General features: G+C 28.1%; 5 protein-coding genes across 7 annotated transcripts; 1 reads left to right on the top strand and 4 right to left on the bottom strand.

Annotated features, from left to right (window-relative positions):
- The first annotated feature begins 26,103 nt into the window (after positions 1–26,103).
- na (sodium leak channel non-selective protein na) lies at positions 26,104–35,772 on the top strand. Its single transcript, XM_075823511.1, has 11 exons — positions 26,104–27,053; positions 27,116–28,020; positions 28,094–28,414; positions 28,588–28,725; positions 28,821–30,523; positions 30,595–30,699; positions 31,596–31,716; positions 31,889–32,263; positions 32,340–32,692; positions 32,787–33,302; positions 33,371–35,772. Exons 1-11 carry the CDS (start codon positions 26,483–26,485, stop codon positions 35,328–35,330), a joined length of 7,068 nt encoding a protein of 2,355 aa, XP_075679626.1. The 5' UTR covers positions 26,104–26,482; the 3' UTR covers positions 35,331–35,772.
- An 873-nt stretch (positions 35,773–36,645) lies between these two features.
- Positions 36,646–47,940, bottom strand: Itpr (Inositol 1,4,5,-trisphosphate receptor). Of its 3 annotated transcripts, XM_075823510.1 has the most exons (11): positions 47,712–47,940; positions 47,076–47,262; positions 42,640–46,998; positions 41,873–42,580; positions 41,574–41,814; positions 39,076–41,513; positions 38,819–39,011; positions 38,292–38,749; positions 37,437–38,226; positions 37,062–37,384; positions 36,646–36,982 (listed from the first exon to the last, which is right to left on the bottom strand). In XM_075823510.1, the coding sequence occupies exons 1-11, from the start codon at positions 47,885–47,887 to the stop codon at positions 36,734–36,736; spliced, it is 10,122 nt and encodes a 3,373-aa protein (XP_075679625.1). In that variant the 5' UTR covers positions 47,888–47,940; the 3' UTR covers positions 36,646–36,733. The 3 variants fall into 3 exon arrangements, with proteins under 3 accessions (XP_075679625.1, XP_075679624.1, XP_075679623.1); XM_075823509.1 differs by having other exon boundaries at positions 39,076–41,814; positions 41,879–42,580; XM_075823508.1 differs by having other exon boundaries at positions 39,076–41,814.
- Positions 47,941–51,505: 3,565 nt separating this feature from the next.
- LOC113789672 (uncharacterized) lies at positions 51,506–60,616 on the bottom strand. The gene is made up of 11 exons (XM_075823493.1): positions 60,238–60,616; positions 60,051–60,145; positions 58,868–59,986; positions 58,718–58,802; positions 56,298–56,377; positions 56,129–56,218; positions 55,614–55,737; positions 55,355–55,518; positions 55,187–55,288; positions 54,967–55,108; positions 51,506–54,884 (listed from the first exon to the last, which is right to left on the bottom strand). Exons 1-11 carry the CDS (start codon positions 60,319–60,321, stop codon positions 51,522–51,524), a joined length of 5,448 nt encoding a protein of 1,815 aa, XP_075679608.1. The 5' UTR covers positions 60,322–60,616; the 3' UTR covers positions 51,506–51,521.
- Positions 60,617–63,235: 2,619 nt separating this feature from the next.
- On the bottom strand, positions 63,236–65,108 carry LOC113789546 (protein arginine methyltransferase NDUFAF7, mitochondrial). Its single transcript, XM_027339098.2, has 4 exons — positions 64,736–65,108; positions 64,251–64,646; positions 63,652–64,182; positions 63,236–63,580 (listed from the first exon to the last, which is right to left on the bottom strand). Exons 1-4 carry the CDS (start codon positions 65,042–65,044, stop codon positions 63,374–63,376), a joined length of 1,443 nt encoding a protein of 480 aa, XP_027194899.2. The 5' UTR covers positions 65,045–65,108; the 3' UTR covers positions 63,236–63,373.
- A 221-nt stretch (positions 65,109–65,329) lies between these two features.
- On the bottom strand, positions 65,330–69,807 carry LOC142645934 (uncharacterized). Its single transcript, XM_075823500.1, has 5 exons — positions 69,799–69,807; positions 69,644–69,683; positions 69,089–69,350; positions 68,826–68,968; positions 65,330–66,261 (listed from the first exon to the last, which is right to left on the bottom strand). The coding sequence occupies exons 3-5, from the start codon at positions 69,244–69,246 to the stop codon at positions 65,489–65,491; spliced, it is 1,074 nt and encodes a 357-aa protein (XP_075679615.1). The 5' UTR covers positions 69,247–69,350; positions 69,644–69,683; positions 69,799–69,807; the 3' UTR covers positions 65,330–65,488.
- Between the last annotated feature and the right edge of the window lie 220 nt (positions 69,808–70,027).

Here is a 70,027-nt window from a genome sequence, read left to right on the forward strand (position 1 = left end):
CCACAATTTTCTGTTTTGTTTTGTTTTATTCCATTCGATTTGTTTGTTTGTTTATTTGTCCAGACCAGTGTCATCATCATCGAACAGATTTCAATTCAAAATTCAATAACCATTTCTTTATGTTTCATTTTTTTTTTTGATTTACCGTTTTACAGTTTTTTTTTCTCTTCTGTTCATTCAAGATGTTTTCCGTAAAATTCGTTAAGTACCAACTATCATCATCAATAACTTGGTTTAAAACACAAACAAAACAAAAAAAATACTAATGTGGTCCAATAAATGTTTGTGTGTCTCGTTTTAACTGAAAAAAATGAAAAACACTTGGATCAATTTTTTTCTGTTCGTTATTGTTTAACTACTCAACTTTTGGAAACTTTTAAATTAAAACAAAAAAAATTTCATTTTGTTTAAAATTTACTCAGTCACTCACGTTTTTTTTTTTTTTTTGGATAATGACGAACGTCAAAGGCTTTTTTTTCTCTTTCATTTGAGCAAAGAACCAAACGGAAACAACAACAACAACAACAACAAAAAATCTTGCAACATTTAATGAATGATTGGTGGAACCATGGTAATGAACATTGTTGTAGAAGACAAACCAATTTGTAATTACGTACGCCCACGTATTTGTTGATGTGATGCGCTTGGGTATATGATATGGCTTGTTTTATGTTTCGACCAAATGAAGAGAATTTAAATTAAATTTTAAACTTTTTTGTTGTTATTTTGTTGTTGTTGTTATTTTGTTTTGTCTTTTCCAAAAAAAAAAAAATTTTGTTTGACATATATTTTGGTTGTTTCATAGTAAAAAATTCCAGTTACATCATTTTTCTTTGTTGCTTAAATAATGTGGGTGTTTTGAAATTTTATTTGTTGTTTGTTGTTGTTGTTGTTTAGATTGTAACTTGATTTGAATTTTGATTTAATGAAAACGAAAAAAATTTCTTATTATTCTCAAAAGAAATAAAAAAAAATTACATTATCAACAATCTCATCATGTATTCGTTAATTCAGTAAAGTCTGATTGATCAATTTTGATTTTTTTGAAAAAAAATTTTCATTTCAAATAGAATCGTAATCAGTCCTTGATGTATCGACAAAATTCTTCGTATTTTGTTCTGTTTGTTTAACAACCAAGAAGACGGGGGAAAAAATGTCAATTCAATTCACTCATTTTTTCCAATTGTTTTTAACCAAAAAAACGATTAGCCAATTATCATCCCCAACAACAATTATCATTGTTGGATATTCCAAAACACATTGGATTGAATGATTATTGTAGAAAATTTTGGAAATTTAATTTTTTTTGAAATTTTCGAAATTTTAATCAACCAAAAAAGTAAATCTTTTTGAAATTGAAAGTTACATTTTCTGATGGTGTTACCAAAAATTAGGGTTTTTTTCTCGCCAATCTTTTGAACAACTGGAACGTTATTCCTTTTTTTGGATTTTTATTTGACAATTTTTTTTTCATTATTTGATTGATGATCATTGAAAAATAAAAGTATTGTTCTTTCACATACATATAAATGGATGTTATGGGCTATATGTTGTTTATCAATGAATGAATGAAACAAAAAAAACGACAAATGAAATAATTAATGGATATGATAAAGAAAGAAAAAAAAATGTGATGTGATGTGATGACGAATGAGATAAGAAAATGAAAAGAAAGATACGGACACAACAACTCTGAATATAGATAATAAAAGATTTACAGAAAAAGAAAACTATAGTATTCTATCATAGAAAACACATACTTTGTATGGAAGAAAGAAAAAAAATCACAATTATGGTTGATTGATTAGGTGTTTTTTTTTTTTTCTGGTTTGGGATGTTGGGAAACCCTTTTTTTTTGTCTGATGTCACTATACAGTTTGTTGGTTTGTTGGTTCATTCATTTTGCATCCGATTTTTTTTATATTCTCCTCAATTCACATATACAATATAAAAAGGAAATGGAAGAAACATTGTTTGGTAAAAGATAATCATTCATTTTATTATTATTTGAAAAAAAAGAGATTTGAATTTCAAGAATCATTAACGATATCCGATAAAAGGTCATTTTTTGAATTTTTTGTTGAGACAAAACGAAAAAAAATTTGTTCCTGAAACGTGACGTTAGACTTACATACACCCACATACATTTCTTATTCTTGAATTTTTCCTGTCAATGAAAGTAAATTTTATTCAGATTTTTGTTGTTGTTGTTGTTTTTGGTGCTCTGTATACCATTCTTCATCATCATCATCATAATAACTTTATTGTATTTTTGACTTGATTTTCGTTCTCTGTCTCTTTCTCGTTTTCTCAGTTCGGAATACGTGTGTGGCACAATGTGTACAATGTCTGTACATGTATAAATACTGGATACAGTGATCATGCATCACCAATCATTTCCATGATTCAAATTCAAATTTTTTTCTTCTTCTTCTTCTTTTAGTAGTTTCTTCTTCGAACCAGATGCTTTTTTTTTACTTTTACTTTTTATTTTTTTCATTTTGGAATATATTTATATAAGTAACTACACAACTGATTTATAATTTTTTTTCATATTCTTTTTATTTTTTGATTTATTTTCTCTAGCAAGGAAAAAAACACACACACACACACACACAGATTATTTGATTGATGGAATTTTCCACTTTTCCTGTGTTTTCACAACGAAAAAAAAACGGTATACATCAAGCAAACAAACAAGCAAAAAACATCCTTAAAACATTTTGGTGTCAATTTTTTTTTCTTCGTCAAGATTTCTCATTACTTACTTGAATAGAACTTACGCAAGAATTGATGGATTGAATGACGAAATAACATTTAATTCGATTGAAAAAAAGTTATTTTTGGTTTTCAATGTTCATTTCATCATCATCATCATTATCATTATCATCAGTTTTCTCGGAAACAATTATCTCAATTCAATTTTAATTGTCCCAATGTGAATGGATGGATGGATGGATGGATGGATGTGAAACAAAAAGGATTATTGAATGGATTTTGATGAGTTTATGTGGATGTATGTGGAATTTAATTCCGTTATACAAAAAAAAAGTAAAAAAAGAAAAATCAAGTACTTTTTTTTGTTTTGTTTTTGTTTTGGTTGTTCAAAATCTCATAAGTTATTTGAAATAAAATGAAATTTTCTAGTTTATCATCCAAAAGCTTTTTTTTTGTTCCGCATCCATTCATTTTTTCACCACACTCAACATTTTTGTTTGTTCAAAAGCTTTGTTTTTGTTCTAGTGTATGAACAAACATACCACAGAAGAATTCACGTGTTATAAATTTATTTATTTATTTTTTCATTTTTTCACTCGATAAAATTTTATTGTCATCATTTTGATTTTCGAAAAAAAAATTCACTATTTTTTTTGTTCATTTAGAAAAAAAACCAGAATTAAATGGAGGGAAGAAGAATCATTATCATCATCATTAGTTTGACTTGAGTAAACATATCCAAGAAACTCAAATTTTTCAAACATCAAAAATAACGATTAGAATTAGAAAAAAAAATAATAATCAGGATACCTGGAATTCATCATCATTATTTTTTTCTGGATGCCCAATAATAACCATAATTTCAAAATTCAATTTAAATTGTCTCTCTTTTCTGTGTGTGGATGTAAAACTGTTTATTTTCTTTTTATTTCAATCATAGAATTCGATAATAATCATCATCATCATCATCAATTTGACAAATTCATTTTAAAGATTTTCTTTTATTTTTTCTTTTAACGAAAAAAAATTTACAAATTTCCTATTCCATTCTTAACAAAAATACCAAAAAAAGAAAAACAAGAAATTCTAATCTGAAAATGCCATCAATGAATAGAATTTGGTGGCAAAGAATAAATCGATGATGACGATGATGATGATGTGAATATAATAAATGAATGAATGAATTTGAAACTTGAACAATGAAGCAGAATGATCAGTATGAAGGAAAAAGCAAATTTGTCGGATAAGATGTTTTTGACGACAATGAACAACGCATCATCATCATCATCATCATCATTCAAAAAAGTTTTTTTTTGCTTCTTATTTTCCATTATTATTATTATTATTATTATTATTATGATTTTGATTATTCGTTGAGCTTGAAACGATGATGATGATGATGATGATGTTAAAGTTTTTTTTTCTTCAAATTTCTTATCATCACCATCACCATCATCATCATCATCGTTATCGATCTATTCAAATCGATTTGTTTATATCTTTTCCTGTTTCATACAGAATTCTCTTTCTCTCTCTCTCTCTCTCCTTCGCTTTCTTTACTGATTTTTTTCTCTGGTCTCGAAAATCAAATTGTTTTTTTTTTCGTGCGCCAATAAAACTCAGATTCTAATTCAACATCGTCGAAGATTTTCTATTGTTGAAATTGGATTTTTCTATTTTTTTTTTTTTTTTTGCTTTGACTTTTGTATTAAATTGAATTCTAGTTTCATCAACAAACTTGATTTTCTTTACAAAGTTTTTTTTTCATATCAAGAAATTCAACAAACAAAATATCAACAACTATTTTGTTGTTGTTGCGAAAAAAAAACAATGACCAGTTTTTTGGGAAAACAAGAAAAAAAACAGCTGGGTTACAAGAGAAATTTTTTCACAAATTTTTAATATTGAATTCGAAACAAAAAATAAACAAACAAATACAAGTCTATATTAAGTGAATGAAAGAAAGTTCATTGGAAAAAAATCTGAAAGATGTACAAATGGAATTTTTTTTATTTTTGACTTGAACATAATAGACTCAAAAGAAGAGGAAAGAATTTCCATAAAGTTTCTCTCTTGAATTTTTTTTTCTTCTTCTTCTCTTTCCGTACTTAGACATTTTCACTATTAAGAATCAGGTTTGTTGTTGTTGTTGTTTTTTATTATTATTTTTCGAAAACAAAACAAAAATAAAGAATCTTTTTTTTTCGACAAAAAAAAAAGAAAAAACGTAACAGCCGTCAAAGACAGCAATTCTTTAGAAAAATTCCAATTTTGAGATTCTCTTAAAACAGTAACAGCAACAGCAGCAGCTGAAATAACCCAATGAAGATAATACTATAAACAACAAGGAAGAAGACGACGACAAAAAAAAATCCGATTGATGTTGATGATGGACCTAAACAAAAACAAAAAAAAAAATAATAATAACATCTTTTGAGTAGAAAAAGATAGATGAAAAAAACAACATCGTTAAGATACAAAGTGATGCCCGCTTCCAAAGATATTTATATGGTAGATTTTCCAAAATAAAAATAAAAATCGAACATCACTTTCATTCACTGTTGTTGTTGTTTTTTTGTTTTACGAATTTTTGTTGTTGTTGTTGTTGAACAACGGATAAATAAATAAACAACAACAACAACAACACTTTTACTTTTTAGCCAAAAATTTTTTTTTATTTTGTTGTTGTTGTTGTTTTTTTTTATTGGAACATTAACCATTCACTATCCTTCCACGAATACTATGCTTTAGGCGCCATTGACTACATACATACATACATTTGCGGATGTCAGTGATTTATGGTCATTTGTATTTGTTATTTTAACTTCCGTTTTTATCTCTCTTTTTCGGACCTTTTTTTTCATAGTTCTCAATAACAACAACAACAACAACAACAGGAGAAAAGAAACCAATCCGATTAAAATTTGGTTTTGGAATGAATTTCAATTCAAAAAAATCAAACAAACTATATCCAATGTTGTACAATGTTTGTTTTTTCTTCTTTTGATTATTCGATTCAACAAGAGAGAGAATGAATGAATAGAAGAAAAATCGATAAATTGATTGGATGTTTTTTAATTTTTTTTTCTACTTCTTCTTCTTCTGGATTTCTGTTAAATTCATTCAACAAAATAAAAACAAATTCTTATCATTTGTTGTTGTTTTTGTTTTCTCACATTTCATTTATGATAGTGTCACTGTTGTTGTTGTTGTTGTTTTTGTTTTGTGGTTAACCTCAGCCAATAATAATTGATCATTTTTGTGGTTTTAGTGATTTTGGTAATGATGATGATGATGATGACAAGTCGATAGAGGTTCATCAAATCTTTCAATCGACAAAGAATACTGACATTTTTCATTATTATTATTATTATTCAGGATTTTTTTTGAATCTTTTCTATTTCTGTTGTTGGTCATCTCATTTTTTGTTGTTGTTTTGTTTGTTAATCCATTTAGTAAATGTGTGTGTGTGTATGTGTATTTGATTTTATTGTCCATTTTATTTACTTTGTTTGTACTTGTCATTTATTCAAATATATTTAAAGATTTGAAATTCAAATCAAAATAATTCTTTTTATTGAAATAAAAATAGGAAGGAAAACCACCAAAAACAAACAAACAAACAAACAAATCCAAACAATCACTATAATGGTGGTTGATAAAGATATATCCCTGTTCTGTATAATGAAAAAAAAGTTTCCGGAAATGTTTTTTTTTTTTTTTTGGTTCTCCGAAAAAATTCCCGACAAAACAAGAGAAACTAATGTAATCAACCATTATCGCCATTTCTCACATCGCCCAACCCTTAAAAAAAAGCTAGCACATCATAATGGCGGTGGTTTTTTTTTGGTTCGGAACATCAAAAAATTGGTTGAAGTAAAAAAATGGGAATGTTTCTCGAAACTTAAAAGTATTAAGAGAATTAAGTGAAAAATTCTTACTTTTTTCTTTTAATTTCATTTCATTTTTATGGCATGTTTTCATTGTTTTTTTTTTGCTATCACCATCATCATCATCATAATCATTGCAAGCAACTTTCTTCTTTTTCTGTCTCTCTCCACAAACGTTGATCCATTTTGTTGATGTCTTTTCTCCTTCTTCCAGATCCAGAAAAGAGTGAGAGTGAAAAAACTCTTTGCAACTCTTGCACACAAGAAGAATTTCTCTGCCAATCCTGAAAAAAAAAATAAAGAAAAACGACAATTATGATGATGATGATGTTGGTGATGTTGAATGGAAGCTAAGAAATAAATATTGCAATGAAAGCAGAAAAAAAGGGTCCACAAAAAAATTGAATTTTTTGTTGTTGTTGTTGTTGAAGAAAAACTTTCCCTTTGCAAAATATTACTTAAAATGTCAACATTATCAATGAAAAAAAAACGAAGAAGAAGAAGAAGAGGATTCCAGATCTAAAAGATCTTTTCGTTTAATTTAATTCGTATATGTGTGTATGTGTATGTGGCTTTTTTTTATTGTTTTTTAAATTTGAAATTTCAACTTTGAGAAATTTACTCAGAAATCGGAGAAAAAAAAATTCCAACAAATCAAATATAGCGTGATGTGTGTGTTTGTATTTACACATTTCATTTTTATATTTTACCTTTTTTTTCTTTGAAACATACACACACAGAATTGTATTTCATTGTAGAGAAACGTCATTTTATTATTACTAATCCCATTCCATTTCGTTTTTCTCTCTCTTCGTTTTTTTCGATTGTCCACTATTTTCACACTATAGTTACCATCAATTCTATTTCCGTTTATTTGAATAATAATAATAATAATAATAATAATAATGACAATTGACTTTTTTTTCTCTCAAATACTATTTCCGTATTTTGGTTATTATTATTTAATCATATATCAAACAACCATTCTACTATCATTTGCTACTACTGTATTTGTAATAATAATAATCGAAAAGTAGCAGCATTTATTATTATTTATAATATTAAAGATCTATTGATCAATTTGATGGGGGGGAGATGAGGGAGGTTTGGGTGTTTCACAAATATTGTGTAATAATAATAATAATGATGATGATGATGAAATAAAACGAAGAAAATAAAAATGAAAATGATATTAAAGAGAAAATGGAAACGCATAATGGATCCAATGATATAAACATACACACACACATTCTATGGGAAGTAAAATCTTTTTTATTTTCATTTTTTATTTTTTTCGTTCCTTTATTTTTTATTTTTGTTTGTTTGTTTGTCGGGTGAACAAACGACAATCATAATGATGACCAATGATGATGATGATGATGATGATGATGATGATGAAATGAAACTAGACACTAAGAGTGTGATGATCATACAGTGTTAAGTTTTTATCATTTTTATATCACATTGCCTGTTGTTGTTGTTGTTTGTTGTTCATTCTTATTTTCTTTTGTATCAACAACAAAGAATAAGAAAGAAAGAATAGCACCAAAAAAAAAAAAAAAACAAAATGATGATTGTCTTTGGTGATGTATATAATTTTCATTTCTTTCTTTTAATAATTATGGTTGACAAATATCATTTCGAATGATTTTCAATGAAAATAACTTTGCTGATATAATGATGATGATGATGATGACCACCATTTTTTTTGCAAAGAATAAATGCATATATGTAGTGTTTTTTATTTCGTTAATATGAATGAATTTTTTTTTTTCGTAGTTCCATTTGGCCTGGAATATTATGTGTTCCAGCAAACGAAAACAAAAATTCCTCACCAAAAAAAAAACACACACACATCTATTTAATGCTTATAAAAAGTTTGTCGTTTTTTTTCCACTGTATTATTAGCATCATTTTATTATTATCGTTGTTGTTGTTATTATTATTAATGGCAAAAAACCTTCGATGATGTAATTTTATTTTGTTTATTTATTTTTTTTTTGTAGAAACAAATGTATACAATGATGATATGGTAGATGGATGGATGGTAGATACAAAATGAAATTAGATTTAAAGATGCCAACCAAACAAAACTTACTTTAATATTTTGAATCAATAACTCTATGAATACTTTGAAACAAAACAAAACAAAAACAAATTGGAAAAGGATCCTTTTTTTTGAAGAACCAGAAACCATTTTATTTTATTTTTCTGTTGAGTTCTGTTCTGGTCTTCATCATTATCAACATTTCATTCAAATCAAATGTTAATGTCATGCATCACTTTTTTTTGATAAGGTATTGGACAAACATATTTCATTCATTCACTAAATTTTCATCATAGCCTGGCCTTTTTTTTTGGATCAAAAACAATAAGGAAACAAAAATATTCTAAATTTTAATCATTTTATTTTTCCAAAATCATGATTTTTCCTTGGTTTCATTTTCATAACTTATCCAAAAAGAAAAAGTTTCGATACATTTTTTTTTCGTTCTTTCAATGTTTTGAGTATTCGTTTTTAATCAAAAATAATGCTGATGTCATCGATTTTATCTGGTATATTATTGTATATCGTTTATATATTAAATATTGTAGTAGTCGTTTTTTTCCTTCCTTCTTGGTTTGGTTTGAAATTGTACTGTATTGTATTGTTTTTTTTTTTAATTTTGTCTCCTGTTTCATTTGTAACACAATGTGTGTATGTGTTATACATGAATTTATTTATTTGTGTTTAGTGTATGAGTGAATTCTGAAAAGAATGGAAACAAACAAACAAACAAAAAAAACAAAACAGGATGGTACACATTTTTTTCGGAAATGAAATGTTTGAATGTGAATTGGAAATCAAAAAAAACCAAATCAAATACACATCCTCACTTGTGAATATCAGTGTGGAATTTTTTTTTCTTTTAATGGTTTCATTTTTTTTTTAAATTGTGGTTTTTTTTCATTCAATTTGACAATAGTAAAAAACAATCGATTGTGTTGTCAATAAAATTGAAAATGTATGGCTTGGTTTTTATCATCATCATCATCATCATTAACATTACCATCACTATCAACAAAAGAAAAATGGCAACAGAGATTAACAATCGAAAAATCAATAAGCTTTGATGATTATGATGATGATGATGATTTGAAATTTTTGCCAAAATAAAAAAATGAAAATTTCTTATCTAGGATTTCAAATAACCAAAAAAAAGATGGCCATTACCAACCCAAAAATATCATTATTATTCGACCGATAGATATTGTCTCTTGTATAGCTTTTGGAAAAAAAATACAAAATTCTATAAGAATCAACAATCGGAATCGATAAGAGTGAGAGAGAGAGAGAGAGAGTGAAAAAAAATTGAAAATCTTTTTTCTTTTTCTTTAATAGTTAAGAAAATTCATAGCAGGAAACAGAATGCCATACACATATCGATCCAAAGAGGAATAAAATCCACTACTTTTGAAATGGAAAATTTTGCAGTTTTTTTTTGGTTGAAAATTTCATTTTTTTTTTTTTTTTTTTTGTTATCATTGGCCAATAATAATTTTTTTTTATATGTGCCAAGCTTTTTTTTTTATATTTTGGCTTTCTGATCAATGAAAAATGTTTTATGCGATATGTGAAAGAAATGGGGAGGGTTAAAAGTGAAAAAAAAATCAAGAATTTTTTTCTTCGTTTGTTTTGTTTGATAATAATAATAATAATTTTCAATGATGCGCCGAATCAATTCAAATGAAAAATTGGTCTGGTGGTAAAAATAAAAGAATATTAAATGGACGCATCGTTTTTTGAAAATAAAATAAAAGAATCTCAAATCAACATAATGTACGCATGTGTGTGTGTGTGTGTTTATATGAATAGATATAGTGTTCCATTTATTTTGGATCATCATCATCATAATAAAATGGTAATGCAAATACAGAAAAAAAAATTTGACATCCTTAAAATACTGTTCATGTGTGTGTGTGTGTGTATGGCTGTATGTTCCAAGATCAAATTGTTACCGCTTCTACTACAGAAAATACTGAATCCTAATAATGTTGTTGTTGTTGTTGATAGCAGTCAATTGATAATTTAGTGGTAGCAGTAACCCAAAATCAATTCAATCACATCCAATGTTTTTTTTTTAAATAAAACTATAGTGATCCTAGAAGCTTTATTCATTTTTCTTAGCTTCTGCACACATACAGAGACAATAAAAGGGACCTAGATTCTGGTTTGGATATTGACGCCGCCGGTTTTTTGCTGTTGGTGTTGTTGTTCTAGTCAAATCGAATAGCATATAAATGTGTTTGTATGGTTAATATGAATTTTTTTTTGGCTAGGTCATTATCGTTGTTGTTGTTTGAAAGCAGTGGTTACAGCTATCATTCAGTTTTGGCTTCAATTATATAATCTGTTATTCAAAAAAAAAAAAAAAAAAATTCTCAATCACCGAATTAAAGATAAAATTTTTTAACTGACTTTTATATTTACCAGGAATTTTTTTTCGCATCCTTTTTTTCCTAATCCATTTTTTTTTCGTAAATTGATTGCCCAAAAACAAAAAATATGTCAAATCAATACATATTTTCATATTCCTTTGGATTCAAGTTACAAAAATAGAAATGTTTCCCGCGAAATTTTCTCATGAAAAAGACTAACGATGAAAAAAAGATTTTCTAAATCTTTGCCCACACAAATATTGATAGAAAAAAAACTTTAATAATAATAAGGATAATAAGTATGGCCATCAAAAAAAAAAAACATTTATTTTTTTTCTCACTCTTTTCCTGTATGTGTGTAAAATGATTCTTGATAAATGCCCACACTCACACACACATTAAATTCTGTACAAAAAAGAACGAAATTTTTCGCTCCAATCCACCATTCATGAAGATGATGATGATGATGGTGATTATGTAGCCAAAGAGGAAAAAATTGACTATGGAAATCAGCGGCAAAAAATTATCGAATAAAAAAAATGAATGGCCATAATGGATAAACTTAGTACTGAATGTACTGCATGTGTGTGTGTGTTTGTGTGTCGGAAATAACCTCGAAAATACGATGATAAAAAAACGAGACGATCCATGAAAAGAAGGCAACAAAAAAAAATTCAAAAAAACCAAAGAATCTAGCACACCCACTCAAACCAGTTTGCCATCACCACCACCACCATGAAGAAAAAGGAGAAAAAAATTACTTCTGTTCCGAAGAAGAAGAAACAAAATATCGAAATATAAAGAATGGATGTTATATGATGGTGGTGGTGGTGGTGGTGGTGTGTATTGAACCAAATAACTTATATTCAATGTTGTTGAACAGAATACTGAAACCAGAGAGAAGGAAAAAAAATGTGGACCAGAAAAAAATGTGAGAGTGGAATAATGGAATGAAAAGAATCTATCATCATCATCCAGAATTTCAAAGATATTCAAACATCTTCAAATATATCCCAAATATTTCCCTGTATATATGATATTTAATGATAATTTAGTTCAGCTATAGTTAGTCAGTCAGTCAGTCAGTCAGTATGTTGTTGGTATAAACGGTAGAAGCAGTTGTAAAAAAAAAATTTTGCATCCTTACGAAAAAAAAATATCAACCATTCAACCATACACACACACGCACAAACATCCAGTCTGTCGATCATCAACATCATATAAAAAATGACGACAAATGCACAAACGCAAACTAAGCATGCACATAACTGAATCGAACTGAATATATATCGGAAAAAAAAGATCGAAACGGTTATCTTTGATCCAAATGATGAAAAATATTTTCACTATTTTTTTATCGTCATTTTTTAGTGTGTTTGTCTTTTCTTGTATTTAAAAAATTTCTTCACTATTTCTTTATTTTCTTCATTTGTCTAACGTGATCCAAACACGGCTGTTTGTTGCTGTTTATATTTGATTCGTTTGTGAATAACTTTTTTTTTCTTTCGCAAATTTCTCGTTCTCGTTTTCATTTTGTTTTGTATTGTTTTGCTTATGAAATCATCATTTGTCATATTCCAGTTCTTGTTGTTGTTATTCTTCTTCTTCTTCTTCGAATGTTCTGCATTGAACGCGCGCACACATAATATCACACAAACATCATCGTTTAATTTTATTGTATCTGTCTGGGTTTTTTTTTGAAAATTTAATTCAACTAAATTAAATGTGATTGTTTTCGAAACAACGAAGGATTAAAAATCCAGAATTTCATCCATTTCGAAATTCATCAAACATTATGTGAATCTGTGAGATACCTGTGTGTGTGTGTATGAAAGAATGAAGATTGTTTGCATTTGAACTTTTGGTTAAATTCAAAAAAAACAATCAAATTGAAACTAAAAAACAAAATGTTCTGATCTGATCGATCGATTTCAATCTATAATCGATTGATTTTTCTTTTTTTGATGTTGCCATTTACGCCATTCTTACCTATGTGAAAAAGAAAACAAATCATTATCAAGTATCAAAGCTGAAAAAAAAGATGAAACATCCAAATATATGAATATTGATAAATGAATGTGTTACGAACTTTGTTGTTGCTGTTGTTGTTGTTTATGAAAAAAAAATTCTGAAAAAATAACAATTTTTTTTGGCCGGAAATTTCCCATGTGAATGAATGATGCAAAGAAAAAGAAAGATGATGATGATGATGATCTTTTTCAAACATCTTTCCCCAAGAAAAAAATCTTTCAATCTAGATTGATTTTTTTTTTGCACTCAATACAAATCGATTAATCTTATTAAAATACGATAAAAATAAGATTATTTGTCGTTTTATTCAAGGGAAAAAAACGACAAATAATCGAGAATAATAACAAAACAAAACAAAAAAACAAATTTCAATCATCAATAAATCAATGATGCAAAAAAAAATGTGATTTATTTTTTATATTTACATTGATTCTACCACCTCTTCATCAACAAATTTGTTTTTTTTTCAAAATTGATTTCTGGTTGAAAATCAAATTGAAATTTTTGAGAAAAAAAACAAACAAAATTCAAAATCAATGATAATTCCACCCACACACACAAATCTAGTCACTCATCATGATCATCAAGAGGTAATTTTCATTAAAAAGTAATCTTGACTACAAAATTAATGTTTGTCATCATTATTATCAAGAATAATAATAAGAAAAACACAATGTAAATATCTTGTTGTAATTCTTCATCTTTCTGATTCTATTTGATGTAAAAATTTTTTCACGTATAAAAATCGAAAGAAAAGAAGAAAAGAAAAAGACTTATTTTCCTGTGTGTGTGTGTAACATCCATACACACACACACACACGCACATTGTAAACATTGTATATGGAAAATGTTTTTCATATTTTCATGTTTCATTACGATGATGATGATGATTTTCTTTTCATAATAAAAACATGTAAAGAATTTCGATGACAAATATTGCAAGAAAAAAAACCCTGAATACTACAAACACACACACACATACACACACACACACATATAACCAAAATTACACTATACTAATTGGTTTAATCTACTTATTAAATTATTTGTATTTGGCTTGCTTGCTTGCTCGCTGAATGATTATGATGTTTACAAAAGAAATGTTGATAAAGGAAGAAAAAAATTTGAAGAGGTGTTTCAAATAATAATAATAAAGTTGAATCACAACAGAAAACAAAACAACAACAAAAAAAAATCAAAACCAAAAGCCCCAAATCAATATATAATGACAATGAGAAAAAGATCCTAGTTGATCTTACTTATTCTGTAATTTTCTTTTTCTTTTTTTTCATTAACACCTACACAAACACACAATATGGATTTTTCTTCTTCTTCTTGAATATACCACAAAGAAAGAATACATTAATCATCTTTTTCATTATTATTATCATTATGTAATCAAATTGATAATGATTATAATCTATAATGAAACAAAAAAAAATGAATTGTTTGTGAATTGTCTTTGCTGTGCTTTTTTGTTGTGAAAAATCTTTCACCATCTATTAGTTACAATGTAAAAACATTTGTTAATCTTGTGTGTTTGTGTGCGTCCATTCAAATCTATCATCACTATGATGATAGATTTATTCAATCGGAAATCATTCATTGGTGGTGAAATTATTTCAACAAAATACACCAACTGAAAAAAAAATGTCAAAATCATCTTATGACAGTTAGTTAATATAAAGTGAAAGTTTTAGTCAAAAAAAAAAAATTCTTTGACTGTCAAAAATCAAATTCATTTTTTTTCTTGTTTTGATTTTAATTCTTGAATTTTGGAAAAAAAATTCACGTGAAAAAACCGCTCAACTTCATCCCAATAATGACCATCATTTTGGCCATAATGGGTTAGATTTTTGTTTTGTTTTGTTTTGTTTCTCTTGATTCTGTTTTCACCACCATCATCACATCTACAAAGCTCATTATATTTCAGCTTATCCATCCATTCATTCATCAATTCATTCATCAAATATACCATCATCATTAGTGAAAGGCAAAATTTTTATGACATCTTTTTGGTTTTGTTTTGGTTCAACTTAACTGGTTATTTCAGTGTTGTTGTTGTTGTGTTTTTATTCTATATTCGGCGTGTGTATATGTTGATCGACGATTAATTTATTTAAAAAAAATAATCTTTTTTCCAAAAAAAAACCGCCTACAATCAATGTAATCGAAACTAAAACAGCAAAACGAAAAAAAAAACCAGAAAATTTTTTCAACACCCCAAACTTATCATCATCAACCATCATCTTTTTGGTTAGTAAAAGTAGCAGAAAATTTGAAATTTTTTTTTCATTTCTCTTAACAAACAATATTCCCCTTCCTTCCATTAAAGTAAAATAACAAAAGCAGCAGCAGGGAATCTTTACGAAACGATTTGATTTTAATCAAAATCAAATTTTTTTTTTAAAAAATTGTTTAAAAGTTGTTTAAAAATTCAATTTTTGTTTTTCCCTATTCTAATATTTGACTAATAATAATGTTAATGTTTTTGATGGGGTGATTATATAAAATGATGAAATTGATCTGATCTGGCAATATCATACACATTCATACACAGCATGATTTGTATTCCCATCGTATGATATGAAAAAAGAAAAATTTGATTCAAATGATAATTACAATTATAATGATGATAATAATAATAGAGATGGTTTTTCATTCTGATGGTTTTATTAATTTATTTTTTTTTCTATAATAAGATGATGTTTTTCTTTCTTTTCAATAAAAGTTTCATTTAATTTTATTTGTTTTGATTTTGATATGATCAGATTCTTGATTAGCTGTTATAGCGAATTCTGTACTTTATCATTATGATATTTGATTGGTGATTATTTGTATGGATTCTTTTAGATTCTTATTAATTGAAAATAAATATGTTGAATATTATTGTTGTGAATGAAATTTGATTCCATCTTTTCATTCTTTCATTCTTTCATTCTATTTTTTTTTGAATTTCGACAAACAAGGTAAATCAGATGAAAATTTTCATTAAAACATTTTGATTTCATAATCATTACAATATGACAATGATTGAAATATTGAAATATTTGATTGAAAAAAAAACAAAATTCAAATGCACTCAGATTTTTTCTTTTTTTTGAAAATAAAATTCAATTCAATTTGTTGTTGTTTTCAAATAATGAAAAAAAAATTTTCCATTAATCTCCATAATATTTAATGTCATTTGAATTTTTCAATTTAAAACTAATTTCAAATTCATTATACTAATGTTTTATGCAAATGTAATGTGTTTTTTTTTCTAAATTATTATCCAACAAAAAAAAACATTGAAAAAAAACCAAAGTACATCTATGAAGTTGAACGAAGAAAAAAAACTTGATTCGTTTTTACTTCGGAAATCTTTCAAAATCGTTATTGTTCAATACGCATATCTATATATATTTTGTTTTCTCGAAAACATCGAATCAAATCAAAATAATAATATATGAAACAAACACAAAATTGTAAATTCAATCACACAAATATACACACACTATTATATGATAGTAAGCTGGAAAATAAAAGTTTTTATTTGTATATTTTTATACAACTGATTATTTCTTCATACGCACACACAGAATTAACAAACCACAAGCAAAACAAAAATCAGAAAGCTAATTGAAAAAATTATTATTAATTCCAAATTAATCGCCACCACAATTTGTAATCAAAAAAAAAAAAAAAAAAAAAAAGGTTTTTGTGCAGCCAGAAACAAGATACGATCATTTTCAATCAATCGCAGTTTGTTGTTGTGGTTTTTTTCACCATTTTTACTTTGCTTTGGTTGTTTTTATGTTCAAAAAAAATTTTTCGTTTGAAATCGAAACAGATTTCCAATGAAACATACGAGAGAGAGAAAAAAAAATCCCAGTCATCAAATATTTTTTTATTCCATACATAAATTGTCGATTGATGTTTATATTTGAGAAAGAATTTTAATTTTTACTTTTTTTTTCTTGGTTAGCAATCTAAATATTTTCCAGGAAAAAAAAATGTTTCCAAATGTACAGTGAACAAAGTAAAAGAGAAAAAAACTTTTTTCACATTTGATGATTGATCAAGACAAAAACCACCACCACCACCATCATTATTCTATGGAAAGAATTCTGTGAAAAGTTAAAAAAGAAAAAAAATGTTGATGTTGATCAAATCATTTTCAATTTCATTTCAATCAATCAATCAATCGATTCGATTGATTGATTGATCGGAATTGAATTGAAATCAAACATGAATATTTTTTTCGAAAATGTTGTTGTAAGAAATGAATATAAACTAAAAGAAAAAAAATTTAAGCCATCATCATCATCATCATCATAATCATTTAATTGATTTGTCTACATCAACAGCAGTATGTTTATCATAATCATTGGTTGTCTTTAAAATGGAAATTCTATTAGAAAAGATTTTATTCGTTCATCAATCAGACACACAGTTTTTAACAAATATTTTCCGTTTGTTAGTCACTATAGTGTTCATTGTATTAATGAGAAAAAAAAATTACAAACAATTTTTTTTCGGTGTTTCTGTTTCATTCATTATTTCATAGTTCAGAACAAACAAGAAAAAAAGTAAAAGGTGATAATGAATTTTTGTGATTTTCACGTGAATGTGAACCTAATTAAATTAATTCATATGCAAATGAATGTTAATTTGGATCCAAAACAATTTTATTTGTGAATTTTTGTTTTGTTTTGTTTTTTTGTTTTGTTTTAAACTAAAATGAATTCAGTGAAATCGACCGAATAATAATAATAACAGTAAAAGCCAATGTATGTGACCTGTGCAATTGAATTATTATATCCAAAAATGGTTTGTTGGAATGAGTAACGTAACAAAACAAAAAAAAACTTTTAACACTTTGTTTTCGTTGAATTTTCGTTTTTTAAATTTCATTTCCAATTGTTTTACAGACACACACACACACACACAAAAATCATTCCATTCTCTAAATTATATTTTGATTTACCATTATCGTTTTTTTTCTTGCTTCTTCTTCAAGATGTTACTAAATAATACTAATTTGATTTCAATTTTATTTTTTCCAAAATTTGAGTGTGAAAAAAAACACTTTTACTTTTTTTTTGTTTCATTATTATTTCAAATGTTTCCAAACAATAAAAAGGAACACTCTTTCTCACATTCTCAATGACTATAGTTTTTCATTTTTTTTTCAAATCAAATAATTTTTCTATCACTCTCATATTATTGCATTTGTTGAAAAAGAAAATTGAATTCTTTTTGTTTTTGTTTTTGATTCTCTTCAATTGATTCGATGGAACGAAAATCTTATGATTGATTTTTTCTTTAGCTTAGTCATTTCAATCTTATTATTTGAAAAATCTCAAATTACATACATTTTTTTAAAAAAAAAAGATAACATGCAAGGTATGAAAATGTTTAAATAGAATTTCAACAATGGCAAAAAAAAATTGAAAACTGTCAACCATTTCCATTCATTCATTCATTCATTCTTTTCTTATTATCTTTGATAAAGAAATATTATTTCAAAAACAAAACAAGATTGTAAAGAAAATATTATTATTGAAATTGAAATTAAAGATTGTTGTCAGTTTCAAATTTCAAAAAAAAAAATGAAAAAAAATGATTTTTTTTCATCATTCTTCTCTTCTTGTTGTTTTGGATCAACGAACAATAAAGGTCCCAGTCTCTGTTTCCAAAATGTATAAAACATCTTTTCTTTTTTAAGTTTTTCAATCATACAGAATCATTCTTATGTAAACATCTCTTATTTCGTTGTTTATACAATGTGTGTGTGTGTGTGTGTGATTGACATGCTCAAATAAATATTATTTTTTTTTTAAAGTTTCCAATTTCATTTAGTAAGAAAAAAATAATAAATGAATAAACTTTAAGATTTAAATTTAATTCTTTCTGTTTTTTTTTTGAGAAAATTTTCACAAAATAAAAATCCATTCATTCATTCAAACATTGATGATGATTACAGTGTCTGTGATGGTGTATATGAAAGCTGAAGGATGAAAAAGTTTTCGGAAAGTTTGGTTGTCATTTTAAAATTAAATAATCTTTACATAACAAGGAACTTTGTTGTTGTTGTTGTTTTTTTTCAAAATAATAATTTGTTTTTTGTCAATTTTCTAAACGACAAAATAAAAACTTTTCAATGGACATTGAAATTTTCTTTCGTTGAAATTTTTTTTTAATTACCAAGTTTTTTTTCTAATTTTGATTTTGAATACGAAAAAAAAACAAACAACAACAAGAATTTGAAAAAAAAATCAATTTTCAGTCTTTAAAAGTTTTCTGTTTTCTGTTTTTTTTCTTCATTGATTCAATATAATCATTAATGATAATGTTAGTGGGTGGAAATTTTCCGGGAAAAGTTCTAAATCTTAATCAATGTTTTTTTCTTCATTTTTTTTGGTTGTTACTTGTTTCATCATATAAAATCAATGAAATCGATTTTTTTTCCATTCTTGATGATGATGATGACAATGATGATGATGATAATGATTTTTTTTTTGGCTTACAATGTTCCAAATAGCAAACCAAATCAAATTGTATTAAATGGTCACAAATAAGATACATCGTAAAAGTGAAAATAAAAAAGAATAATCATTAATGACTGTCGTTATCATTATCATCATCGTTGATCGATGGTCGATAATGATCATCATCATCATCATCATCATCATCATGATCCAAAAAAACCCAATTCAATCACCTGATTGAGAAATGTGCAATTCATTTTTTGTTCACCATGTATTTTAGCTTTTTTTTTTGGTCAAAAAATACTACTGTTTTGTCATTGTTATTCTGTTTGTTCATTCATTTTCATTTAAATTCTTTTAAATTCACCCATCATCATTATTCATTGATGATCACTAATCGAATCTAAAAATGTCAATCCAAAACAATCAACCAAACATCATTATTGATTGACACAATATAGTCATCATTATAAGTGATGAAGATGATTTAATTGAACAGAATTTTTTAAAAAAAGGTATCCAGAATAGTTTTTTAAACTGATTTTTTCGATGCGGTTTTTTTTCATTCATTATTTGTTCAATTTTTGAACGAATGAGTATTTTTTTCCATTCAAATTTAAATGTATCAAGAATTCGTTTGTTTGTTCTAACGATGAATGAATGAATGTCGTTGTTGTTTTTTTTGTTTTGTTTGGTGCGCACATCAAATAGGCTATGCAAAATGATTTTTGTTTTTTTTTCAAACAAAAAAAAAATTAGCATCTCTACACTATATATATAAATGATTGATTTGAGAATGAGCAAGATGTTTGTTATAGAAAAAATAAAAATTTACAAAATCAAATTCAATTTTTTTTTTACAATCACTATTTGATTTGATTTTTTTTCGCTTTTTTTCCAAAAAAAAAAGAATCACTATACGTCATTATTAAATTGAATTGAATTCAATCACAAAAATTGATCAAATTCAAACATCAAATTTTACTTCAGTTCAGTCAAATGTTTGTTTGAAACAATTTTTTTTTTGGCTTTTGCATCTCCATCAACAATCATTCATTTTACATTTATTCATTTTAAAAATATATTAACATATTACTATTTCATTTCCAACAATTTTTACTGTTGTTGTTGTTCCAATTTGACAAATTTGACAGCATCATTTTTGATTGCTCCCGTTGTGTGTGTGTGTCTGTGTTGATTATCACATCCATTATTATCACATATTGTATGTTACCATGATGCATTCTGTATATACGATATTCACGCGTGGAAAACCTTTAGGCTATTTTTTTTTTCGTGAAATATTTGTCAAAAATAATCGTAATAGTTTTTTGTCACATTTATTTTGTTGTTGTTGTTGATTTGAATAATAAAAATAATAATAATAAACGGAAAATTTGTTCATCGTTAGTCATCGATGAAAAAATTTTTTTATCAAATTTTCTTTGGTCCCAAATAGATTTTTTATCAAATTTCTTAGTTTTGTTGTTAATAGATGGAAAACAAATTGATATCGATCAGAATTGATGTGCAAAAGCTGGAAACAAATGCCGCATCATATTGATCTGGTCTAAGAAAAAAAATATCCAGCATTTTATTCGAAGCTAAGGCTAAAACATCATCTTTTTGTCCAACAACAACAACAAAAAAACTTGACCACCAGACCAACAACAACAACAAATGGATCGAAAAAGAATTTATAAGAATCCAAATATGATTGGACAACGATTACCGTAGGCTAAATACAATTATCATTATTTTTTGCAGTCCACCATTTTTGTTTTGTTTTTATAACACACACAAACATACAGTTGATTTGTCGATATTATATGTGGTCGATTTAGTTTTTTTTTCGGTGATCACTTTTGATCAATGAAGAAAAACTTTTTCTTTCTTTTTCTTCAATTCATTGTCGCCCGTTTAATATATTTTCGTTCGATATTTTCATTCAATCGTCAAGGCTTTTTGCCTTTTTTTCTATGTTTTGTTTTCTCCATTTGTGTGGCCACCATTACTTTTTTTGTCGTTATCGTTATTGTTATTATCGTTTTATCGTTCACAATCGATCATAATCGATATTTTTATTAAATGTGTGTGTGTGTGTGTGGTGATGGTGGTCGGATATTGGATCTTTTTGTATCTGGTTTATTCACTTGTTTTGTTTATACGATGCAAGTTTATCATTGAATACGAATTCACATTGAAAACAATATATATATGATTAGAAAAGGAAAAGAACAAAAGAAAATTAAAATTACCACTAAAATCACTTAACGATAATCGATAATAATTACAATGATAATCGTATTGCATAATTTATTTTGTTGTTGTTGTTGTTGATATTGTTATTCACTGGCTAACATTTAAATTCCAGTCAAATCATAATATATATAAAAAAATACAAGCTTTTGGATATAAAGAGAAAAAAACTACTATCACAACACAACAACAACAACAACAACAACAAAATCAATCAATTTAATTCGATCAGATTGATTTTGATCAACACAACCAAAAGAAAAAAAAATCGAAAGATGAGCAACGAATGAAAAAAAATCCAATATAGCAAATAGTTATTTGGGATCGGTTTGATGATTATCAATCTGATTTGATCTGGTTTGTGTGCCAAAACAACAGACGACGACAACAACAACAACGTCGACGACAACAAACTTGACTTTGTATCTTTCATTTTGGGTTTTTTATTATTATTATTATTATTAGTTTGAAATGTAGAGATGATGATGATGAAAAAAAAACGAAACAGAAACGGAATTCTATTCTCTCTCTATGTGTGTGTGTGTTTATTCTTTGTGATTGATTCATTTTTTTTTCATTTTTTTTATCATTTTATTCTGGAGAAACTTTTTTTTTTTTTTTTTGCTCACCCAAATTCATTTATTTTTTTATTTTTTTGTTCAGCTATTTTACTGATACTGGCCCACATTATGTATATATAGTCGTTCTTTTTTTTCATTATCATTATCATCATCATCATTTTTGTTATCAGCAAGTAATCTGATACCAAAAAATTTTTTTCCCGTTGTTGTTGTTGTTTGTTGTTTGTTTGCATCCAAGCTATCTTCACTTACACACACACACACACACACATTTTTTTGTTGTTGTTGTTGTTCATTTTGCGGATGTTATTAATTGTATTCTTTTTTTTGTTCAATGTTGTCGCTCATCATCATCTGTTGTCCCTATTTATGTTCAATGTTATTATTATCAATTTCAACAGAATCACAAATAATGTGAGCTGTGTTTGTATCGATATTTTCTCTGTCTCTCTCTTTCCATCCTATTTGATATATGTTGATATGTTGATGAGTCGAAGATGTTTTCCAAAAAACAAAAAACAAGAATGATGGAGAAACACAAGCAGATGATTTTTGACTATTAAATATTAGATTGGATGAAATCTGGTTTGTTTTTTTTTGTTTAATTTGAAAAAAATTAAATTCCAATTTTCAACAACATCAATAACAAAATAAAAACATCATCATATTCAAATGATGTTGATGATGATGATGAGATAGATAGAATTTTTTCAAGCATCTAAATTCCAGAAACAAAAAGCAAAATTCACTAAAAAACGAAACGAAACGAAACAGAAAAGTTTACTTGTGATGTAAACAACAACAAAAAACAAAAACGAAAAAAATGATGAATAAGGTTGAAAACTTGAACATTCCTTGCCATCAACATGAATATATTCTGTTTGTTCATTCTCATCATCATTATTCTAGGTTCAAAGTTTATTATTATTATTATTGTTGTTGTTGATGGTAACATATCCGAAACAAACAAACAAACAAAAAAAACTATAAAGTAAGCAAAATATTCTTGTCTTGTGCATCATCATCATCATCATCATCATGATATGAAATAAAAAATTCCAATGAAAGTTTAGATTTTGTCATCATCATACATATGTTGTGTTAGATATTGTCATTCATTCATTCATTCATTTTTTTTTGTTTTGTTTGTTGTTGTTAATATTCAAATCGATTAAAAAAAGTATTCCATACAAACAAATTTCAAAGTTTTATTCAAAAAAAATAAAGTTGAAGAAGGAATGTTTACTAATAAACAAAAAAAAAAATTTCAAATTTATTTTTTTTTCTATTTTCCCCATTTGAAAAGTTTCAATCATACAAACTTCAAACCAGGAAAAAAACGAGAATAGCATCATTGGTGTTGGTGGTGGTGGTGGTGGTTGTCTTTTGGAAATTAGTTTCCATCATCATCATCATCATCATCATCAGTTATCATTACACATCATCATCATCATTTGTCGTTTTAATTACCCCCAAAATGATGTTGATGATAATGATAATGATGAGCATCTTTAGTATCATCATCATTATCATTATTTCTGGTTTTAGTTTTTCAATTCTTTCCTATTTTATATAATAGTTTGGTAACAACGGTGTTGATAATCGTTTCATTATCAACTTTATCATTATCATCATGATAATAATGATAATGATCATTATTATCATCATCATGATCATTATAATTAAAGATGTTTATTAACAATTTTGGTTGAGGCCTATCATCATTTGAAAGTTTTTTTTTATTTTTCTTTCTCTCTCTCTCTCTCTCTCTCTCTCTCTCTCTCTCTCTCTCTCTCTCTCTCTCTCTCTCTCTCTCAGTCTCTTGTTTTGATTGTCACCAAGAATGAAAAAAAAATTCCTGTGTTTTGTTTCGAATTTTCGGAAACTTTGACGAAAAGCAAAACAAAACAATAATGAAATGAAATTGATCCAGACAAACAAAACAAAAACCGAAAGAGAAAAACATATTTTGACACTTTGTATATGTGGAACTTTTTTTTTCAATTTTTTTTTCATTTGGCATTTGTGTTGTGTGATTGTGTGATTATTTTTGGTTATCCTGGGTAAACAAACAAACAAACAAAAGGAAAAAAAATTCCCAAAAAAAAATTCTTGCGTTTTCGAAAAAAATTTTCCCCGAATTTTTTTCCCCATTTAAAATGATGATTGGTTGTAATGTGATTGTGTATGAGGGAAAGAACCAAAAAAATGAAATGAAATCAGATTTTGTTGTTGTCCACATCAATTGGTTTGAAATTTTTTTATTATTTCCCCCCATTATTCTAGTCATCATCATCATCCACCAACGAATGAAAGAATTATTGACATTTTTGTATGTGTGTGTGTCGATTTCACATCAAAAGATTTTTGTTTGTTTGTTACTTTTGTTGTTTTGATCGTTTTCATTTTTCAATTATAATCATCGATCAATCGATCGATCAATTGATCGAATTGTTTTGTTGAAAACAAAATGAAACAAACCACCCATTCAAGCAATTTTTTTTCAGTCAGAAATTTTCTAATTTCTTAAAGTTTCAAACCAAAAAAATGGATATCTTTTCTTTTCTTCATTTCTTTTGCTTAATTAATCTATCCAACAACAAAAATAACATCGTTGTCAAGGAGTTACAACACACACATATATCCATCCACCCATCCACCCACTCACATATAAACACACAAACAAATAATTAGTTGGTTGCCAATCAATTTTAAAAACGATAATGATGTAAAAACGATTGATCAGTTTCAATTTATTTTTATTTTTTTTGTTTGGATATATATTGTGTTTGAATCACAAAGAATTTATGATTCACGAATCACACACACATGGATAAATGAATGGAACAACAACAACAACCGACAAAAACGAAAATATCCAATTAAATGTTATACAGTTGTTGTTAACCAAGTTATGTATGGCAATAATCGAAAGAAAATGAAAAGAAAAGAAAATGAAAGAATTTTCATTTCGTTTGTTCTGATTGATTTTTTGTTGTTGTTTTTTTTTTTCTTTTTTTTTTTGGTTGATTCCAAATTGAACCGGAAATTTGAATTATTTGATCTAGGCAACAATTGATAGTGAAAATTATTTCCTTTTTTTTCGTTGTTGTTGTTGTTGTTGTTGTTATTTCTCACTTATCAAACCACCAACCAAAGCACCTATCAGTTATTATCAATCAAATACTATAGCTGTAAATAATAGAATGTTTTATTTCCTTTTTTTGTTCTGTTTACCGTACACAAACAACGTAAGAATATTGTGTTTCTAATATATGAATTCTGTTATTCTCGTTTTTTTTCATTCTTTCTTATCAGATAAATTTTTCTTCCAATCATCATCATCATCTTTATCATCATCCATTATAATCATGAATATTGATTATCAAAAAAATGAAAAAAATTTAAAAATTTGTTAAAATTAATTAATGAAAAATTATGTTTAAAATAATAATAATAATAATAATTAATCAATCATCATTAATCAATCAAAAATTTAAAAATTTTTATCAAAAAATATTTATAATCATTTTGAAAAATGATAAAAATATTATGTTAACATTATCATCATTAAAATTATTATTATTATTATTATTGTTGGTTAATGAAAAACGGAAAAAATTATTAAATCAAAATCAACAATCACAACAACAACAACGACAACAAAATTTTAAAAAATATTGTTCAATCTATAATCATCAATATTATCGAAATTTTTTTGAAAAATATTCAAATCATCATTATCATTATGATTATTGTTGTTGCTGTTACTGTTATTGCCATCATTATCCACCATATAGAATTATAGTTGTTGTATTAAAATTCTATGATGATGATGATGATGATTTTATTCAAATATTACCAAGTGCCAATTATAAACAACAACAACTACGACAAACAGACGATGATAATTGCCAGATATTAATCAGATAATAATCGTCCATAAATTTATATTTTCAACAACAACAACAAAAAAAAATTAACAAAATGTCAATATCATCATCATCATCATTATCAGTCACGACAAAAACAAAAACGAATCCAAATAGCCAAATAGTAAAATAGCTTAATAGCTATTTAAACAACAAAAAAAATAAGAAAATAAAATAAAATGTTAGGCCGTAAACAATCGTTACGCCAAACGGTAACATCCGGTTTGGCAACAACTGCGGCCAATATAATGGGTACTGGTCCACCAGTTGTTATCGGAAATCTTGGCGTAAATGTTGGTCCTGGTGGTGGTTCAAGTAGTCAAGGTAATACAACTAGTGGACCTGGTGGTGGTATTGGTATGATACAAGATGGTCCATCATCAGGTGTTGGTGGTATTATCGGTGGCCTTGGCGGTCTAGGTATGGCCGGTGAATTAGAAGAATGTATCCGTGCCCGTACACTTTGGTGGGAATCACAATTAGTACGACGTTTTATGCGATTTTGCGCCTTATTATCATTGGTTTCCGTTTCGATGAATACGCCCTATACATTTAGCCAAATGCCCTCATTATTATACATCACATTTGTGATCGATATACTCGTTACGTTTGCTTTTTCCATTGAATTTATTTCAAAAGTACGTATACGTGGTGCACGAACATATTTTCATGATCGTTGGTCACAATTCGATATAACCATGTTGATCTGTTTGATTTGTTCGTTGATATTGCATATTTTTGAAATAACCGGTATGTTTGATTCAATAATGTTGAAATAAATATAATTTTTTTTTGTTCCGTTCCCTATGAAGGATATGTGGAAGAATTTTCACCATTGTCAATGATACGAGCACCACGGCCATTAATAATGGTCCGTGTTGTACGTGTATTTTTATCATTTTCAATGCCACGTGCTCGTATAACGCAGATATTTTTACGTTCATCACAGCAGATATATAATGTAACATTGTTCTTTGTATTTTTCATGTCATTATTCGGTCTACTTGGTGTACAATTTTTCTCTTCGCTCAATCATCATTGTGTTTTAATTGATAATTATACGGAATTCTTTCAACCATCCATTCATATGTTAGCCATACCGGATACATATTGTTCGCCTGAAGATTCACATGGTCATCAATGTCCACCGGAAATGGTTTGCGTTGAGATACATAATTCAAGCGGTTATGCTGGATTTGATAATTTAGCACATGCATTGTTCACAGTTTACCAGAGTGCCTCACAAGAAGGATGGTCGCATGTGATGTACCAGGCAATGGACTCACTCGACTTTTTCCGTTCAGCCATTTATTTCGTTACGTTAATATTTTTTCTGGCCTGGCTAGTCAAAAATGTGTTCATTGCCGTCATCACTGAAACATTCAATGAAATTCGTGTACAATTTCAACAAATGTGGGGTGAACGGGCACAAATTGTTACACAAACCATACAGCTAGTATTGGTCGGTGATGATAAATGGAAATTAGTTCAATTGACAGATTCGGATGCTCGAACACGTGCACCACATCTGATACGTCATTTATTGGGTACAGCATCATTTCAAATATTTGTTATGGTTATGATTGTTGTCAATGCAATTATTAATGCTAGTATTAAATTTGATCATTCGGGTAAATCACGTGATGATTATTATCGTACAATTTATCCATCCGAAGTATTTTTCACCATATTTTTTGATATCGAAGTTATGGCAAAGGTATGTTAATTATCAGATTAATTTGATAATGATTGTTTTATTGATATTATTTTTACTACATGAAAAAAAATAGATATGGTGTTATGGTCTACGTACATATGTTCGTCGATCATTACATAAATTGGAATTATTATTAGCAATCGGATCATCGATACATGTATTACCACCATTATATATGACATCGCCATTAGTTTATTTTCAAGTATTACGTATCGTACGATTAATCAAAGCATCACCAGTGTTGGAAGATTTTGTTTATAAAATATTTGGACCGGGTAAAAAATTAGGTTCATTAATTATATTCACTATGTGCCTTCTAATTGTTACATCATCAATATCAATGCAATTATTTTGTTGTTTTCCTGGTTATAATAAATTTCAATCATTTCCCGAGGTATGTGTTTTTAATTCAAAAAAAACAAACAAAATCCCTCTTTTCTGTTATTTATTTATTTGATTTTATTAATTTTCTAACCATGTTCGTTTTTTTTTCACTCATGATAAATCTTTTCTTGTTATTCTTTTGAAAAAAAATCAACAAACAAACCAAATCAATCAATCGATCAGGCATTCATGTCAATGTTTCAGATTCTTACGCAAGAAGGTTGGACCGAAGTAATGAATGAAACAATATTACGTTCTGGTGCTAAAATTGGTCCATTGGTTGCCATTTATTTTATTCTTTATCATCTATTCGTATCATTGGTAATGTAGAATTTTTTTGTTTTTTAATTTCGAAAAAAAACCAAACATCATGATCATTGATAAATGTTTTGCTTTTTTGTTTTTATTTTGTTTAGATTGTGTTATCACTTTTCGTCGCTGTCATTCTTGATAATCTTGAGTTAGATGAAGATATTAAAAAAGTAAAACAATTAAAAGCAAGAGAACAATCAGCAGGATATAATGAAGAGCTACCATTACGATTACGATTATTTGAATCGTTTCCGGATTCACCACAGATGACACGTTTACATAAACAAGCAAATGAATTTAATATACCAAAAGTTCGTGATTCATTTATGCGTGCATTTATTGATTCAACAAATGCAACATCGACGGTTATTTCGGCTACGGCTGTACCATCCGGTGCTGGTACCGTTACAGCAACGGTAACATCAACAATAACTGGAACTGGTTTACCAGCTGCTGCAACTGCTACAGGTACTGGAACATTTGCACAGAATCTTTCCAATAGTAATTTTACAACATTACCATCATCATCGATAATGATGACAGCCGCTCAAGGTGTTGGTGGTGGTGGTGGTGCTATAAATCGTCCAATGATAATGACTGCTGCCGGTAATCTAACTGCCAGCAACAAACCAATGTTGCCTTCATTATGTTCATCTGGTGGTACGAGTATTGGTGGCCTATTTTTTAGTACACGTAAACAATCATCGATTAAATTATTAAGTCCAGTATCGAAAGGTCGACATTCCAGTCCATTATTACGTCGTGTACAGGTTGCTTGTATTGTATCAGATTCAAATAATCAACGTTTATTGCTCAATGATACATCGGTCGTTGGTATTCCTGTCGTATCTGGCGGTGTGGCTAGTGGTGGTGCTGGTACTACAACAGCTACTACTTCCGGTGGTGGTGGTGGTTTCACTAGACATGGTGTGGGTTCACATGGTGTCAGTAGCCGTGGTATGAGAAGATCTGTACGTGGTAATCTTAAAGAAGAAGTTGGTACAGAAGAATCTCATTCCGGTACTGGAAATGGACCATTAGTACGTGGTCAGGATTTTGATTTTAAAATGTTACAACGTAAACAGAAACAAGCAGAAATGCGTCGTACACAACGAGAAAGTGATTTACGTGAAAATCATCCATTTTTTGATACACCATTATTGATTGTTGGACGTGAATCAAGATTTCGTATGATTTGTCAAAGTATTGTTAGTGCAAAATATGATCCACATGTTCGTGATCCGGTAACTGGTAAAGAACGTAAAATGCGTTATAAAGGTGCACATGAATTATTAGGATTAGTACCATATTGTGATTGGATAATGATTATCGTAACAACCGTATCATGTGCATCGATGATGTGTGAAACGGGTGAACATCGTATAACAAATACACCGATATTGGTAATAGCTGAATATACATTCGTATTTGCAATGGCAATCGAATTATTATTGAAAACATTAGCATATGGTCTTTTATTTACACCAAATGCCTATCTAGCTAATGTTGCCGGTGTTATGGATTTTCTTATATTCGGTATATCCGTCCTATTTCTTTGTTTATTACCGGAACAAGTACCACCACAATCATGGCAACAAACATTATATGTGATGCGTTGTATACGTCCATTACGTATATTTTCATTAGTACCACATATGCGTAAAGTTGTTTATGAATTATGTAGAGGTGTTAAAGAGATTGCACTTGTATCGGTATTATTAATTGTTTTGCTATTTGTATTCGCATCGGTTGGTGTACATATGTTTGGTGGCCTATTGGCACGTTGTAATGATCCTTGTATTAAAAACTCGGGTAAGTTTTTTCATTAATAATTACTTATTTCTTACCTTTTTTCATTTCTCATATTCTCTTACAAATCAAGGAACAATGTGTCGGTGTTTTTATGCGACAAGTACACGTGACAAGAATGAAATTAGCTAATCAAAATGAAAAAATGCCTTCAATATTGGTGCCTAGAGTTTGGTAAGCATCTTTTGTTGTTGTTATTGTTGTGAAAGAAATGTATTTCTTCTTATAATTCGCAATCTGACTAAATGAGAGAAAGAAATAAAATTATAAAGATTCTTGGAAAACAAACCAGAAAAATCCAAAAATGATTGATAATAAGGAACAAACAAAAAAAAACAACAATAAGTAGACCAAATGTTGTTGTCACAATTAATCAGATGATGGAAATTCATTTTTTTTATCTCTTTTAAACATTAATGGATAAGAAAATCTTATTAAGTGGATTTTATTTCTTTTTGTTTTTTCTTTTTGGATGGTACACTTTTATGGTAGAATTGTTTTATTGCTAATTGTCCACTTATGTACGAGAAATGATGCTATGTTATATTTATGGAAAACAAAAAACAAAACAAGAGATATTTTTTATAATACAAAAAAAAATCAATAAATTTTCATCATATAGGTCAAATCCAAGAAATTTTAATTTTGATTCAATATCAAAAGCATTATTAACATTATTCGAAATGTTATCATTGGAAGGTTATAATGATTATCGTGATATAATCATTGATCAGACAGGTATTGTAAGTCAGTTTTTTTCAAGTGAATGTTGGTTTTTTTTCACCGAAAAAAAAACTGAATAAATGATGCGGCTTGATAATGATGAAACATTTTTTTTAAATTATTTAACCATACAAAAAATTAAAATTAAATTATAATCTCATTAACCGGATTTTTAATTTTTTTTCTATTTTTTTTCTTGCTTTCAAATCAAATCATCCGTCAATCAATTTCATTGATGCTTCCGTTCATTGTTTTTTGTTTTCAATTTTCTCATTGCTTTATGATGATGATGATAATAATGGCTGCAACTGATGAACTTTCAACATCTAACCAAAAACCAAATACAGGGCTAATCCACGTCGTTTTAATTTCGATTCACTTGGCAATGGAATATTAGCTCTATTTGAAGTATTATCATTTAAAGGCTGGCTTGATATTCGTGATGTCATCTTAGCACGGCTAACACCAGTATGAAAATGTTTTAAATTTTTTTTTTAATTTAAATTAAATTTAGCACGAAAATAATATATATTTTCAATGCATGATAAAATAGTTGTTGCTTTATCATATATATTTTTTTTAAATTAAACGAAATAAAATTCAAATTAAAATTTTTCTTTGTTTTTTTCATGGATTATAGTTACATGCAATCTATATACATGTTTTTGTATTTCTTGGCTGTATGATTGGTTTAACATTATTTGTTGGTGTTGTTATTGCTAATTATGGTGAAAATAAAGGTACAGCATTATTGACCGTTGATCAACGTCGTTGGTGTGATCTAAAAAAACGTTTAAAGATTGCTCAACCATTACATTTACCACCACGTCCTGATCATCATCGTGCACGTGCAATAATCTATGATATAACGCAACATATCATATTTAAACGTACAATTGCTATATTAGTATTGATTAATTCGGCATTACTATGTGTTAGTTGGGATATTAATATGGAACATACAAAACCATTGGCTAATGTTTCAGCTGCATTAACATGTGTATTTGTATTCGAGGTTTGTGTCATTAGTATTACTTTTAATTAATAATTTTGAATTCTTATTGTCAATTTTTTTTTGATTTAATAAAAAGGTTTTTATGAAAATGATTGCATTTACACCACGTGGTTATTGGCAATCACGTCGTAATCGTTATGATCTATTTGTTACTGTACTTGGTGTATTATGGTTAATATTACATTTTACATTTTCGAATAAAGCTTCCAATGCATTTGGTTTTATTGTGGTTATATTACGTTTTTTCACTATTACCGGTAAACATGCAACATTGAAAATGTTAATGTTAACTGTTGCCGTATCCGTTTATAAATCATTTTTCATTATAATGGGCCTATTTCTATTGATATTATGTTATGCATTAACCGGTGTCATATTATTTGGTTCAGTAAAATTTGGTGAAAATATTTCACGTCATGCTAATTTTCGGTATGTGTTTTGTTTGTTTTCTGTTGTTGAATTGAAACTTTATATTATATTTTTCCCCCTGTCTTTGTCCATCTTCAAACAAACAAAAAAAAAGAACTGCAATAACCGGTGTAATAACATTGTTTCGTATTGTAACTGGTGAAGACTGGAATAAAATTATGCATGATGCAATGTTATCACCACCATTTTGTACACCAAGTGGTGATAATTTTTGGACAACAGATTGTGGCAATTATTATGCATCATTAGCATTTTTTTGTTCATTCTATGTTTGTATCACCTATATTGTATTGAATCTATTGGTCGCTATTATTATGGAGAATTTTTCATTATTCTATTCAAATGAAGAAGATGCATTATTATCATATGCTGATATAAGAAATTTTCAAAATACATGGAATCTAGTCGATATACAACAACGTGGAATGATACCTGTATCACGTGTAAAATTTGTATTACGTTTACTTAAAGGAAGATTGGAAGTAGATCCAAATAAAGATCGTTTATTATTTAAACATATGTGTCATGAAATGGAAAGATTACATAATGGTGAAGATGTTACATTTCATGATGTACTCAATATGTTATCATATCGTTCAGTTGATATCAGGTTTGATTGATATGTCTTTTTTTTTTTGGTTTGTCATTTCTGAAAATTAATATTTTTTTCAAATATAGAAAATCATTACAATTAGAAGAATTACTTGCACGTGAAGAACTTGAATTTCTTATTGAAGAAGAAGTTGCCAAACAAACGATACGTGCATGGTTAGATCAATGCTTACGACGTATAAAAAAAGAACGACAACAACAATCATTGATACATTCATTACGTGCAACAAATGAACCATCAATGGGACAATCATCATTTTTCGGTCTTGGTACTACTGTTACCGATCTGAATAATGATCCATATGGATTAGGTGGTGATCAAATGCAACTTAAACCATTAGCAGAACAATTAGCACATCAACAACAACAAGATGCATTAGCACAGGCTAATCAAACTGATGATGAACAAACAAAACGTGATGATGCTGCTTATCAACGATTAATGATAAAATCACGTTATGGTGATGTTAAAATACCATCATTTGGACCAAAATTTCCAATGGATAATACGGCTGATGCAAGTAAATCATTATGGGATCCTGATGAATTTGGTGGCAGTAGTGGTACAAAACGTCCACATGGTTCTGCACATAAAGCTGATGTTGTTGCTGCACATCCACCAACACCCCATCCACAACCACATCAACATAAACGTGTTGAATTTCGTCATGTTGAAGAACGAAGTAAACAACAACAAAACCCATCACCATCAACATCTGGTCAAGCAACAATGATTACATCACCCGTAAATAAAACATTATTAACTGCACATGATTCTCTAAATATTGATAAAGATTTAGAATCTGTACATCCCATTATATCACCAACAACGCCAACAACAGGATCAACATCCATCCAATCTACAACTATAACAACAACAACAGCAACAAAACTTGCATCAACATTAGCAAAAGGTAAACAAATTGAAAAACTTAAAATACCATCATCAGATCCAAATGAAACTGATATCCATCATCATCCTCATACTCATCAACATTCTGGATTATTGAAAACAGCTATGCATCAACGCAGTATAAAGCAAGTAAAATTACCACCTGCATCGCCATCTGATGGTGATCATCATCATCATCGTCCAGATAATTCATTACAACATGGAAAAGATGGTACACCAAAGCATCAATCAACAACGTCTTCACAACAGCAACAGCAAATGCCTGTACGTCGTTTTCTTTCATTGCATTCATATCCACCAACATCATTATCCGGCGATCAATCAGCACAGCAACATCAAAAACCAATTAAACAGGTTAATATTGTAATACCGGCAACGACATCAACAACCAAACAGCAATCTTTACCATCTAGCCAACATCAGCAATTACAAAGTTTAGATGAAGAAAGTTCCATTGGAAATAATGGCAAAATAATTACCGATCAAGAATCTGGTCATTTAATCGATAACGATGATGATGAAGCTCATGATGATGGTGATAGTGATGATGATGATGATAATGATGGTAGTAATGGAAAGCAACGACGAAAATCCAAAACACAAATTATAACTGATTTACAGCAACCATCAGTTGGTCCATCATCGATGACATCAACAACAAATACGGTCACAATGGCAACATCAGGTGGTTTACCATTATCATCATATTCAACAACAGCAACAAAAACAACAAAAACAACTGACCAATTTCGAATGGATAGTGATAGTATTGAATCGAATACTGAATCAACAAGTTTAAATATTCAAAAATCTAATGTAAATATTCAACAACAACAACATTCATCATTAAAAACTACACAACAACCATCATCCGTTGTAACGAAAATGAATGGAACAAATAAAATACGATCATCATCATCATCATCATCGGGTACAACAATGATTCCAGTTACGACATCATCATCATCATCAACAACAACAACAAGCGTACAACAGCCATCATCATTACCACCACCACCACCACAAGCGAATAATAATAAAAAAATTAATCAAGTTCGTGCACAAATATTGGTGAATGAAGTACATGATTGGTGGCTTTTACATTTGAATTGAAATTCTTTTTCTTTTCTTTTTTGAATACATTCTGTAATTAAACATTTCATCATAATCAATTTATACAGTTATTATTATTGTTGTTGTTTTCATTGTAAATTATCCATGAAACAAGTGTATTTAAAAAAAAACACACAATAACACACTCCAGATAACGAGAGTAAGAGAAAAAATGTCAAATTCCATTTCTTTTTGTTTATATATTATATATACATAGTGAATCAAAAAAAAACAAAAAAACGAAAGATCTTAACTTTTTTTTTTATTTCTTTCATTTCATCTTTTCATTGAAATTAAATCATTAAACCAAAACCAAAAAACAAAACAAAACATAAACGTCGAAGACAATAATAGTGAAATTCTTCTCTTTCTTTTTTTTTTCTCTCTCTCTCTCTCTCTCTCTCTCTCTCTCTCTCTCTCTCTCTCTCTCTCTCTCTCTCTCTCTCTCTCTCTCTCTCTCTCTCTCTCTCTCTCTCTCTCTCTCTCTCTCTCTCTCTCTCTCTCTCTCTCTCTCTCTCTCTCTCTCTCTCTCTCTCTCTCTCTCTCTCTCTCTCTCTCTCTCTTTCTCTCTATCCATTTTTCTTCTCTCGATCATCATCATTCATTCATTCATTCATACAATATATGTCCAAACAAACAAATTTTAAAAAAAAAGATTACCCGAATTTCATTAATTTTTATCATAATTTCTTCCATTCTAATATTTGCTAATTAATTAATTAATTGCTATTTATCCCCGTCCGTCTAAATTCCGTAGGTATTTTCTGTTTTCTTTTATTTTGTTAATAACAAGACATAAACCATTATCATCATCATAATCATCATCATTGATTACCAAGTTGCCATCAATTATTTGTTATCATTTTTATTTAGATATTTTAATGATTTCATTTTGCTCGATGCCATCCATTGAATTATACATACATACATACATACATTGCATACATTCATATGTTTTATTTTTATTTTTCATCTAATTTTAAATGTAAAATAAAAAAACAATGGAAAAAAGTTTATAATTTAAAAAACAAAATCATCCGTTCCATTTACATGATTTCTGTATACAAAAAATTAATGGATCCCTCTCCCATTTATATATAAATAATATGTACCATTTATTATTTGAATCAAGGAATTCAGTTTTTCGTATTGTTTTTCCCTCTTCTTCGATCAATCGATCAATCGATTGATTGATTTTTTCGTATAAATAAAGCAAAAAAAAAAGAAAAAGAAAAAATCATTAACATTCATTTTTGGTTAATTTAACCATTTAAACTATTATATATTGATATTATACTTTAAAAAAAAATTCAAATTATTATTAATTAATTACAATTTATTGATTATAAAAATAAATATTTAAAAAAAATTATTATAAAATAAAAACTATTTATGATTTTAATTTATTTATCTAAACCGATTTGAAATGGTGTGTTTATCATTGTTCCATGATTGGTAGCATGATTGATAATATTTGGTAAAATTGATTGATTATCATGAATATAGCTTGCCATCGGTGTTGATGTTGCTGCTGTCGCTGCTGCTGCTACTGTTGTTGTCATTGTTGATGTAGCCGGTGTTGGTACAGTTGTCATTGTTAAACTTGTACCAAATAATCCTTTACGATGTTGTTGTTTACGTTGTTCCATCATCTAGATTCATATGAAAATAAATTCAACAATTAGAATCAATTCATGTATTTTTTTTTAAATGGCAAAATAATGGACAAACCTGTTCTTTTAATTCATTCAATTGACGACTTAATATAGCCATTTGTTTATGTGTCAATTCTAATTGTGATTGTAATGTACGTAGCTCATTTTGTTCATTATCACCATCATCAGCTGCTAATGACATTGCACGCATACGTGGAAACCAATCTAGATTACGTTCTTTTATCATAAGCGCTACATAACTTTCTGGTCCAGTAAATTCTGTTGGATCTTTTACACGTACAAGTACAATAAAATAAAGATAATGCCACATATTATGTTCACAATAGATATGTTCTTCAAATGATACGCTTCGATTATCAAATGCTGAACGTTCAAGGCCTATTCCAAAAAAAAATCAGTCATTGATCAATCAATCAATCAATACACATACCGCATATAAAACATGTATTACGAAGAATCTCTTCTTTCTGTTGTTTTTCCGAACGTAAATCAGCAAACGTATCAATAATGACACCAAAAATTAGATTCAAAATAATAATAATAACAATGAAAAAGAATAACAGATCATAGATAACACGTGCAACAAACAATGATTCATTCGAACTTGGTGAACGTAATACATCACCAATACCGCCACCATTTCTTAAGCCATGATTTACAGTAGTTATAATACACATTAATAATGAATCACAAGCACGTTCTTTAACCGTATGATCATCATCGCCATCATCCTCAATGATATGATTAGAATCCATTTCCATTGGCATATTGTTTCCATCATTTTGTCGATAGACAACATCAGCGACACAATCTTTAGTTTGATTAACATCATCATTCAAACAATATTCCCATTTTCTATGAGAATTATTGTTATAACGATTAAAAAGAAATGATTCATTATTCATCTGATAAATATTGTACAATACACCATTGAATTGTCGTTGATTGGAAAAATTTTGTTTTCGATAATGATGATTTGCTGATTCCGAATGATTCATCTGTTGCAAAAATTTCTCATTCGCCATTTGTAATGGTGGATTCGTTGTGACAACATCAACTTCCAGTAGAAAATCATCACGAAAAAATAGATAGCCAATTATAGAGAATAGATAGACAAGTATCAATGCTAATAATGCTGTCAATATGATTGAACGTCCATTACGTGTTACTGATCGTATTACATTGCGTAATGTTTCCTCTTGATAAACAACGTTTAATAACTATAACAGAATAAAATTGTTAATTACAATCATCAAATCTATCTTCTTTGGAAGCAAAAACATACCAAAACTGAATAGAATAATGAATGACCACTAAGACCAATAATACAGAAACAAAGGTAAACAATTTGATATAGAAATTCTTTATTGGTAAGAATTTTATCCCATTTCTTATTAAATGTTCCATTATTTCCCATTATACTAATCATATGTATTGCTTTAATGAATACATTAATCAATCCTAATAGCCATAATGTTGGTTGTATACCGATCGAATAAATCAAACGTAATATTGTCGATGAGACCATTACATAGAAACAATATTTTCCTGGGAATGAAAATACCGATGCTATCGATATGAATAATATTGCCCATAACATTGCCGATATTCGATGATCAATTTCAGTTTTATCAGGAAACGGATACATTAATGCAACAATCAGATTGATAACAACAGCCAAATTAAATGAAAATGAATTCCATAATGTCATATGACGTGATACCCAATATAAAAATGGTTGATCTAATAATAATTTTTAATCATAATCAAATTATAAGATTTTCTATATATAAAAAAAATATTGATTAATACCTCTAAGACGTTTTTGCCATTTCATTTCATTGAATAAATCTTCTGATCGTTCGAAAAAATCAAATACTTTACTACCTTGTTCATCACGTTCGGATTGATAATAGATTTTCATTTTAGATTCATCTGTTAGAAATTCACAAATCTGTGGTACTGGAAATACAATCTGTTCCATTGTACGATCGATACGCACAATCTAGATTTGAATTTTCAATTAGTTATATTTAAAAAAAATCATTCAAATTATACATGGTAAGTACCTCAATCTGTGCTGTATGTGATTGATAATAATTTAATGCATCTCTCATTTCATTATTCATCATCAATAGTTGATCAGAACCACGTAATGAATTTTTCAAAATATCTGCCAATTCTTTATTATGTTGTGCTAGCTGATGACAAAGTATATAAATATTATGACCAACTTCTTTTGGATCGACTAGATTTATTGGATTTCTTGATGGTAATGACATTTGTACAATACTTGGACGTCTTCGTGGAGAATCAATACCGCTTGTAGCCAATATTGTTGATCCTGGTCCAAGTAGATCACCAATATCTGGATTTATTGTTGGTGAATCTGGATCAGGTTCCTGTATTTGAATATTTGTTTGTGGCGGTAAAACAACTTTTTTATGAAATGCATTACAAGCAACTTCCAATAATTGTTTTGGACTCATATTATAAAGAATACGTTCTGCATTTTCTGAATCGGCACGACTTTCCATAATGGCAAGCAATAATTTGGATGCATTATTCTTCAATTCTAATACAAGATCGACACGTTTTTTACCCAATGGATTAATATCATTTAATAATAATGCAATAATTATATCAATTCCATTTGATTCATGCATTGCAATACAATTCTGATTCTCATGACAAGGACCTTGACAATATTCGGTCAATGTTTCTAATGTTTGATTAACCAATGCTACATTCGATTCATTAATATAAAGACCAAGTAATCCGAGACCACCGGTTGTTGAACCACAAATACGATCCAAAAAGATTAATGTTTCTGAAACAAGATTAAAATTTGCTTTTTGATGTTGATTACGTAGAAAATTCTGTAATTGAAGATTATGATTTTCACACAAAAGTTGTAGAAAACGAAGAATCTGTCTCATAACAGCAATTTCCGATGGTAATTTTATTATTTTATTTGAAGAATTTTGAAAAAATTTATTACTATTATTAACAGATGTTGATGAACGTTTACGAGTAAATGCAATCGATGGTGGTGGTACAAGCTGATCAAAACCGGCACATTCTTCAATCTGACCGATCAACATTGGTGTCGAAATACTATCATCATTTAGGGCAGAATTTTTATAAAATTCACTTGAATTAACACTTATTGTAGATTTAATTTCTTGTTGAGCAAATTTCATTTTATCATAAAAAACTTTGAAAAATTTTTCCGAATTATTTTGTTGTATTAATTTTTGATAAATAGATTTCTGTATGACTGGATTACCACCTTCAAGCAAAGCGATACCTAATTCAACTGATTCAACAAATATTGAATAACTTGGATTTGACATAATTAATTCAACAACTAAATTACTGGCACCTTCACGATCTAGATGTGATTGTACTTCATGTAATGTCATTTCAGCACGTAATAACATTATTGAACCTGGACCATATGATCCATATGCTGGTTGATTAGAATTTGAATAATGTTTACGATCAAATATTGTTTGTGGACGATTCATTTTATTACGACGTAAATTTTTTGATGCCATCAAACGATTCTGTACACTATCAACAGTATCATAAAGATGAGCAACAGCTTTTTCATTTATCATTGATGAATTATTTGAATTAGATTCTTGTGTTTCACATGGAAACATTGTTGCAAATAATGATGAAAATAATGATGTTGGTGTTGATGATGATGATCTATCTCCACATTTACGATTATTATTACTATTATTATCAACAATTTCACTTTCACCATCATCATCATTATCATCATCTTTATTATTATCATCACATTCGGATTGATTTGTTAATGATTCATATGCATTGAATTTTGGTTTTGATTTTAGTCTACAACGATTACGTTTAAAATTGATTGGTGTTCCCGATAATGATGACATTGATGATGATGATGTTGATGTTGTTGTCGATGTTATTAAACTATCATCATTCAGGCCAGAATGATTTGTTGTTTGTGAAATAATTTGACCATTTTTGTTCAACGCTTTATTTGCCACATTCATTGCTTGATTTAGTAATTTATTTTGTTGCTGTTGTAATTGTTGTTGTGGTTTAATCAGATAACGATCTAATAATGTTTTACGTAATTGTTCACCACGTTCATCAAAATTTGGATCAACATGCATCATTTCTTTTAATGTTTGTAATACTTTTATACAAAGTTTTTCATCTTTTTCTTCCATTAATTCTAATTTTTCTGTATGTTTGATTAGTTTACAGATAAAACCACCATTATCACAGATTTTTTTGGCACTTGAATTTAATGGAAATAATGTTTCAGGTTTATAGAATACATCGACCAATACGGATAATTCGGCCATTACTAATGGTCGTAATTGATCTTCCAATAATGTAACAATATCTTGAAATGCATCAATTATAGATCGATCAGTTGTTTTAATATTTGAGCCACGTTGATTCGTTGAAGAACTTGCAGCAGAAGAAGCCATTGATTGTGGATATAATTTTGCTAAATCATATCCAAACATAAAACGATTATTATTATTACCATTTGCGGTGTTTGTCATACCGATCGAACGTGCAGCCGATAACCATACACGTGAATTTTTCGATATTGTCATCTGTTTTTGAAACATATTTAACACTTGTGTTTCCAATTCATTTGGTATAGCAATACCACGATTTTTCGATATATCCACCAATGTTCGTAAACAATTTTCAACATTGATTCTTTGTGGTAATGTAAGCCATGTACATGTACTTAATCGAAATATACTTTGTAATGTTTTTACAAAAACTGGTTGATGAGTCTAGAAAGAAAAGTGAAATAAATTAATAAAATTATATAATAACAATGATAATTCAAACCTGTACAATTGAACTTTGATCGCTATATGGTGAATTGAAAAATATTGTTATCAAATTGATTATAGAATTGGTAACATAATTATTCAATGCAAAATCTGCATGATTACGATCATGTGTAGAATTACAAACAGTACCAATGTCAATAAGAAAATTTTCCAACAAAGTCCATATATGATTTGATGTATAGATTTCTTTCATTTCCATTTCGGTATCAATAAAACAATGGGCTAAAAAATCAATATATGCTTCTTTTACCTGTGGTATACAATCTTCATGTTGTACAACAACCAATATATCATCCAATGATAATAATGAATGACATTTTACTTCGGTAAATGCATTTTTACCTTCCGTACAGCTAGCTAATAATTTTACCAGATTTATATGATAATGTAATGGACCAACTTCATCCAATTGATGACGTTCCGAACGCATCATTTCAACCAATGTTTGAAAACTTGATCGATCATTATAGAATACTAATACATCATCACCGGCATTTATCAATTCTTGCATTACAAAATTCTGGCATTTCCTCACTACTTGTCCTTCGGCTTTAACAATTGTTCGTAAAAATTTCAAATATTGTACATGACGACCATTCGTTTCAATACAATGAACAAAATGTTGTACAACACGTTCACTAATTTCATTACAAAGTGCAATATTATCCTTATAGATGGCGCACATTGTTTTAGCTTCAAGAATCTATTAAATGGAATAAAAATTTAAAAAAAAATCAAATCAAAACATTCGTTCTAACTTACCCCTGGTGTCATAAAAAGATCTAAATGTTTCTCCAGAATCGATTGATTCTGATGATTTGAAAGACAAAAATGTTGTAAAAATTCATGTGCCATTTTCATCACTTCATCCATTCGTATATCTTTTTTATCATATGGAATACGTAATAATTCCAATACAACAATATGTGCACCCATATTACGTAATAATCTTTGTTCATGTTTACGTGCTTTACGTTCTTGACTTAATCCACTTGATTCCTGTACACAAAGTTTTGTCAAACGTTGTAGAATTTTTTTTATTGTTTCATAATTAATACATGAATGTTGACCACATTCATTTTGTTGTTGAATTTCTTGTTGATGATTTAATAGAGCCGATAATGATGAAACAAATGATGATTCATTATGATATAATGAATCATTATAATTCTGTTTATACATTGATGGTGATGCCGGTAACGATATCGATGTTGATGATTGTTGTGATGTTGGCGCCTGTAAATGATGATTACTTAATGATTGTACATTTTGATGATTATGATGTGATGTGGATATTAATTGATGATGATAATCATCATTCATTGAATGACCTAAAGTACTTAATTTTAATGTTGAATTCGGTGTTGATTTATTGAATGTAGCACCATTGTCTTTATTTTGCAAATTATTTAATGCTGTTTGTGATGATGATGTTTGAACACCACCACCTAGTACAATCGATGGTAATTGTTGTGATTGTTGTGATGAATGTGGTAATGGTAAACGTAAATCATGTTCTTCCAGATTTTTTGATGATTTATATACCCATAATTCGGATTTTTCAACAATCAAACGAAATTGATCTAAATCACATTTGATTTGTTTATAATTTTCAACATCATTGGTTGAAACAAGAAGCTGTACCTGTCGAAATGATTGTAATACTTCTTGTCGTTGAGAAAAATGACGAAATAAAAGATGTAAAGCTTCACTAACTAATGGTTGATATTCATGCATTGTTAAATGTACAAGAACACGAAGAAATGTACATCCACCCGCACCATCCAAATCGATTTCATCACCAAATATTTGTTCAGCTTGTTGTGCGATACGATCTAGATCTAAACCACGATCACCAATCGAAACATTTGATGATGATTGTCCCGAATAATCATTCTTATCATTTGATGTTTGATTGTGATTATGATCCCATTGATTATCACGATTATGATTGCCACCACCAGTACCGCTAATTGTTGTCTTAGTACCACCACCATCACCATTATTATTATCATTATTCGTTAATGTAATTTTATGATGGCTTATATCGATTTCATTTTTGAATATCGATAATAAACCTGTGATACGATAATCCATACGAACATTCAATATAAATTGCAATATTTCAATAATTTTCAATTTAGTATCCATTACTAATGTATCCATCATAAGTAATTTATTACGATTAGTAGCCGTTACATTGCCCGTTGCTGTTGTTATTGTTGCTCGTGTTGGTGATGTTCTAGGCGTAACATTAGCAACTGATGCATTAGTGGTCATTGGATCATTGGCTAAACTTATTAATGATGATTTTCGTGATGATTTTGCTGTCGATGTATCAACAGTCGCCGCTGTTGACTTCATCACCACTGATTGATTAGATCCAGATTGATTACTTGATTTAACTATTTGAGCTAAATTATTTCCATCATCTTCACTTTCTAACATTGAATTTAATTGTTTAATCATTTGTTCATCTGAAATTGTAAGTCCATTACCATCCTGTTGTCTTTGAATTAATGATGAAATACGTTTTTTTAATGTTCTTCGAACAAGACCATTTTTCGATTCTTTACGTCCGCTTTTCAAATCAATCGATGTAGATTGGCCGTTAGTCATTGTATTCAATGCTGTTGCATTATTATTATGATCACCATTGACTGTTTTCATATTTAAATCATCAGTAGATGTCGCTGTCTGGCCACCTGTAACAGAACCATCAGAAGTACCATCCAAAATATTCAATAATGTTTTTGTAATTCGTAATAGATCACTGAAATTGTAGAAACCAAAATAGATTAATTTTCTGGCCAATTTTACAACTTCATATGTTAATTTATTTTGTTCACGATCCATAAATGACCATTCATGACTGACAACATTACAAAGATAATCTTCAACAAAGCTCATTGTTGAACTTAATTTACGTTTAACCGTTTCTTTCATTGCTACATCAGATTCACGTTTATTACGATCGTAATCCTGTATAGATAGATTTTTCGGTATTTCCGACCATAATCTTGCATATTTTACAGGTGTTATTTGTTCTTGTGGATCACGATCAACATGCATATGTAACATTAGCCGACAAAATGAGGCACGAAGATCATATGGTAATGCTTCGTCGGACATACATTTCTGTATTAATTCAATATCAAGATGTGGTGATAGATTATCAATAGCTAAATATTGTCGATCTAAACACATATTACTGAATAGATCAAGCTGATGTCGATAATATTCAAGAAGATTACGATCCTCTATATTACCATCACGTGCACTGTATGATAATTCTCTAATCGATCTGGTTTGTTTACCATTATCCCATATAAGAATCACTTCTTCTTCCTCTTCAGTCGTTATGATCGGTACAATTTCGCCGCAACTATTTTCCATTTCCAATTCTACTTCGACACATGTTTTCACCAAACGTGTTTGAATAAGGATATCCGAATTTTTTGACGCTAATACAGTTTTACAGATTAATTCCTGTGTAATTGGTATAGCAACTTTTTTCGATATACACAGATCGGATAAATAATCTAGAAAACGTGATTCACGATTTTTTCTTACTAATGATATGAATGTTTCAATTTCATTTGCTGTGATATGTTGTTCCAATAGTTTACGATTTGAATGTAATAATGCTGTTATAGTATCTTCAGCTAAAACATCATAACCAATTTGTTTTTGCATAAAACCAAACCATTTAGCAATATATTCTTGATTTTTACGATAATCATGTTGTGATAAACGTAATACACGATAACATAGACGAAATATTTGTTTATAAGATGCATTACGAGAATCATTTAGTTCATCCATTTTTAATAATGTTCCTGTATCGGTTGAATTGATAAATGGTGCCTGTAGAATTTTAAATAATTGTTTAAGAATATTTTGTTCACGTAATAATTTTTGTCGTTCACGATTCGTATATGTTGGTGTTAATTCAAATGGACCGGCACGATTCGGTTCATTTTCAAGATTTGCAATAAAATAGATAATATCCTGTAATAATTGTATCAATAATTTTCTATCATTTTGTGCTATAGTTTTTGCTTCCATTTTTTTGGATATCTGTGTAAGTACTGAACATGCATCGTTAACAAAATCAAGATCACGAACTTCGGTAGGTGAAACGGGTACAATAGCAAATGCTTCTTTATCTTCACGTATTTGTGCACAACCAACTTTTGACATTACCGGTCGTTCTTCATCACGATCGATCGGTATTGTTGTCGAATGTATCCATGTATTTGTACATACATGACGCATACGTACATAAGAATTTTGTGGTACTAAATCATCACTACGTGTTAATGTTGTTGCATCTAATTCAAAAATGCTTGCTATATCATAATTAGCCGGTACTGAAACTAATTGATAAACTGGACCTGTTCCTTGTAATTTTGAACGCATTGAATCATATGTATCATCTTCATCTGTTTCAGCAGCTAAATATTGTCCAGTAGCAAGATGTTTAAATCGAAATAATGAATTCCAATGACCAGCACCACCACGACATGGATCCTGTTGTACAACTTCAACTTCCCATAATGCTTTAGAACTTGTTGCAGCCGTAGCTGTCATACGGCCAGTTGAACGTAGAAAAACATAATGTTGATTTTTATAATCATCCATTGTTAAAAATTTTTCCTGTTCAGCATGAAATAATCGTACAACATCGGATGCTTTCAATACATCATCAATATTTTCTTTACAATCAAGAAATAATAAAATTTTCCAACATGTATCACAATTGATTGCATTCACTTCTTTACAGCCTGGATTATCGGGTAAATCATAATTACTTGCATGTAATGGTTGTCCAGCATTTACAGGTGTTAATACAACTTTATCACCAACAACAACATTATCACCAGTTGAACGTAATTTATAAAATGGTACAATATAAAACCATGAACCTTCATTACCGTTTGAATCAAGATAAACACGCATTGAATTTTTTTCCAACAAAGCTGGTAATCGTTTATTAACTGTTAGAAATTTATTCGATTTTAAATGTAATAATTGTATGACAGCACCATATTGTATGATTGTTCCTAATAATTTACGATTTTCCGTTTCATTTTGTTTCTTTTCCAATTCGGCAGCATGCTAAAATTATTTTCATTTTAATAAATTAGTTGGGAAATTTTTAAGAAAACAAAAAAAAAAAACAATCAAATAATTACATGTAATTTTTTCAATAATACAGCATCACTAGCACTAGTTGCCGATTGTTTAGCTGCTTTTAGAAATTGTTTCTGTGCAGAATAACGATTCATTGGACATAATTTGAATAGACAATCACGAAATTTTTTCGGTGGCGATAATGGATTACCAGCATCAGGCTGTATAACACAACGATCATCAACCAAACTTTAGTTATTAGAAGAGAAAAAAGAAATGAAAAATTTTTAATGATCCATAATATTGGCAAAAAACTGTTTGAAATGTCAATTCATTCATCCATAACTAAATTCTTCAACAAAATGTTTATCTTTAACATTTAAATTCTTTTGAATATGAAAAGAAAAAAAAAGAGATTTGTGTGATTTGTTTTTTTTTTGGTTTGCTAAGCGATTCATTAATAATTGATAATAATTTCTTTTGCTAATTAAAGAATTTTAATCATCATCATTATCGATTCAGATATTTAATCGATTAGCTATGAATGAAATGAAATGAATGATGTATGTGTACGTTCGTGTATTTGAGGCGAAATAGAAAAATTTCCCTTTTTAAAAAAAAAAAAAAAAATATTGTTAGCTGAAAAAATTTTCCAAGAAATTGTTTTGTTTCATTCGATGATTTGTCCGGAAACTTACCCAAGTGTTGAAAGAAAACCGCAAACATTTCCTTCAGCATAAAGCGATATCATATCGCCCACCTGTAAGAATGTTGTATTTTCACACATCGTTATTTTTTTTATTGGTTTGTTTTTCTTTGGAAAATTTAGTAGAATTTGTTTAAAACAAAAAAATTTAAATTTGTCGTCATTCATATGAATGTTATCAATGATGTTTATCAAACATGATGATGTTTGTTATTGTTGATTTTTTTCAATCAATTTTTAAATTCTGAAAAATTTCATCAACAATCGGCGACTAGATGATGATGATTTTTTTAGCCACAAAAAAGAAAAGTTTTTCAACATTCCACATGAATTGCACAAAATGAAAGATACTGTGTGTGTGAAAAAAGAAAGAAAATAAAAACGAAGAAAATTATCAAATCTAATTGTGATAAAAATGAATAAATTTAAATGATAAACATGGATAAATGAAATTTAAGAAGAAAATTTTTGATTGAATCAAATCAATCAATCAATCATAAAATGATAAAATATGATTGAACACTGTTGGGTGAGTTGAATAGTAGAGAAAACAAAAACCAAAATATTATCATCATAATCATCAAGCATTAAGCATATAGAGCAACAAGTGAATCAAAAAAAAACGATATAGAGAATCATCCGGTGAAAATGAAAATCATCAAAACATTCAATGAAAATGAAAATGAAAATGTTAGGAAGACGCACCATCAAATCAATTTTTTTTCAGTTTGACAAACATTTTTTTTATCATTGTTTTTTTTCGATTGGATAATATTATTATTCTAGATTTGAAGGAAAAAACAGTAGTGTGTCTGTGTCTGTGTGTGTGGGAAATTGAAAAACGAAAAAAAAATTATTTCATTTTTTTTGAAATAATATTTATGAACACATAGCGGTGATATTATCATCCATACACACACACAGCAGCAGCAATAAATATTGTTGCTGGTAAACTAAATGAAAAAAAAAGAAATTGATGATAACACAATGGGAAAAAACTTGTTGGCTGGTTGGTTGGTTGGTTGGTGTGTTCATATATTTGTTTCAAACCAAAAACCAATTTTGATGGCTGTAAAATTTGCAACAGCAGCAGCAGCAGCAACAGATGATGATGATGAATTTTATATTTCGAAATATGAATGAATGACACTTGTTGCACATTTTGATGATAATGATGATGATGATGATGATGAAATTCTTTTTTTTCGGTTTTTGAATAATTTTTTGTTGTTTGCTTTGTCGATTGTCGATTGTCGATTGCTGTTGCTGTTTCTATGTTACGGTTTTTATAATTGTTTGATCCCGATATTGATATGAATCGTTGGTTTGTTGGATTATTGAGAACTAAAAAACAAACAAACAATTCTTATTTAGAATGTCATCTTTGTTGATAAAGATGTCAAACTTTGTTTATTTGTTTGAAAGATTGAATTGTTACCTGTTGCTGTTGTTTAAATGTTAATCGATTTGTTATTTAAAGCAAACAACAACAACAAGACAATCAATCAATCAAATAAATTGAAAAAAGTAAATAGAGAGAGAGAGAGAAAAAAAATATTGATCAGGTAACAAAGGATTCATAATTTTTAGGTTGTTGTTGTTGTCCAGACAAATTGAGACAAACAAAAAGTTTTAAAAAAGAATTTTGCTTAACATCTAAGAAATTTCACTCATTTTTGGTTTAATTATCAAAATTGGTTGTTATGGTGGGTGAGAAACAACAGCAATGTTTGATTGATTGATTTATATCACTTTGTTCTTAATCTTTGATACAATACTGTTGTTGAATGATGATAATGTAGAGAATTTTTCTAAAAATACAAACAAACAAACAGAAAATAAAAACTTACCAAAAGCATTGGATGATGAAATTCAAGAAAAATTGATTCTAAGGAATCAAATAAAATGACAATTTTCTCATCTTGCACGAATCATAAGAAAAAAAACAACAACAACAACAACGTATTCAACATGAACATAGAATATTGTTTATTATTAACATCATTGCAAATTTCCAAACAAAAACAAAAAAACGATTAATAAAAGTAAAGATATTTGGAGAGAAGAAAAACCATTGAAACAACATTGATTGATAATGAAAACAAAACAAAAAAATGATGTTAATGATGATGAGAATAGTAAAAGTAAAAGTAAAAGTAAATTTTATTATTATTATTATTAAATATATTTCCTTTCACGATACGTGAATGAAAATATATTTCGATGAAGTTGTATAGTGAACAAACAACAAGTGAAAGTGAATTGAGAGAGAGAATTTCAATCAATTTAATATAATAATAAAAAAAATTAACAATTTCGATTCGATTGGTTTTTTTCTTGTTCTTTGGATTCGGGATTTTTTTCTTCTTCTTCTTCTTCATTTCACTTTCTCATTATAATGCAATGATGATCATTGAACGATCGATAATTTCACATAAATAATGATCAGTTTTTGTTTGTTTGTTTTGGTTAAAATTTGATTTTCGTTTTTTACCATTTTGTCGCCATCATCATCATCATCATCATCCAATGATGTTTTCGTCGTCTTCGTCGTCGTAGCAGCGGCTGCCATGCGATTTCTGATTATTCGAGATGGCCATCATTTCGATGTTGATGATGATGATGATGAAGATGGTAGTGGTTGTTGCGTTTAAATATCCTTGACAAAAAAAAAATAAATAGAAACTTTCTGTTTTTTTTTCATTTATTTTGCTGTATTTAAATATTTAATGATGATCAGATGAAATTTCCCATTCATTCATTATTATCAAAGTTATTATACGATATTCAGAATTGATAAGTCAGAAATTGAAAAAAAAATCTAGAATCTTTAAAGATAAAACTACGGCTGCTAGCTGTTAAATCATCCTGATTCTTTATTTTTTTTACTGTTTTATTTTGGTTGCAAAAAAATGCGGTTTAAATCATGATTATAGTTTTTTTTTGTTTTGTTTTGTTTCTGTGGAAATGAATCGATGAAATTTTAAAATTTTTGATTAACAAAAAATAAAATCTAATTTCATCATCATCACACACAAAAAGCGTAAACGGAATAAGCTTGGTTTTGGTTATGGTTTTCAAAAATGGTAGTGGTAAAATCTCCACAAACACATATACTCATAAATCAACAAGTGGCGATGGTTTTTGTTTTTTGTTTTTTTTTTGCTGTTGTGGTAGTAAAATAATGTCCAAACACACTGTATGATAATGAGATAATGATGTATACATGAAAAAATAACGAATGTCAAATGTACCTGGATGTCCTTCCATCATCATCATCAACATCAGCAAAATAAAATGAAAATTTCTACTGTTGTTGTTCGAAGTTTTTAATGATAATCATCATCATTGATGACCGCCAATATATTTAATTGATGAATTTATCTTTCTTTTTTTCCGATTAATATCTCAATGACAAATTTTTTTCCCCCCATCCAGAATCAATTACTAGATAGATTTTGGATAAATTATTTAAGTGAAAAAAATTTATCGATATTAGATTAAATTGAATTAGATTTACAGATGAAAATTTTTCGATACATAATCCCAACAGACAAAAAAAAATGAAATTTCAACAACAAAAGGTTATCATTATCCATCACCCATTGATAATGATCATAAATCAATTAATCAATCAATTGATTTGTGTTGAACAACACACACACACACACAGAAATAGTAAATAAATTAAACAACAGAAAAAATCCCGTGATTTAAGGATATGGGAAAAAAATGAACAAGAAATGTTTATTTTGAAATTTTTTTATTTATTTTGAATATTAAAAAAAGGAAAATTAGAGAATCATGTATAAACCATTGTTGTTGTTGTTGTTACATTATTGTTATTATTATCATTATCGTTATTATTATTATTGATTAATGATTGATTAGAATTTTCCGTGTTATTTATCATCAATGTTGATTGACCATTGGTTATTGTTGTCATTTGTTGTTGTTCATTTATTTTTGATGATGATAAATTCTGTTGTTGTTGTTGTTGTTGAAGCTGTGATTGACGATAACGTTGACTATATTTATAAAAATCTGACATTGTAAATGGTTTTGTTTCTTCATAACCCGGTTGAAAATGTCCAACAGTAACAACATCAACTTCAACAATATTACCTTTACATGATGCTATTGGTACTTCATTTGTTGTTGATGTTGTCGTTGTTGTTGTTGTTGAAATAGTCGATGCTATTGTTGTTATTGTTGTATCCTGTTGTTGTTCGGATGGTATAAATGCAACAGTACAAATTGGTGATAATGCTTGTACTGGTGGTGGACATGATAATGTTGTTGTTATCATTGTTTCACCATCGTTTACTGTCGATGTTGATGATGCCGATGCCGATGATGATGATGATGATGTTAATGATAATAATGAACCATCAATAATTCCACCATTTGAAATTTTTGTCGTTGTTGATGGTGATGATGATATTAATCGTTTTGATGGTAGATTCGAATATAAAGATGATCCATGCTGTTGATGTTGTTGTTGTTGATTAAACATCAACGATGATGATGATGATGTTGTTGTTGATGTACCATTGGATAATTGTGATGGTGTTGGTGATTTTCTAAATATTTGTTTTTGTTCATGTTCATCATGATCATCATTATCATCATTATCGGTCGTTGTCGTCACCAAATGTATTGGATGATAAATTGTCTTCGTTGAATCATTATTACAATCATTGTTGTCATTGATTGTCAAATGACTGAAGACTAGATTATTTGATGGCTTAATAATTGGTTTATAAATTGATGATGATTGTTGTTGTTTAACAAATTTCATGTGATGATAATCTAAATCTGTTTCAAACCATGTTTTCGGTTGTTGTGGCCGTCTCTGTATCGATGATTTTGATGACATTAAATTCTGTGAATTCTGATATATATGATTTTGATAATGTTGTTGCTGCTGTTGTTGTGATGACGGAGGTGGCTGAACATTTGATGATGATAAAGAATTTTTAGATGACATGATTAGATTGACATAATCTGAATTATTATTTTTGCTTGAAATTTGATGACTACCAACACCAGATAACGGTGGCAACATTCTTTTTGATTCACATAAATTAACATAATTTGATTCGGATTCAGTATTCGGTTGTATAATACGATTATTATCCATTTGTTTAATTGATGTAGATTTTGTCGATGATTTGGATGTTGTCGTTGATGATGTAGATGATGATGCTGCTGATGATGATAATGATCGATTCGATCCAAAACTATTACGACGTGACAATAAAAATGACTTATAATCGGCAAGATTTTTTTCATCAATATTACGATAATTTGATAATGTTGATCGTGTTTCAATATCATTATTATTATTATTAATTGTCATCGATATATTATCATCAACATTTGATTCAATAAGTTTTCTATCATTATCATTTATTGTTGATAAACTATTATTACGTGAACGTAATGTTTGATTATTTGCCAAATGATACGATATTGTTGAATATGTTAATGAATTTGTCGATGATGTTACTGTTGATGTTCGAATAGAATATTTATTTGATGGTTGCTGTTGATACATTAATGATGATGATAATGATGAATTTGATGATATAGTTGATGGACGAGATTGATTCATAATGACAGTATCATCAAGACTATTCAATGCAACCGATGTTCGTCGATTTGGTACCGAATAAAGATTTGAACGTTCATTTGATTTTAATAAACTTTGTACAGATGTATCATATTTATTTACATATGGTGAACTAAATATCAATGATGATGATGATTGATTTCTCGCCTGTTGTTGTTGTTGTTGTTGTTTTGGATGATTGGTTGCTGTTTTAATTTGATTTGTTGTTGGTAATGGATGATTTACCTGATTATCATTAACATTGTTTGATTTCCGTACTATAGATGGCGACATTAACAATTTCGATGATTGAACATCATCATTATTCTGATCAATACTGAATCTTGAACTAACACCAACCGATTTACTACGTTGATGATTTTGTTGTTGTTGTTGTGGATAATTTGCTAATATTGGTGATCTACCTCTATTATAATGTTGAACAACATTGTTGTTGACCATAATATTATGATGATCAATGTGATGATAATTTTGTGCACCTATCGTCGACGCAGCATTCGATGATAATGAACTTGAAGCACGACCAGTGACGACAAAATTTTTCAATGAATTCGGTGCTTTAACTACATTATTATTGAACAATGATGATGATGTTGATGATGATGCAATTGATCCACGATTTTGATTCGAATGATCAATATTTGATGATGACGATGAAGATGAAGATGAATTCAATGATGTTGATGTCATTATTGAACTTGTATCATTAATCAATTCTTGTGGCTGATAATTGACGATAGCTTTCGATAAAATCTGTTGTTCAATCATATCCAAACGATTTAATTCATCCATTTTATTCTGTAATTGTAATTGTAATTGTCGTAAACGATCTAATCGTGAATTTCGTATCCACGAACCACGAACAGCTATCGTGGATGATGATGATGATGATGATGGTGTTGTTGGTGTGGTCGACATTTTATTTATACTTGATGTTGATGTTGAATGACGAAATGGTTGTTGTCGATTTAATTGTGTAGTTCGTTGTGAATGATGTTGAGATGATATAGTTGTCTGAGAATTTGTTCTCGATACACCGCTAGATGATGATGATAATAATTTATTGTTGATGTTGTTGTTATTATTGTTAATCAATGATGGATGACGATTATCTAATAAACATCCGCTTACATCTTGTTGTTGCACAATATGATTCAATGAGATCAATGATGATGATTTATTATTATTATTATTATTATTGTTATGTTGTGATGTAGATTTTGCATTTGATCCTAAACGATATTGTCGTTGTTGATGTTGTTGTTGATGATGATTATTGAATCCCAATGTTACATTACGAGGTAATGTTAATGATGATTGTTGATTCATTGAATGATCAATAGAAGATGATACTGTTGTTGTTGTTGTTGAATATAATGAATTTCTGATGCTATTATTACTACAATAACTATTTCGTTGTTGTTGTTGTTGTTGAAACCATAATTGTTTTATTTGATGACGACGACGATTATGATTTTCATTCAAACATTGTACAATGTCATCTTTGGCACGTTGTTGATATTTTATCGACTATATTAAAAAAATTGAATAGAAAAAATGAAAATATTTTATCTTTAGAAAAGGGGAAAAAAACATTGAAAAAAAAGTTTACCTTGTTAATATGACGATCAATATAGAATTGATGTTGTGATATGGCCATTGACCATATACATTTAGTTAATGATGATGTTGATGCAAACCAAACAAATACGGTTACATTACATGGACCAAATGTACGTCGACTTACTGAAACTCTATATATCGAAACAAACAAAAAAAAATTTGTCATTTACTATTCTGATTTGAAGAATTAAAAAAAAATAAGTCCATACTGTGTAGTTGGATCACAGATTGCAGTGGATAAATCATCAAATGTATCAGGATCTTCGATTGCATTCTCATAAAGATTAATCGAACTTAATGTATGTACAACACTTTATAATAACAACAAAAAAATGAATTCTTTAAAATTAAAATATAGTTTAAATAGAAAAACATACCGTTTAAGATCACGAACTTCAATAGAAAATTTACATTCACGAAAATATAAATTTTCCAATTGTTTCCAGGCAAATTGTTTTAGAGGTAGACGACGATCAGCATAACTAAATTGATCAATTCCTTTGAATGATAAACCAAGCCAATATGGTTGTTTGGATTTATCCTTTTGATTTTTTTTTGTTTTGGGGATTCAATTGATATTTAAAAAATGAATAATTATTTTCATAAAAATTAATAAATAAAATTAGAAAAACATACTTTAACCTCATAGAAATGAACACCATACGTTGGTTGTTTTTCAATCAAACACATAAAACGAAATATTGATTCACCATATGAAAGACCTGATAATTGTCTATATTCATCAATGATACGATCCTCACTGTGATGATACCAATCATTACCATCATCATCATCGTCATCATTTTGAAAAAAGAGAGAGAGAGAGAAAAAAAAATGATGGTCAATAAATCATTCGAATGTAATGTTTACACATAAATTAAATTTTCTTCTTATTATTAATTTGATTTCAAATGAAAAAAAAAGAAGAAGAAATTTTAAACAAAACATAATGCTAATTGTGTTTATTTGTGGATTCCCCAATTTCATAACAAACAAACAAAAAATTTATGAATTTTTTTTTCAACTATTTTTAGCTTTTTATTTCTTCTTCTTCTTCTATCATCATCACGATAATCATGATGTTGATGACTAATCGAAAGAATTTTTTTTTTTTTGGTTTTGGATGTTGAAAAAAATAAACAAAAACTTACCAAATTTGATAGGATGTTAATTCGGCCAAAAGATTCGATGAGATCAATTGAAGACGATGTATACGATTACGGATTTTAATTTCATTAAAACTTTAATTGAATTTAGAAAAAAATTTATTCAATTTGAACCAAAACCAAATCAAGAAACAAAACAAAAAAACCAACTTACTTGTTACAATCACCATAAGTTGCCTGTAATATAAATGCCGATAATTTTAATCCAGTTTGTAGATCAACTTGAACAATTTCCTTAAGTTTGATTTAAAAAACAAACAAAAATTCAATGAAATTTTTCAACAAAAAAAAATCGGAAATGAATTTTTTTGAAACTTTTTTCACTTGTTAATCACACACACACACACAATATGATATTTTTGATGAATAACCTAAATTCAATGTTATTATGGATACAAAATAACAACAAATAATGATGATATCCAACATAGCAAACATATATACATATACAATCACATACGCCCAATGTAATATCATCATCATCATCCAAAAAATCAAACATGGAAAAGAGAAAAATTGTTTAATCAAAAAAAAAAAATTCAACATCAACACTGCAATCAATCAATCAATCAATCAGCCAAAACAATCCAAATAAACAGAACAAGGAAAGAAATAAGAAGAAGAAGAAGAAAAATAAACACAAAAAAAATGTTTTATAAAAAAACTTGTTGATGGTTTAGGATTTCTTTCTTTACCATACATTTTTTTTGTTTTGTTTTGTTTAATCAACGGAAATTAGATCAGATTTTATTATTTACAACACGCATCAATATTGTCAATTTTATTTTTTCTTAAATTCAAATATTGACATTAGGTAGTAAGATAAGAGTTGATTTGATCAGCTAATAAATGTCACACAAACATAAATACACATACACACACACATTGAAATTTGTTGTTGTTGTTGTTCCTGGAATACTTATTTATTGTTTGTTACAACCTGAATGGATCGATTAATCGATCGATCGATGATCTGAAGTTGCCACACACACATAAGATGCTTTCAACACAACAGACATAGAATGTAGTGATTATATACATTTTCATTATATTCATTTCAAACAAACAAACAAACAAAAAAAGATTTTCTCTTTCGTTATCTCTATGGTCTATTGTGTTTTTTTTGTTGGTTGTCGTTAATTTTTTTTTCTTTCTTTCTTTCTTCTTCTTCATCTTTATTACCGATCATTTTTTTTCGATGTTATGCTTAAACTGACACACTGATCATGATGATGATGATGATAATTATCTGAATTTATTCATTTTCATCAAATATAGGGTGATGAAGACAACAACAACAACAACAATAATCAACAAAAACGAATGAACGAACGAAAATGAAATGCACGATTATTCAAAGATAATCTTACACATTTGATAATGTGATGTAACAAAAAAAAAAAAGAAAGAAAAAGAAAAAAGATTTAATATATGAAAATAAGGTTGGATTTGAGTAGATAACCATCATCATTATCAAGAAGAAAACAAAAATGATAATACTAATCATCCGAATCATTATGATGATATTTTAACTTTCAAACAATATTATTTAACATCACCAAAAATAAAATAAAAAATCTTTTTTTCTACACATTTTTGATTATCTATTTTCGAGGTGTTTCAAACAACAATATAATAACTGATGGATGTATAACAAGCAGCTAATAATGCAGGAAAAAAACATGTTTCAAGTCAAAACGAATCAATTCGTAACAAGAGTGCAAAAAAAACAAAAACAAAACCAAAGATTTGATGCAAAAAAAAGCAAAAGTTTTTTTTTGTTTGTGTGTGCGGGGGTGTTGTTTTTTTCGAAAGGTATGGCTAACCTAGCAATAATAAGAAATTTTTTCTTTGATTATTGTAGATATCGATATAATAATAATAATTATGCAACAACAACAAAGATTTGTTGTTGTTGTTGTTGTTGAAATCGATAAAACCTACGCTTATTTGTTCCGGTGATTATTATGCAAAAGGTGAAAAAGAGAAATCTAATTTGGAAAATTGAATTTTCGAAAAATGAAATTTTTTTTAAAGAATTTTTGTGATTTAAGGAAAATTTTTTTCTCAAAATCGATCTTGGGTGTAGGCGTCTACTGAATAGGAAATACTGGGTGTTTTATTTTTCGTTTGGAAAGGATTGATAAAAGATAACTTATAAAGAAAATTGTAAATCTTGTGTGAAACACAAGTTGACACGTATTATTTATTCATTTAAATAAGTGTTAATCAATCAATATTTATACAAATCGATTGATCAAAAAAATCAAACAAAGAAAAACATTGATCATGTCGTTTGTTTGTAAAAAAAAAGGACAGGAATTTTCTTTTTGTTGTTATTAAAATGAATCGAACTGAATCAAATCAAACTGGATAGACTAAACATTATCATCATCATCATCATCATCATAGGAAAACCACACCTAAAATAATGAATCAATGAATTTTTTTCCCCTTTTTTTTCATTCTAATTACAAATTCAAATTGATGATTATTTACTAATAATAAAACTAATTTGGAAATTATTTTTAAACAAACAAAAAAAAAAAAGACATGCGCATTGTTAAAACTTACATTAGTCAATAATGATTTGGCCTGTAAATAGAATAATTCGATTGTATTTACATCCTGTAACATTGTTATTGATTCGATAAAATATCTGCCGAAAAATATAAAAAATCCAAAATATTTTTTTACAAAATAAATAAAATAAAATAAACTTACTTGACAAGAAAATATAGAACAAAATGTTGTTGTTGTTGTTGTCGTTGAACATTATTTTTTTGATTATCATTCACAACATTATTATTATTATCATCATCATCATCGTTGATGATTATCGATCCATCATTATGATGATGATGAAAATTATTGTTTAAATCTTCGTGATCACTATCATCATCATCATCAACATCATAATTGTTGATGTTATTTTGGTCAACATCATCACCATTATTATTATTATCATCATCATCATCATCATTATCATTATCGACAACAATAGATCGATGACCATTGATCATTTGATTGACACCACCATCTTGATGATGATGATGATGATGATCAAATATTTGAGAATTTGGCTTATTTTCATTAATCATATCACAATTATCATTGCTATTGTTTTGATGATTGATAACATCATAAAGTGGATCATCGTTATCATCATCAACACCATCATCGTTATTATTTTGATTTTTATCATTCATTAATGATGTTATGTTTGTTTTGATTATTGTCGATGGATTTACGACAATCATTTCCGGTGTATTTAACACTAATGGCAATGGAGGTGGTGGCATTGTTGGCAATGGTGGTGGTAATGGTGATGATAATGTATCATTTGGTGATCCAAACGAAGAACCAGATATACAGGCACTTAATGCATTTGTTGAATTGGCTGATTTTATCGTTGTCATCGATGATGAATTTGTATTGATTAAATGATCATAATGATGATTAGGTATGGAATGTCTACTTTTATTATCAACATTTATCGATGAAGACATTGACGATAATGGCTGTGTTGTTGTTGTTGTTGTTGTTTTTGTTAAATGTTTCAAATTTTTATTTTTCTTCAAGCTCTTTAATTTACCAACATTTGGTAATCGTGATTTAGATTTTGTTAGTCTAAATTTTGTTGATTTTATCTCATTTAATGTTGAACAATGTTTTTGTGTTTGTTGATTATCATTATTATTTTTATTCGTAATTTTTGTTGATTGTTGATTGGATTGAATAGAAAAAGGCGTCGGCGATTGTTGTCGAATATGATTCGAAGTATACTGTGCATATTCATGTTCTAGTACACGTTTTTCAAGATTTAGCCAATTATATTGACCACTATTTTAAAATTTAAAAAATTTAATTAATCAATTAATTAATTGTTTGATAAATAATAACATACGTTTCATCAAGAAATGCAAGACCAAAATATTCTTTTTCTTTAAGATCAAAATGTGATGCAACCGTATCGAATAGATCACCAGCAAATAAACGTGGCTTTAGATTTTGACGGTGTTGACGAAATTCAACAAACAAACAAAATTTTAAAATTTAAAAAAAACAAAAACAAAAAACAAAAAATCACATACCTGGATCAATATTTCAACACTACGACCATCAAGTAATATAACTTCACCCCAGCAACAATTCTGTTGCTGTTGATTATGTGACATTATAATGATATTTGGTATATAAAGATAATTTAATAAGAAAGGTTATCACAAATTCAAAATGAAAATAACAATTTCAAATTTCATTTCTGTTTTGTTATGGATACTGTTTTTGACAACATCATCATCGTTGTTGATTGCACCCACACACATACACACACAATCACTGAATTTATTGAAAGAAATGATGATGAATCATCATTGTTTGTTGTTAAAGTTAAAGAATTCCAATCAAATCACATCATCAGGGAATAAAAAGAATTTTTCAAAAAAAAAAAACAGAAACAAACACTTGAATGACTATTAAACAGTCAAAAAAATAAAATGAATTCAACATTTCATTTGGATAAATATCGATTTGACGAAATCAATCGATCGAAATTAATCGATGATAATATGCATTGTCATCATTCATTAAAAATGAATGGCCATTCTATTTTTTTTATTGTCGATATTATCGATGATGATGATCATCATCATCAAACTATTATCATTTGAAAATGGTACAACAAAGATGATGATGATTATTATTGCAATGAAAATCATTGATGAATGAATGACACATGATAAATTGGATGCAAATTTTTCTCTCTTTTAAAATGATGATGATAATATTTCTTTTATTTGATCGAATCATTCATAAAGAAATATTTTAATCGATCCAAAATAAATTTAAATTGAACAATATAAAAAAATCGAAAATGATACTAAACAAATCAATACTTTCAGCTGCTGTTTAATAATATTTTTTTTCACAAAAAAAATGATAAATTTTTTTTAGAAATCCAAAAAGAAATCTTTTACAACGAAACTCGAAGAAAAGAAAAGAACAGAACAGAACACGAAAGGCCACACAGTGAATCTATGTTGTTTGTTGTAATGATGGCAACACACTTGTTGCATTGCCAGGCAAGCCATTCAATCAGGCTTTTTTTTCATCATCAAATAGTCAAAACACTGATAGCTTCGTTATTCGTTCGTAGTCGTTCAATGTTGTATTTTTTTACCGTGATGGCAATATACAACCACCACAACTACCACTTGTTGAACAGTTTTTTCTGATACTTTGAATGTGTATGTTCAAGCATAGTATGTATTCTCCATTATTATATTGAACGACGAAATGGTTTTTTGATCCTTGTTAATCAAAAATTTCGAATCGATTTTTGTTTGCTTTTTTTTGTTATGATTGTGCATGTGCAATGTGTCGGTAATGGTAGCAAGAAAAAAAACATGTAAAATCCAAATTGAACAAATTCAGAGGTGTTGTCATGGTGGTTTACCTTTTACCTTGTTTATTTTTTTTATTATTACCATTTTCGGTCCATTTTTTTCATAATCGATCTTCAAAACTTATTGATAACATGGGTAGCGTTGAATTTTTTTTTCACTACTACTACTACTACTACTATTACCTCGATGATGATAATGACCTTATATCCGAATAGTGTTTGTTTGAATGGATTCCTTGATTGGTGATCAATAATTTTTTCTTTTTTTTTTTGCTCGATAAGAAAATACGGTTGATTTTTTTCTTGCCCGATTTCAAACTACAATCAATCAATCGTAGTTGTTTGATCAGGTTTTGTTGTTCATGTTTGTAACAACAACAAAAGCGTAGCCATAATATAAAAATTTTGTTGTAGTTTCTCATGATTGGTGTTAAAAACAACGAACACTAACAAAAACAAAGACCGATATATAACCCTTGAATTGATCATTTTTACATCTTATTCTATCGAGTTAATAAGAGGGAAAAATGTGTGAAATTTTTTTCTGGAACCAAAAAAAAAAACTGTCAAACAGATTTTTTTTTTTTTTTGATTTCATGGTTACGATTGGCCAGAAGGAGAAGCAATGAAGTATGCAGAAAACAAACTAGCCAAATCAAAATCGAAAAGGTATCGAAGGTTTTTTTTCCATCAATTAATTTGCCTTCGGTCAATGACGATGATGATGATGATGAAAAACTTGTTTTCATTTTCTCTTTTTTTTTACCTGGATGTTTGAAAATGCAGTTCTTGTCTGTTTTTTTTGTTTTGCTCTAAACAACCAAACAAACATCAATTTGGTTTGAAATTTTTGATTTCAAACATATAGTGGATGATGATGATGAGAAATATTGGTGAAAAAAAGATACCGAAATATATAGAACAACAACAACAAGTCATTAGATTGAAGATGCCGACACCATTATCAACATCATCATCATCATCATCATTAGATCAAGGATACAATCTCGTATCGTAGGTATTTTTCTTTTTACCTAATTGGGGCCAACCATGTGTGTGTGTGTGTGAATGAATGATGTTCAGATATATAAAAAAAATAGACAATATAAGAAAACAAAGTAGAGAAAATTTACCATACATACACACTAAACAACAACAAAAAAAATAACATCGTATGAGAATAATGGGCAAGGCAAATCGTGTGTGTATGTTTGTAAATTCGGAATAGAGGCAAAGAAAAAAAATTCAATGGTCCATTCACATTGCTTAACATCATCATAAGTCAATCAGTGAATGAATTTTTTTTTATTCAAAAAAATTCTCATTCTCTTCAATCATATTTTTTTCCGGTCAAAACTGCTTGGTTTCGAATCAACTGGTTTTCAGTTTTTTTTTCATTCATTCATTCATTTCATTGATTCAATCTTAGCTTTGCGTAATGAATGTGTATTGGATTATTGAAATTTGTTTTAGGATTTTTTTCCAAGTCCAAGATTCAGTTGATGAATGTTGAAAATTGAAAATTAACAACAGCCTTTAGATAAACAAAACTCTAGATGAAAAAGTCATTAATGGTTAAGCCCACCAATGAAAGATTTGATCTATTTTTTTCCTTCCTTTCTTTATTTCTTTTGAAAAAAATGACCATTATAAATGGACTTAAAGTCATTCATCACACACATAAATAAACCTTAAGTTATTCAGAAATATTTATTATTTGAATGACAAAAAAAAATTGAATAGACTTAAATCAACAATGGTGATGTGTTTTGAGCTTCGCTCAGTTATTCACACACACAACATGAAATCAAATTCAATTCAATTCATTCGTTGGCCAAAAATCCGACCGGTTTTTCAATTTTTATCTTTTCGTTACCGATAAAAATGGCCATAAATTTAAATCTAATTCCCATTTCCATTTCATCCATTAATATTCGTGCAGAGCTAATTAATTCTTTTTGTATGTTGGAATAATTTTTATTATCCGGATGTTGATTGTTATTGAATGATTGTTGTTGTTGTAACAGTTGCTGTATATTGAAGAAAAAAAACATTGAAAGAAATTAGATAAAAAATTAATGATTAAATTGACAGTACAGACTTTTAAACGAAATCCAATTCCCATTTGCGAAAGAAATTGCCGCTGTTCAATTGCACCGAAACAATGTATCATTTTGTTCATCATCCGTTTTGGTCGATTTAAAACATGATGGCGAATAGAGGCAAAATCAACATCAGCTGTTAAATCAGCCATACCTGGATTCAATAATGGATCACATTGTTTATGTTGATAATATGCACGAAATGTATCACGATCTTTTTGATGATTATCCTTATTATCATCATCAAAACCATAATCACATATTAAAATACAGCCAGATATATCATCATTATTATCATTTTCTATTGATTGTTGTTCAATATAATCAATAATTTTATCGATAGTTGCAAATATAGTTGGACTATATTCAATATGTTCAACATTTGATGATGAATAACGATCAAAATGACCATTTAATGATAATAATTTTATCATCGGTGTTTCATTTCGTGCCTGTATCCAACGTAATCGTCGATTTTGTTCATCATAATCAATTAATAGTTCATTCCATTTTTGTTGTTTTGAATTTTTCTGAACATTTTAATGAATAACAAATTGAATGATGATTTAAAAGATAAGAAAAATTTGAATTTACTTACAATAAATTTATGTATAGGAAATGCATCGAAAAATTCATTGGCAATGAATATTGGAAAACGATTCGATTGTCGTTTTGATTGATTCAATTGATCGATTGATTGATACCAATGAATCGATTGACCATATTTGGTTTTCGATGATTTCCGATTATTATTATCAATGATATACTTTTCATTATCACAAAGATTTCGATGTTGAATCGATTGAAGAAATGGTGAAATTTCAATCAAATGTAAATGAAAATCATTTATTGATTGACGTGTCTGATTAAATTGTGCCATTGAACGGGCAATATCTGCAGATAATGTACCACGTCCTGGTCCTAATTCAATAATATCTAATTGTCGAGCATTTGAATATTGTTGCCATTGATACATTATCCATATAGCAATTAGCTTAATAATTTTAGACAAAAAAATTCAAAAAAAAGATTTTAATTCATTCTTTTTCTATCGACATATTTTATTTAAATAAATTACCTTACCTCACCAAATATTTGCGATATTTCCGGAGATGTAATAAAATGTCCTTTTTCACCAAAAACATCTTGACGCATATAGAAACCATATTTTGGATGTGTTAATGCTAAACGCATATAATCATTAACGGTTAATGGCCCGGTAAATTGAATTTGTTTAACAATCTCTTTAAGTAATAATGATTCATTATTAGATTCATTGTGATTTGATTGTGATGATGATGATCGAATAAAAGAATTCTTAATAAATAATGATTTATATAACAAACAATTACGCGATGTTAATCTTGGTAACCAATTTGTTTTGAAAAACATTATGTTGATCGGTATTCAGGAATCACATGTGATTCATATACACAGGATTCTTGGAATAACTCAAAAAAAAACTAAACATAAGTTTTCTTTTTTGATTTTCAAACATTAGATGGCGACACGGGGGAATCGTTTTTTTTAAAATCCAAATTATTTTATTCATAGAATTTTGTTTTGTTTTGTTTAATATTCCAAATTTCTACAAATTTTTTTTTGCAATCAATCAATCTAAATCAATCAGCTATGTAAAAAACAAACAAACAAAAAAAATATTTATCTACAAACAAACAGAAAATGGATGTCCAAAAAAAATATTCGCAAGTGGACCTGTAAAATATATTTGTAAAAAGATTAATTTTTTTTTTGAAACTTTGAAATTATCAAATTAATTTTTCATTGCTAATCAATAATCTGAATATTTTCAAAAAAGTCTCATGTCATGATTTATCATTGATCAGCCATAATAATGATCAATAAAATGATTAACAAATTAATTCTGATTGAATCGAACAAAATAATCGATCCATTTGTTGATAATATTGAATTATGATAATCATTAGAATCAGAATCGATTGATGATCGATCTCCATCATTTTGATTGTCCGAATCATCATCGTCATTATCAATATTATCATAATAATTATCAATATCATCATCATAATCTTCATTATTATGTTGATTTGAATTATAATTTAAATGACGATCAAATGTTGAATTATTAAAATAGATAAATTTTCTATTTGGATTCAATTGTTGTTGTTGTTGTTGTTGTTGGTGTTGGTGGTGATTTGATTTTTGATGTGATTGATGATGATCCAATGATCCACGATGTTGATGATTATTATTATGATTATGATTATGTGGTCGACGACGTAAACGTTTACATTTATCACTATATGTATAACCAGCACAATGTTGATTAATCAATGAATTTGTCATTTCAGACATATAATGTTCAAAAAAACGTAAACCTTCTTGGCCACAATATTTTCTTACATTCTGTAATTGACAATCAACACTTTCCTGATATGCACAGCAAAATTTTAATAAACGTAAATCATTATCATTTTTTTGTCGATTTATCGGTTCTGGTTGTTGTTGTGGTTGTTGTTCATTTTCGGACATCATTTTTGATATGGATTGAAAACGTCTAACAACTGTCAAACATTTTTGCGATGATATTGATATATCTTTTAAACATGGAGCATATTGTAGATATACTGTCAAATTTTAAAGGAAAACGGAAAACAGAAAACAAAACAAAACAAAACAAAACAAAACAAAACAAAAAATTTATTATTATTTTAAATTTAAAATTTATTGAAAGATTTATTTATTTTATTTTTTTGTTTTTGGAAACAAATGGCAAAACTTTCAAAAAAAAACATGATGATCGGTGTTCATTCTTCTCTGTGTGTTCGTGTGTCATATCATGAACAAATAATCTTTTTTCTTTTCTTCGGTTAACGAAAAAAAAAGTTTTCTTTAACCTAAAAAAAATGGGATTTATGTGAATAGTACGTGCTGGGTTCGTTGGTATCACCAACAACAACAACAGCAGTCAATGTTTCATCAAATGTTGACGTTTTGTTTTTTCATTCATTCATTCATTCATTTTTTTCTTCGTTGGATTTTCGGGTACCGGGTTTTTTTACCAGTTGTTTGCAAAAAAAACAAATAAATATTCTGAAAACTGGAAAAAAAGTTTTATCCATTTTTTTTCGTAAGAATGGATGAATGGCTGGATGGTTGAAAAGAAAACCAAACGAATAGAAACTTTTTTTCCCCCATTCTTATTCGTACCCCCAAAAGAAGAATATATACATCACATTTTGGTGTAAGGGTGAAAACCAAAATGATGATGATGATGAAAAACAACCAGCAACTAAAAGATTTATGTAACCAGAAAAAAGATTCTGGAAATAGAATGTTTGAATTTTCATTTTTGTTTTGCAAAGAAAATTTTTCAAACAAAAAAAAACAATATTTATAAAAATGACATTATCAAACTGGGAAAAAATCGACAAATTTTCTTTAAATCAAAGAAAGAAAAAATCAATTTACATTTCCTGTATATCAAAACGATGATGATGGAAAAAATCAATTTCATTTCCATAAATATGATGATGTTTCAATGTCATCACATGAAAGAAATGGAAACAAAAAATTGAAAAATTTCAACAAAAATCATCACTTTTGAATGAAAATGTAAAACCAAAACCAAACATAAAAATGGAAAATTGATCGACAAACAAACAAAAAAATATCGGTAAAAGAAAAAAAGATTACGGTCGATTGATTACCGTTTATTTATTTGTTTGTTTGTTTGGTTGGTTGATTATGATTGTTATATGATGATCCCTACGGGATCAATGATGATGATCAAAGTGATGTTGCAGAGAGAGAGAGAGAGAAAAAAATATCACAATATTGATAAATAAATTGAATGAAATAAAAAAGTTTTCCTTGATAACATGACAATAATAATCATCATAATCATCTGTATGGATGTCATGTAAAAGAATGTCATCAATATGATGAGAATATTCATTCATATGGGTGTGTGTGTGTGATTCTCATATGTGTTTTTCTCTATCGGTGATGGGTGTATTTGATTGCAATGTTTTTTGTTTGTTTGTTTTTATTTTCGGTGTGAAGAAAGCAACAACAACAAACAAACAGGAAAAATAAAATTCCGGAAAAATAAAATTATATAGCGCAATCTTCTATATAATCAATAATAATAATATTATGATGATGATGATGATGATGATCAACGAAGAAATTCATTCAAATTTTATATCGGAATGTTGAAAAAAATAATAAAACATTATCATCACATCATCATCATCGTGATGATACAAATCAATTTGATGATCACAAATCGATAAATAAATATTGATAATGAATTTAAAGTGATGAAAATTTAAAAATTGAATTTGTTTTTTTTTCTTTTTTTGTTTCAAATCACACACAATATCATACATTTTCATCACATATCGATTTTGATAGTTTTGGCTTTGTTTTTACACTAATGTAATTGTAATTCATTCAGAAGTTTATTATAAACAAACATAAAATTGGATAATGTAATATCATTTTTTTCTTACTTTCTCTCTCTCTCTCTCTCCCTTGAAATTGGTGATGATAATAATAATAATATTTTGGAATGTGGTTGAAGATTATCCATGATGATGATCATCATCATTTTATTCGCCAAACGAAAAAATAAAAACATTCTTGAAAATGTTTGGACACACACACAGTGGAAAGTGGAAGTGTGTGTAAATAGGAAAAATAAACTAATAATAATAATAATAATAATGAAGATTATGTGTGATTTTCTTCTTTATTTTTAAGAGAAGATACATTGAGTAGAAATAGTAGAAGAAAAAAAAGAAGAAATGATTCACGTATTTCACGTTTCATTTTCAATGTTGTGAAAGTAAGAATAAAATGTTTTTTTTTCTTGGATATTCTATGTGTGGATATTCGACAATAATCATCAAAATTAAATGACAGTTTTCAGTTTCATTGGATGATTTTCATCTATTCAAAATTTTCTTTATTCAAGATTTTTTTTTTGTTTTTCTTGTTTTAAGAATTTTCATATTTAAGATTTTTGAATGCTTTTTTTTCTTCATTTGGAAATTAACTTCACAAACATTATCATCATCATCATCATCACAGCGTGTAATCGTAATGAGTTTTTGTTTTGTTTTTGTGTTTTTGTTATTTTTGGATTTCAATTTTCATTTTCAATGAAAAAAAATAAAAAACTTACATTGCTGTGTACGTCCTTGTTGACATAATAATCGGATAACATTTTTCGATCCTTGTACAATATCCTGATAAAGATGTCGTTGTCGATTACCGGCACAAGAACGTATATATTTTTCGGCACAATAATCTCCCGATTTTAATTTCCTGTTTGTTTGTTTGTTTGTTTGTTTGTTTCAATGTTGATTTGATTTGATTTTTTTCATTGATTGAAAAAAAGAAAAATGAAAAATGATAAATCAATCAATCGATTGAAAATATACATACCGGCATGTAATATCTAAATCTTTTGAATTGATTGGAAATGCTAATGATGAATTTTCCATTACTTCTTGCATCATTGATAAACATGTTTCAAATGTTTTTGGTGAACAACGATTTATAATTGTTGTTGATGTTGTTGTTGTCGTTGTTGAAGTTGTCATCGATGATGATGGTGATTGTAATCGTCTTTGATATTGTCCACCACCACTACCACTACGACCATTATTTTTTGCATCATTCACAATAAATCTTCGTTGTCGATTATCTTTAAAAAATTGCAAAAAAACAAAAACAAAATTAGTTACAATAAATTAATGAATAATGAATCAAATATTGAAAAATTATATGCGGAGGATATTCTCATATTGTATATTTCTACGTCAACAATTCAAAACCAAATTTCTTTCTTTCATCATTTTCTTGTTTTATAGCGGAAAGTATTCCCAATGGATTTTATCCATGGGTCTGTGAGATGGTAAACGGTATAATGTAAAAACAACAAATTTTCACATCTGCATCGAACAAGATTAGTTTTTTGTTGTTGTTTGTTTGGTTTACTTGATTTTTTTCCGGTGATGATGATAAAACCTGAAATTTTCTGATTTGAATGAGCAAAAGAGCAAGAATCCATAAAAGATTCAACAACAACAACAAAACAAAAAAGGCAATTAGTAAACAGTTGTTGTTGTTGTTGCAGATCATCAACATCTAACCGACCAACAACATCGATTCAAAAAAAAAGATCATTCACAATGTTTATTATAAATCAATGAATCATTTTGTCATATTTTGATCATGTTAAATAGCTGAATAGATTGTATAGAATAAGGGTAAAAAAATGCGAAAGTAAAACTTGGAGTATATATCGATAAATCGGAAAACTCTATTCACATTTACATTCATTAATTATCGACAAATGATTCACTACTGAAACAAAACAAT

The sequence above is a fragment of the Dermatophagoides pteronyssinus genome, unplaced genomic scaffold (assembly GCF_027571235.1).
Source record: "Dermatophagoides pteronyssinus isolate colony J.1.1.1.1 unplaced genomic scaffold, Derpt_VIB-CSIC_2022.12 sq0030, whole genome shotgun sequence".
Lineage (NCBI taxonomy): Eukaryota > Metazoa > Arthropoda > Arachnida > Sarcoptiformes > Pyroglyphidae > Dermatophagoides > Dermatophagoides pteronyssinus.

Bases quoted from the DNA above. Each gene is read 5' to 3' on its own strand.
- LOC113789672 (XM_075823493.1), bottom strand. From the start codon at position 60,321: ATGTCACATAATCAACAGCAACAGAATTGTTGCTGGGGTGAAGTTATA. The intron at 55,738-56,128 runs GTAAGTTTTTGT...GTATCATCACAG, and splicing joins TTAACATCCTATCAAATTTG to TGAGGATCGTATCATTGATG. The intron at 55,519-55,613 runs GTATGTTTTTCT...AAAAATCAAAAG, and splicing joins TTCATTTCTATGAGGTTAAA to GATAAATCCAAACAACCATA.
- Itpr (XM_075823508.1), bottom strand. From the start codon at position 47,887: ATGAATGACGACAAATTTAAATTTTTTTGTTTTAAACAAATTCTACTA. The intron at 37,385-37,436 runs GTATGTGTATTG...TTTTTGGAATAG, and splicing joins TAATACATGTTTTATATGCG to GCCTTGAACGTTCAGCATTT. The intron at 36,983-37,061 runs GTTTGTCCATTA...ATATGAATCTAG, and splicing joins TGAATGAATTAAAAGAACAG to ATGATGGAACAACGTAAACA.
- LOC142645934 (XM_075823500.1), bottom strand. From the start codon at position 69,246: ATGACAACTTCAACAACGACAACAACAACATCAACAACAATTATAAAT. The intron at 68,969-69,088 runs GTATGTATATTT...ACAAACAAACAG, and splicing joins GATTTAGATATTACATGCCG to GAAATTAAAATCGGGAGATT. The intron at 66,262-68,825 runs GTAAGTTTTTTA...AAAATTTGACAG, and splicing joins ACAAGGACGTACACAGCAAT to TATATCTACAATATGCTCCA.
- na (XM_075823511.1), top strand. From the start codon at position 26,483: ATGTTAGGCCGTAAACAATCGTTACGCCAAACGGTAACATCCGGTTTG. The intron at 28,021-28,093 runs GTATGTTAATTA...GAAAAAAAATAG, and splicing joins ATATCGAAGTTATGGCAAAG to ATATGGTGTTATGGTCTACG. The intron at 30,700-31,595 runs GTAAGCATCTTT...AACCAAATACAG, and splicing joins ATATTGGTGCCTAGAGTTTG to GGCTAATCCACGTCGTTTTA.
- LOC113789546 (XM_027339098.2), bottom strand. From the start codon at position 65,044: ATGTTTTTCAAAACAAATTGGTTACCAAGATTAACATCGCGTAATTGT. The intron at 64,647-64,735 runs GTAAGGTAATTT...AAAATTATTAAG, and splicing joins TATCGCAAATATTTGGTGAG to CTAATTGCTATATGGATAAT. The intron at 63,581-63,651 runs GTCTGTACTGTC...TTCAATATACAG, and splicing joins GAATTGGATTTCGTTTAAAA to CAACTGTTACAACAACAACA.